General features: G+C 43.7%; 1 protein-coding gene and 1 pseudogene across 1 annotated transcript; one reads left to right on the plus strand and one right to left on the minus strand.

The window, feature by feature from the left end:
• Positions 1-5,538: 5,538 nt before the first annotated feature.
• Positions 5,539-55,453, minus strand: LOC147436712 (haloacid dehalogenase (HAD) superfamily protein). The gene is made up of 5 exons (XM_086486155.1): positions 54,967-55,453; positions 54,798-54,875; positions 6,560-6,637; positions 6,379-6,482; positions 5,539-6,288 (listed from the first exon to the last, which is right to left on the minus strand). The coding sequence occupies exons 1-5, from the start codon at positions 55,445-55,447 to the stop codon at positions 6,166-6,168; spliced, it is 864 nt and encodes a 287-aa protein (XP_086342281.1). The 5' UTR covers positions 55,448-55,453; the 3' UTR covers positions 5,539-6,165.
• On the plus strand, positions 24,250-24,856 carry LOC147436713 (uncharacterized; annotated as a pseudogene).
• Positions 55,454-72,089: the final 16,636 nt, after the last annotated feature.

The following is a 72,089-nucleotide window of genomic DNA, read 5'->3' on the forward strand; positions in this document are numbered from 1 at the left end:
TCTCACACAAAAACATTGCAACATGATACTCAACAATTTGTTATGCCATACATGTCAAGGGAGTTGGAGGAAGCTCACTTATATGATCGTACTTCAATGGATGAGAAAGAGACGAATCACTCTGGAAAGTTACTTTTACATATGTGCAATAGCAGGGGTATGCTCATTGTCAATGATGTATCTTTGTAGAGTGAAGCTGATGGATTTACATATAGAAAACACAATGGGAATAGTGTGATTGACTATATGCTACTCTCCGAAGCTATCAGTATCGCATAAAGAGTTGTATGCTTGGTCAATGGACTCCAGAATCAAACCATCGAACCTTATGTATTGACCTTTACATGTAGAGAAACAACTAAGCATGATAATCTTAGCCAAATTGAAGAGAAGATGACTCTTTATATGGATTTCAAATGGACACTAGTGTATATTGAGCAAAAATTATGGATGACAAAGCTTCAATGTAACGCATCATTGGAAACTAAATGGGAAGCTTTCAAGAAAGTTATTTGTTCTTGTGGCAAAGAATGCTTTGTCATAAAACATGTCCATGGTATCAACAAAGGTAAATCATGCAAAAGGTAGTTTGATAAAGAATGTCAGGATGCTCGAAAGTCCTTGATAAAGCTAGATGCAAATATGGACAAAGACAACTATCAAAGTCATTTGCATACATACAAGGCATTCAAAAGAAGAGAACGTATAAAGTCAAGCATCATTTTTTTCGAGTCCAAGAAAAAGCACACACATGTGGAAGATTTTGGTAAAACTTAAAGGGCAAGTGGGTTAAGAGTTTTGGTATCTTGAGTTCTATGGATATATACACATTGTAAGCAATTGTATAAGCAACCAAGTGTCAGAAAGATATCTTTTTATGGTTCATTCACATGTATGCCCTCTTTTTTCATTATTGAGGATGTGTGCGGCAGGCTTAAAAGGTTGGCCACTCACAAAGCGGGAGATCTTCAAGGTATCAAGCCGGAAATGATTAAATGGACAGGATAATACACACGAGTGGGTATGTGATATGTTCGACCTTGTACTCCCGGACTTAACTATTGGGTCTCTTATGGAGAAGTTGTTTGGGTGCATAATGCAGATAAAATTGAGTGATTAGACTAAAGACAATGGCAAGCATGCAAAAGGACAAGCGGGTTTTTGTCGAGGTCATAGCATCATTGATCATCTTATCACTTTTCATGATAAGGAGGAAAGTCGGTTGAAAGGTAAGTGATTGTATTGTTGCTTTGTGGACTTTAAGAAAGCCTTCGATATGATTCCACGTAATAATTTATAGAGAAGGATGGAAGAACTTCAAGTGTCAAGTGAGTTTATGCTTGCGATTTCTCTAATCTATAAGAAGGTGATGTGTCTATTGTGCATGGGAAGAGGAATTTCAAAAACAATTGCAAACACTATTGAGGTTAATCAAGGATTTTCATTGTCACCAACTTTCTTTGGTCTATGCATTGATCAATTGGAACAAATGGTACTTGGATTTATGCAAGAAGTCGTTGAAGAGGTTGCTATTTTTTATTGTGTGTGGATAATCTAGTGCTTCTAGCATATACTTTAGAGGATGCACAAAAGCTTATGGTTGTCCCAGAGAACTTTTGCTTGCATAGTGGATTGATTGTAAATAGATCCAAAACAAAGATTATGCTTGTGAAAGCAAACCATAAGGCATTGTGTACAATGAGACACTTGAAGTTGTTGATAACTTTAAGTACCTTGGCCTTGAAGCTCTAGCCACTCCCAAGTGGCATGATTGTGATATGCGCCGTTTGGAAGCCGAGAAGAGAGCGTACTATGCAATAGAGAACATGTGTAATATAAGAAATATCAAATGTTGGGCTCTCAAGAAGTACTTTTTGACACATTGGTGACACCGGTTCTTCTTTATGGAGTTGAAGTGTGGGACGGGAGCATCTCAAAGTTTAGTTGGAAAATTTTTGAAAACGTTCAAAAGCTTATTCTTACAAACTTTCTCCAAGACACAAAACACCATATATGCTCCTACTTTTTGAATCGAGATCTCTTTCAATTGAGGTTATGGACATGAAAAGGGTTATGGAGTACATGATAAAGATGTGTCAAAACCCCTCATATCGACTTCCTCCAATTGCATGGGAAGCAAGAAAAAAATTTCCAAAGACGCACAAAAGCAAGATTTATGAGCACGAGATGGATGCAAGACATCAAGAAGTGGTTTGGGATATATGATGCATTACACTTGCTGCATGATGCCTCAATAGATTCCTAAGTGAATGAAGCTTTTCTACAACGAAATGTTTTATGACTTGGGAGGAATCCGGTGGGTTACGCTTCATTCATTACACCACCCATATCGCCCCCAACTACAAAACCATGTTCCTTGCACCATCACAACCATTCGACTTACCTCCCACTCCCTTTGATGTGAGACAGGGAAATGGAGAAGAGCCAAATCGATTGTGCACATTATGCTCACTACAAATTCAAGATTCTGAGTATCACATACTACTAGACTGCTCAGCTTTTGGACACATTTATACTTGTTTCCCTCACATTTCCAACCATGACTTAGACCTAAATACTTTCCTCTCCCAACCACGGTGAGGCCTCTTCATTGCGACTCTCATCACCACAATTTTGAAGCATCAAAAATCACTCGTCAGTCATACACATACTACATCACATATAACTTTGGTCCCATAGGTCATATTTGACCTTCAAGGACGATAATAATCTCTCTCTCTCTCTCTCTCTCTCTCTCTCTCTCTCTCTCTCTCTCTCTCTCTCTCTCTCACACACACACACACACACACACACACACACACACACACAGCCAAGTGGAGACGAGGGAGAGAGTTGTAAAGGATTTTGGAGATATCTCCCTTAGAAATCTGGTTTCTTTTAAAAGAAGCCAGTATGAGTGGGTCAATAGAAGGAGGCTCGATCTAGCGCACAATTAGCTAGAGCACCCCTGATGCGGGGGTGTTGCAGCTCATGTGGCATGAAGATTCCAGCCGCAACATCAAAGCTTGAAAGTAGGATTTTTGCACATGGGTAGATTTCAACTGCAAAGTTTTCTACCATGTGCGCAAAGAGTCCCTAGCTTCTTTCACTTGCTTTTTTACAGTGGATGTGGTAGTTAAGGGCATAACTCATATGTGTAACCTTTGATGAGTCGCAACGGAAAAGACCTGAAAAGCGAAAGAGCTAGGGCATGAGGCATGAGTGAGAATCGGGAGTCCTAAGAAGTACAAGTGAGCAGTGGCCAATGGAGACTTGCTGGGTGAGCAACACGGAGAGCAACCAACTTGGTGGCCCCTCATATGTGGGTGGTTGCCATATAGAAATGCAAGGCCTTGTTTTGTTTAATGTAAGGATATGCTAAGATTTTGAGTCTCTATCTAGTTTTTGGCATGTTAAAACATTCCATATAAGCCAAAGAAGAGAAGCATACAAAATTGTGAATACCTTGGTGAAGGTTTTCAAAATAAGTGTGTGCATTTACAGTTTCATTGGCTTTTTGTTCTAGAATAGTATTTAGGTCCATAAATGCGTCTCTTAATTTAAGAGCCTCATGACTTCCTTTTCGGCTTTATGTTTGAAAAAGCCAATGTGAGTCTTCACCTTGTTTCGTTTGTAAATGGGTCTTTTATTTGAAGAGTTTCATGACTTTTTCTTTCAAAGAGATTTGTTTTAGTTTGTAAATGGCAACCGGGCCCCTACAGTAACAATGTATGTTATTTAAAACAAGTGAAAGGGTCACGATGGCTTTTTAAAACAATAAGAAAGTGATAAAATCATCCGGTTAAGTTTAACTAGAATTATATAAGGTGAAGCAGTATTCAGGAATGTCTCTTTTATTATGCAATCAAGTGTCCTCTCAAAGAAGCAAACAAAAAATACTAGCCAAGTTTTTGAAAATTTGTAAGATTTTTGAACTAAGTTTTGACATCATTGCACCATTTTTTTTTCTCTTTACCATGATTTGCTCATTAATATATATATATATATATGTGTGTGTGTGTGTGTGTGTGTGTGTGTGTGTATAAATAGATAAATAAATAAATAAATTTTCATATATAATAAAAAGAACTCATTAACATATATTATATATTTACTTATTTATAGTGTGTGTGTATATATATATCTGTGTGTATATGTATGTATGTATAGAACTTACTAGAATTATGCAAAATGAAGCTTCGCTTTATCATCTAAAAGAATAGAAGTCAAGCCATGTGAGGAAGTGAAATAAAAATATTCATTTAATACTTTTAAAACCAAAATAACATTTAAGATAAGTCTCAATCATCATTGAAAACATTGAAACATTGAAAGTATGCCTAACCTAACACATCTCTAAAGCTTCTTTAGAAAGCCAAAAATTGTTTTCCTCACAGAAAAGATAGTATTAGTTATAATAGCAACGGCCTCAAACAAAATGCCACGTCAAATGCCACTCACGTGGCATTTTGAAGAGGTCAAAGAGGACATGAAGGAAGCTTGAAGGCTTGTAGGAGGTTACTTCTATCGACATCCTATTGTGGCACTCGAAGGAGGCGACAACCCAAACCAGCACGCATGAGAGAGAGAGAGAGAGAGAGATTAACAACTTTCTATTCGCAAGTTGTACTTTTCCTTCCAGTTAAATCAGTCCAAAGAGATTCTTATGAAAAAAGCATTAACATATGACCTATATCTTTCTGTTTTTGGTTTTAAAATCTTTGCCTTGATTTAGCTTGGTTCTTAGGTTTGACAGCAAGTATTTCATCGCAACAATACAATAGGCAATAGTTTGCAGGGGTTTGAGAGAGCAATCTGTAATGCTGCAGCACACCGTGCACAATTTGATGAGGTCACAAGGGCAGGGGTTAACCCGAGGGAGAATGCCAACTGCCTCTTATGTGGATGATTGAGAGGTGTCGCATTGTCAAGAAGAGGGGGTGAGTGAAGGGCGTTTTGCAATGCAGAAAGCTCAGTTCTGCAAATCAAACGACGACTCTAGCTCTACAAGCACCAAGGAAAAAGTAGCACCTCTCCTCATTGGTAGGGAAGTAAAGCCAATCAAGAAAATATCCAACAAGATCTACTGCCATATCTACACAACTTTCATAGCCATGAAAGCACTACCTCGTGCTCACCGTGCCCCCAAGTAAACCTACTGCGACGCAGCCCTAAGTTGCTGCATGGAGGGCGAGGTGCAAGCAGTGGGCATGGAGGGTGATAAGACAAGCAGGCAAAGGGCTATGGACGGGCTTGGATTTGTGAGACCCACTACACAAAAGGGAAAACTACTGAAGTAGTAGTAGTGTTACATTAAGCAGTCAGTTTGTAACTGTCGTAATGTTTTCTCCCATATCAGACATATAGCTATCCAAAGTTTTGCACAAAGAATTATAGTTCGAAAGATATTGGCTAGGGCATTAGCAGCAAAGTGACACTAATTGCTCCTGCACGCAACATGCCCTCCAAATGGCCCCATGTAGTTATGCTAGAAATAGAGGAAAGAAAAGCACAGCCACAAATAGCTTATGACATATATAGCCAAAATTTCCATCGATTCTATTTCCAATTCAGACATGGTCAGTTTAAAAGTAACAAGCACTATTACAGCTGGCCATCAACAAGCCTGTCCTTCGTTTAACTTACGGTGATTTCATCAGAGTAGCTACAGAGAAGAAATCACATAACCTCTGGTATACAAGAGTTTCTCTGAACTGTAAGTGAAGGAATCACAAGCAACACCACACAGCACTTTCAAAGGGCTCAAAAAGTCCACTTATTTTTTGAATGAACCTATTAGCAAAGAACAACCTTCTCCTGCAGTGCCTCGTTTGATACTGTCTAAAAGCTACCAGTAGTCCTTTCGTCCGCTTATAATCTCCATTTCCGACATGCCATAGCTCAAAACATCTGATTTTGCTTTATGGGTTAATTCAACACCCTTTGTTGACTTCCCTTGGCCTGCTCTGAACCGCACTTCGTACCACCAATTAAAATGGTATGCACTTCATCTGCTTTTGCTGTGATTGATTGATTCAACACGAGTTACTTTTCCTGCACTCGCTGTACTAGTCTGCATGCTAACTCATGAAAGCTTCCATAAGCAAGGTCACACCACCCTCGTATGTTCAAAACTCTCACATTTTCTCAATTGTGCTACAAAATTCAGGCCATCAATGTGACAGGATCTTTCACAAATTTATTACTGCAGGACATTAGCTTATGCTTGACAGGCATTATTCCTTTCTCACGCCATCGCCTCACTAAGAACTCTTCCAGAGCTCGAACCTGCAAAAGAAATCATTTAGAAGAAAGTTTGTACTTCTTTCAGAGAAGGTACAAGAAACGAGAATGCAGAGCCAGAGCCAAGACTCTCACTTGTTTAACGACCAAAGGTTCTCCCTCCAGGGTCAAAGGTTTGGTGATAAAGGTCAAGAGACCGTTTCTATTGCCATAAACAACGTCGGTGAAGTAGCGATCTCCTACCTGCATGACTTATTTCATGTCATCTGTGTTGCGGCCTCCAGTAACTTTGTTAGCTTATTGCACAGATTGTGACCTACCATGACAAGTAAAGAGGCATCACAGCCAAAATGTTTCTCAAGTTCTCCGGGTGATCCATCTGGCTTTTTAGAACCTGCAACAGACATACAGTTCATCACCTAAGGCAATAAACCCAGCGCAGAGAGTTTCACATCATTGAGATAATATTCATTAATTGATATGTACCAGAGGAGCTGGAGATGGTAAAACCATCTGAACGGCCCACAAAGAAAACAATGAATACTACTTCGGTTTTAACTATGAATTGCATCTGAGCTTTGGTACAGGGTGCACTACATGCCTTTAGTTTCCTATTGATTTCATTTTCTTTTTGACAAGCCACAGATTAAGTTGAAAGGAAAATTTTCTCGAGAGCCTTCTCAAGAGCCATCATGTAGAAGGTGAATCTCTAACACCTCCTCGCCCCTTCCACAGGGCATGAGAGAAAATATTTAGGAAAATGTTCACTCTTACAAAGCCATCAGAAAGCAGAGGAAAGCTCCTGAAATACCTCACAACATGACAACACAAACAACACCGATGTTATGATCATAGATCGTAAGAAGTCGGAAAATGACAGTCCACTTGGAAACTAGAATGCAGAAAGGACGCTGATTTTCCTAATATCTTTGAACAACTAAGTTATCGTTAACAGCAGCTATTCTAAAAAGATGGCTTCTTGATGATGCACCAAATAGTTGTGGCCACAGGTGTTGGACGCGAGACTCACACACCCATGAAGTGCATGCAAACACTACCTAGATCAACATAATGTCAATCGAGGACACAAATGACACGATAGGCACACAGAGGAAATCTCTTAAGCTTGTCAGGCTGAGACCATCCTACACATACAACACTCAGGAAGGCCAACTAAACCACAATCAAGAACCTCACTGCTCTCAACTACACCACCTAGCCACATACACACATACAGAAGGTAACTCACCTAATCATGCCAGATTCATACGAAACTTAAGGAACACCATCCCCTCACTAGGATACACTTGTCCCTAAGCTTCTACACTCAAAACCCTCACTCTAAACCCATCTGCAGAAACGCCTAGGATGACAGAGCCGAATTTTGAAAGTGCCCGAAACTGAAATTTATGAGTACCTATGCATAGCTTATGTCGCCACGATTCTATAGACTACTAGCACGCAGAAAACAGACATCGTTTGATACACTTACGGCCACAAATAGCTCGTAGATGCGTCGGCGTATGCGCTTCTTCTCGCGTGGAATGCTTGGCGTTGTTGCGTAGCTCTCCTCGAGCCTACAGCAATGGTGCAGTCGGATCTCCAATGCGTTGAGCAAGCCGGGCGTAGCGAGAGGATGAAGCTCACGCTCTCTCTCTTTCTCTCTTACACACAGTAGACGGAAGCGTTAAGTTTTGATTATGATTAAAAGTCTTCCTTACAAAATGACCTAGGTACCTTATATACTAAGGCTACCTTAGGTTTAACCAAAAATAGGGTTGAAAGGGTCAAATGGCTTTGTATTTACAATCTGTAAGTGCCATTGCACCCCGGCTTCTGAAACTAGAATAACTACTCATTACAATGACATTTATAGCCATAATCCGCAGCATTTCATAACTCGCAGAAGATAAGACTTTGGTACGAAACTTGAGTTATGTTGTGTTGTTGACCCCGCGGTCAACATTCTCCCCTTCCGCGTTCATGTCGTCCCCGACATGACCTGATTGTCGATGGCCATGTGGTCTTTGCTGTCGTTTTGTTGTTGGAAAGAAAGTATAGGCTATAGCCTTTGCAGTAGCTTGTCTTGTTCGTCCAATCCGATGTACATAGTCTTCATATGATTCAGGAAAATCATAATTGATGACGAACTTTATGTCTTTCACATCCACGCTCCGAGCTGCAGCATCTGTTTCTGTCATTATAGGTCTACTGCCAGATCTAAATTCAAAAAGAACCCAATGTCGTTTAACTTGACTCTTATCATCATGGATAGAGAAAGTTCCATCCATCACTTGCTCCAGCAAATCTGTCAATTCGGAGTATTTGTGATTCTCATAAACAACTTCTACGATCTGTAGAATTGAGTGATTGGCTTTCTGATCTTGTGAGCCAATAACAACTTTGTAAGGATTTTGTAGAAATGGTATGGCTAAACCCTTAACTTCTTTAGGCCAAGTTGCACTCCAATGCAAAGTCTGTCTGTCAGGCCGAATCCAGGACTTAATTATTCTAATTTGAGGTTCAAAACCCTGTCGAGCATTCGATGCGCATTATCAAGGACAAGCTTTTGAGATCCTCTGATTACCCTTATGTCTGCTCTTTGTCATTGAGGACTTCTTTGTTCTTGAGTTATGTTGTGTTGTTGACCCAGCGGTCAACACTTTGCTGTTGTTTTGGCTTCATCTGTTGCACTGCTTGTATCTTTGTCGAACCACAACAAGAACTATGATCCATTAGAGCGGACGTCTATCATCGTAATCATTCATCTTTTGAGATCCTCTGATTACTTTTGTATCTGCTCTTCTTCATTGGTAACTTCTTTGTTCCTGTGCAATCATGTTGTTAGTGTTGTCTGCAGCTTTGTCATTGTAGGCCATTCTTCAACTCGCCATTGAGGAGAAGTATGCTATGATCTGAAATTGGTGCTCCAATTCATTTGTCAATTGATTTGAGTAGCATTTCCTTATTGTTGATGTAGAAGGAATATGTAGAAGAGGATTGTGATAGGTGTCTTTAGATTAGGGTCTAAAACCTGGATAACCAAACGGAAAAAACCTGGTGGAAAAAAAATGCCTTTGGTATACGCTCTTATTGGAGTTGAGCAGTTGAACGTGAAGTACATGTTCATAAAAGGTGAGTGCTTGGATGCACGGAAAGAGTGTCTGATGCAAGTGCCAATTATGGGACACTCTATATGCATATGAGAAATTTGTCAACAAAAGCATGCAATGTGAAAGAAGGAGATGATGGGTGTTTCGAGGAATAAATGTAGCACATGTGACATCAAAAGATGTCTCAATAGCTTCCACCTTTCCAAGAAGGGTTTTCGATGTAGAAGTTTCTCCACTCGTATCTCACTATGCTCAGTACGTGAGTGTCTTTTGGACCTTCTCCTTCACTTCACCAGACTTAAGTACTTAGACTTCGACTCTTTTGCTCACCTATACCAGCATGAGCGACACAACTTAAATATGCTCAACTCTTCCAGCTTGAGCAATACCTAGAATAGCTAAGACGCTTAGACCACAGAGAATATTACTTGAAGCTTTGGGACTAACACCTCACTCATTTTGTGGCTTAGCTACTCGACTTTGATTTGTATGACTTGTCGGTTGCATGTTGACACTACTTTGTGACAAGTTCTTCGGCTGTTGTAGTGGCTGCTGAGACATACTTCGTGAAGTTTCATCGTTTTCCTGTACCTTCTTCTCTTTGTAGTGCTCAGGCCTCTCGTCAGTCTTTTCTTCATGTAGATTATGGATTTTTTTATTTTTTCTTAATAATAAACAAAAAAAAACTCAACAAAAGAAAAATCATTCAAATAGAAATCTAAATGCTATGTACACTATACACATGTCCCTAGGGACTCATATATGGATTTTGTCACCATACGCCTCTGTAACACTACTATGAGGGTATATACTCTAAATTTCGTCAAAAAATTTATCACAATAAAACGCAAAAATTCAATGCATCTCACAAAACATTGCCCTCTAATAGTCATAATGTTAGGTCCGCATTCAGAATGCCTCCCCTTTTCTTATTTGGAGTCATCCTTTACGACAGGGTATCGCAAAGGGTATGTGTTGTGCTTGGGCAATTAAAAGTTGTGCCTATGCAGGCCTTGTAATGTAGCCCTATTATGCATACACAGTCAATGCATAGAAAAGATTTATGTTGTGCAAGATGTGGGTATAAGCAATTTTCTTATTGGCATTTGTTGGCAAGGCTTCCTATTCTAAGCAATGTAATGGTCTTTGAAGCTCCTGTATCGTTGCTTGATTGAAGCGACTTGCTCTCTTCTAACTGTACTGTAATCGTAGAAAGAATTGTAAGAATTCAAGCGGCGATGCACTGACAGCAGTTTTGTTGTTCTTCTTTGGGACTCATTTCTTTGCGATTATTGGTTGTTTTGTTGCTGGCTCTCGTTTGGGAACCCATACTTGCCCGTGCTTCGTTTGTGTTTGAAGAGACTTCTTTGGGATCCACCTTTTTGTTGTGTGAGTCGACAGTGGTCTTTGCCTCAGCCCTTGTACGCTTGGTTGGTGACAGGATTCAGGCTTTGAAAGTTGATACTGTGGTTGTTTTGGAATCCAAATGAATTCCTGATTTTTTTGTGCTTGAATCAACTTCTTTGGAGCCCAAACCTGAGTTGTGAAAGCTTGCGACTTTGTGATATTCTTACCCGTTCGTGCACGCTTTCCTTGTTTTTGTTTTGGTGTTGGATCTTGTGATTTGTCATTAGAGATCTTTGTCTTCTTGATCCATATCTGTTTTTGGCCGATCTGGCTTTTTGGTATCCAAATTTGTCGAGCTTTTTGGCTTTGACTTGTTGTACTGTTCTTTTGACCTGTCATGGTTGTTGCTGAAGGGGTTGGTGATAGTGATGGCCCGAGTTGATGATAGGGGATGTCGTAAGATTCATCAGTATCGCTACTATCCTCAGCAAGGTTGACTTCTTGTACTTTCCCTTGATTTTTTGGCTGATAGTGGAAAGTTACTGTCTGTTTGCTCGTGGGTGGTAGTTTCTTGGAGGACTTTTCTAGCCCATTGATTAGAGCATTGTTAGCTCGTTGCTCTTGTCGTCTTCCTCCCAGCTGAGTCTTTGCCTCCTTATTAGGAGCCATGTATGAGGATGCTTGTGGTGGCTGTGTCTTCACCGAGGACTTTGGAATCCACTTTTGATGCACTTTATTCGTGTAGTGATGACATTGATTCCCGGGTCGTTGATCTTCTGGAAGCTCGAAGTGTTCTACAGAGTCATAGAACTCGTCGTCTTCTTCATCTTTTGATTCTCCACATTTCTTTGTTTCCTCCTTGTTTCGAGAGCTTGTTGATGTCTGGTTCTCTTCGTTTTCCTGGATTACACTCACTGCAAAATAAGGAACGACATCATAGCCATTTTCATCACAAAACTTTGTTGTGGGAGCATCCTCCACGGCGCACACGTCCAGAGTAGCCAAGATGTGTTCCCATCCAAAAGGCTCTAACTCTTCTTCAGGAAATGGTTCTGGGATATAGTCCTTATCCTCTATAACCCGCTCTAGGATACATTCCTCACGTTTCAAGCTACCACATTGTGAAGCTCCATACATCCACAATTCTTTAGGCTTACCTAACCAAGCTGGAAGTTCTGATCCTGCTACTGTGGCGGAATCAAACTCTTTAACCGGTGTTCTCGTCACATCCCTATAGCTATGGTCCCTCAAGTTGATCTTTGTTATGGTCTCCATGTGTCTCAGGTATATATGGTCATAACCCCAATCTTGGACCATTTTCAATTGTCGCATGAATGGTCTTCCCAGAATGATTTCATAGTTGTTCTTCTTGCCAAAGTCGACAACATCAAAAGTATGTTCATATTCAATGCCACAAGAAGTAACAAGTACTTTTTCTAGCAGTCCTATGGGCTTTTCCTTGTGTCCGTCTGCAAGCTGCAGGGTCATTCGTGTGGATATCAAGGCAGGTTTTCCCCATTTTTTCCAAACCTCTTTGGTTGCAATGGCCACACCAGCTCCACTGTCAAGGATTGCCATGGTTTTTACATCATTGAATTCCACAGGAAGGGTAGTGTTTCCATCTTCTCCCTCGTAATACTCGCCTACCTTGTTTAATGGCACTGGCCTAGTATTTAGTTGAGGCATTTCAAGCTCTTTGATGCCTTCCTCGATTTGAGTCATTGGGGTTTTTACACCAAATTTCTCTAGACATTTACCCACATTAGCCCACATGTTTGGTCTTATTCTGAGCAACTCGGCTAACATTATTGTACAGGTGACTGGGGTAGATAGAATATCTACTAGCCCCTTTGAATCAATGGCCTTGTTGGGAGACAGTCTCTTTGATGGGACTGCAACCACATCTGACTTGGTCTCGTACTCTCCCATGTAGGACGGTAGTGTTCTTAGCGAATGGGGTTGAGTATCCATAGATTGTACAGATCCTTTGTCCCCCCAACACGATTGTACGTCTAGATCCATTTGAGATCCAGTTTCAAATTCCTCTATTGGTGGTAGAAACACTCCTCGTTCATCACCAGTCTTGTCTACTCGTCCTCTTAGGTCATCGGCTTCATTGGCCTCTCTGACTTGTTTCCACAATTCGTCAAGACCATCTACCTCTTTGCCATCCTCAGGTATAGCTTGGTGAAATCCCTCGGAAGAGTTATCTGTGGTATTCAGTACTATCCTTGGTTCTAATGTTGGGTCTTTGAGGTTTGGTCTGTGCTCATGACTAGAATCTGGCTCTTTTAGTTCCTGGTTTGGTGGGATTACTTGTGTAGGCATGACACGGATCACATCCTCAGGTTTTGCAGCTGGTGGTTCTAGTAAAGCTTGGGCTGTTTGAATCATTTTATGGCACATTTCAAACCTTTGCTTTTCTAGTTCCGCATAGGGATATGTCATCCACCTGTGTTCTTGGGTTTGGTTGTTTTTGAGTCTCACATCATAGGCTTTCAAGAGGGCATCTAATGTCTCATTAACCTTCTCTGCCAACACAGATCCTCCAGAACTAGCACTTCTCGGTTTCTCATCCATGGATGGTTCTTCTAGAGGTTTAACCATCTGTGTAAGAAAAGGTACCTCCTTTTCCTCATGTTGTTTTATCTTCTCCTGAGCTTCGGTAAGCTTCTCAGCTAGGGATTTTTGCTCTCGTTCCCTGCGTGCTTTCATCCTAATCTTTCTAGCTTTCCAACTATTTCGTTTGCTCTTGGTTTTCTAACTAGGTGCGTCTATCTTTGGTCCATCATCTGTCTTTGGACTCGTGTCACTTTCCGTGTTCTTTGTCTCTGGATTCTCATCAGCTTTCTTTTGAGCTAGTGCTCTCGTAACTACTTGAACTGGTACGACATTTTCATTTTCTGAGCTACTAGGTAGCTGAACAATCCCTGATACGTTTGTCGTGATTTTCCTGATTTGGTTTGGTTTTTCCGGGCAATCGGGGATCAAGTGAGTGATGCCACACTCAAGACAATAGGCATTTACTTCAGTGATCTCCGTATGAGGACATTGTTTGACCAAGTGGTTGTCACGACTTTTGTGACAATCTGTCTCTGGTTGAGGAGATTCTTTTAGCATTTCCTCTTGGCTATAAGCAAGCTTTGACCTAGATAAGCTGCTATTGCAATGAATCGCAATGTTCTTTCGTCCATTTCATACCTTCTTTCTTTCGACTGAAACCCAGGAGGTGGAGGTTGTACGGGCCTCACCACTCCATGTGTTTCTCTCACATTTTGTTGCTCCGAAGGGTAGTACTCATTTTGGTTGCTATACCACATTGTAGCTGGTACTAACATTGGTTTATTTGATGCTTCCATCATTAGCATGTATCTCATGTCTACCGGCATTCTAGCACCTGGCAGCGGAGGTTGTTGTCCTAAGACAAGCTGTGGCCTTAAAACTCCTACTAGTCTTGGCGCATTCCCCATAATGTATCTAGGTGAAATAGGTGCTTCTCGAACAGGTTGTACATACCTCTCCCTAGCATTTTCCATGCTATAATAGCACTCTTCCCCCGTATGGTTCGTCCATTTTCTCTCAATTTCACACCACTTCGGCTCTCCCGAATCAGACCTTACAAGAGGAATCAACCTCTCGACCAAGTCGTCGATAAGCTTTTCTTGATCAATAGGTGTCGTTGGCTTGGCAATGGACTCACTTATCTGTGAAACACTGTGCTGAGAAGATGTGTCATCTCATTGACTCTTTCAGTCCTTTTCTTTGTATGCCTCACAGTTATTCACTAGATAAAGAGCTTCTTTGATCAACTCGTTTAGCGTCATCCTCCTTATCATATGCAGATCCTTCTAAAGGCCCGCATGTCTCATTCCCTGGATAAAGATCAGCATCAGTCGTGCTTGCGTAGGTAATTCCGCTCTCGGACAGAGCTTAACATATCTCTTGAGCCGTAATGATGCTTCGCGTACTGATTCATCCTCTTTCTGTTTGAATCTATGGATTTGCGAGACCGTGTTGTGAGCAATGCCTTTTGGCGAGAATTCTTCAATAAACTCCTCAAATAGCTCATCTAGGGTCTCAAAATCCCATATTTCCACTGAGTCGAACCATGTAGCCGCATCATCTTCTAGAGTCAATCCAAATCCTGCAAACTGTGTCGCAAAATCTGAAACTTCCTCTGCTCTAATCACTCTTCTAAAAGCCGCTACGTGATCTCTCGGATCTTTATCTCCGGAGTATTTTTTGTTTACCCATTTCTGGACTTGGGATGGTCTAACTCGTCGATTGTCTACAAGTCTAACCAGAGACTCTCCCAATCCTTCTCTCGTTATCGCTCTTGAAGGGAATCCTGGTGGCTCAATTCTTGGAATTCCTATAGGAATTCTCGTGTTTGGTGGAGGCATTTGTGGTCCTTCATTGACTAAATATCCACCTCTTTCTAGTACAGTCTGTGGATTTATGCTTTCTACAACTCTGTATTCTCGTCCATACTTAGCAACTATAGATCTCCATTGACAGTCAACTCCGTATGTGTAGACATATAAGAGCTTGTAATCCGTTATCTCTTCTAGGTATGGATCTGAGCACCTATAAAGATTGACCTCATTGTCGTCAATGTATCTATATAGTCCTTCACTCTCATGACCAATCATCCAAACTCTCTCAACAAGATGGGTCTTTATCAATTGCAAGTTTGGAAGATCCATTGTGGGAGGATATTCCTCTATCGTCGGGATCTCCAAGCTTGTGTAAGCTGCGTTTGAATCTAGGGTAGACATGATTTCTGGGCTTAAGAGCTTTTGCTTGGTTCAAGTAGACTTAGTCCACTGTGTTCAAGTGCTTTGGTTAGGGAAAAGTCGAAACTATGTCCAAATCCGCAACCGTTTCGTCACAATTCTCACAAATTGTCGCTTTTAGACACCCCTGACTTCCGGATGCATTTTGAGGCCTCAAACGACGTTTTTTTCAAAGTTGAACTAAATGGTTGCCGTAGTTTTGCTCTAAGATCTGTGGAGCCGCTCTCAGGCTACGTTTTGATATAAAAACTTTTCCGATCCGATACCGTTTGTGAAAGTTATGGCCAAAATAGTGAAATGCAGTTTAGACTGGTCAAAATGAGTCCAAATTCAATTTTGAAAAAAGATTTGGGATCTCTGTGACACTGTGAACACTTCTGTCTGGTCAAAATTACAGTTGGACCCTAAAACTGGCCTAGAGACATCCTACGCGTAGTATATCTATATGCTCAGAATTTAACAAAATTTGGTCCAGAGACTCCTCTTAAGCCCAGCAACACAATGGTATGCTCAAATTTTAATTTGAACCTAAAAATGGCCTTGAGACATCCTATTTTGCTCAGAATGACTTGAAATTTTCACCCCAGGTTCTCCTTGATGTGCTGATCACAATGGTGTGCTCATAAGTTGGTTTGGAGTCCTAAATCAAGCTGAAGACATCCTACGCTTAGGATGTCTTTTTGCTCTGTTTCAGCTCAAACTTGCACTATAGCTTCCCCTTGACGTGCTGATCTCACAGCTCTTTTTACTTTTTGATTCTGACACCTATAGGTTGGTCAAATGATCAAGAATCTGTTCCAAAAGCCTGATGTCTGTTCTGATGAATTCCTAAGTCAAATCAACTCCAATTTGGACCAAAATTGACTAGGAGGCTTGCCTAAGGCTATACAACACCCTGCTATGTCCACAGTTTGAATTTGGCCTCTAAATCATGCCTTAGACATCCTACGCGTATGATGTCTAACTACTCAGAATTGCCCCAAATTTGAACCACAGACTCTCCTTAAGGTGCTGATCACCAACGCGTAGGATGTCTTTTTGGCCTGTTTGACCCCAGACTTGTCCCACAGCTTCCCCTTGATGTCAGCAACCCAGTGGTATGCTCAGATTTTGGTTTGGATTTCAAAAGACCCTAATTTTAGCTGTTCCAGTCTTTTTCAGTCAAAAGTGCTAAAGTCTGCTTAGGACCCCCGTTTCTCCCCCAAATGAGATGAAATTGATCACATGCACTCAATACAACATTTAGAACATGCCTATGGAGTCATCCTATGGTTTGGTCTCAAAATTAGGCCTTGGACACAATTTGGGTAGAATGTCTGGCAGTTCTCGTCTTTTGGCTTTGATCTGTCAAAATTTGGTCAAATTTCCACTTTCCAAGTGAAAATAGGATAAAACCTACCTTCTAAACACACTGGTCAACTCAGAATTTCAAAAAAAATGCCCAAATCACCCTGTACTGATTTTTTGAGACTAAAGTGTCCCTGATGCTTCCTTATGCTCTCAGAAAGTGCAAGTATGCTTTACAATTGCAAAATCATGCAAAAATCACTCAATTTAAGCCTTTTCTGAAATTTTACGTTTTCTGACTCCGCCTTTTGGCTTTTGGTCAACAAAAATAGGGAAAAACACCCAAGTCAATATGTTACTAGGGTAAAACCTACCCTCTGAACCCACTGGTGCAGTCAGAATTTTCAAATTTGGTCTCCAGAACCCCCTTGAGACATCCTACGCGTAGGATGTCTATGTTTACAGAATTGCAGGTTTTCTTCACAGAACCCTTGCAAATGCTCTTTTATATGCACAACATCAGTCAGTCATACAAAAATATCCACAAAAGCTTGTTTAATGCATTTTTACCCTCAAAAGCACACTTTTCTGTGATTTCAAATGCAATCAAGCACTTTAGCAAATAATTCAATGTTGAATAGCTCTAGATCAGAATCGGATCACTTACCTAAAGCTACTCCTACAAATCATATGGGGTTTTGCATCTATTAGTAGAAAAACGCTTCACTGCCACACACGGACTAGTAAACGCTTTTATCACCTCACAAATCACTCGACCACCAACAACTACTCTAATCCACAGATCCTAACTAAACCTATCTAGTCGCAGACCCTCGGCAAGACGCACGCTTCCTGGCTATCCACTTGATCACGGAATATCCTCTTTCGGATCCACTTAAGAAAAATGCTTTCTTTAGCCGAAACTAAATCAAGCAACCATCACACGAGTGTTAGTAGGAAACCTACTTAGGTCCTTGTGTCCCCGGCAACGGCGCCAATGTTGGACGGGAGACTCACACACCCATGAAGTGCATGCAAACACTACCTAGATCAACATAATGTCAATCGAGGACACAGATGACACGATAGGCACACAGAGGAAATCGCTTAAGCTTGTCAGGCTGAGACCATCCTACACATACAACACTCAGGAAGGCCAACTAAACCACAATCAAGAACCTCACTGCTCTCAACTACACCACCTAGCCACATACACACATACGGAAGGTAACTCACCTAATCATGCCAGATTCATACGAAACTTAAGGAACACCATCCCCTCACTAGGATACACCTGTCCCTAAGCTTCTACACTCAAAACCCTCACTCTAAACCCATCTGCAGAAAACGCGTAGGATGACAGAGCCGAATTTTGAAAGTGCCCGAAACTGAAATTTATGAGTACCTATGCATAGCTTATGTCGCCACGATTCTATAGCTACTAGCACGCAGAAAACAGACATCGTTTGATACACTTACGGCCACAAATAGCTCATAGATGCGTCGGCGTGTGCGCTTCTTCTCGCGTGGAATGCTTGGCGTTGTTGCGTAGCTCTCCTTGAGCCTACAGCAATGGTGCAGTCGGATCTCCAATGCGTTGAGCGAGCCGGGCGTAGCGAGAGGATGAAGCTCACGCTCTCTCTCTCTTTCTCTCTCACACACAGTAGACGGCAGCGTTAAGTTTTGATTATGATTAAAAGTCTTCCTTACAAAATGACCTAGGTACCTTATATACTAAGGCTACCTTAGGTTTAACCAAAAATGGGGTTGAAAGGGTCAAATGGCTTTGTATTTACAATCTGCAAGTGCCATTGCACCCCGGCTTCTGAAACTAGAATAACTACTCATTACAAATGACATTTATAGCCATAATCCGCAGCATTTCATAACTCGCAGAAGATAAGACTTTGGTACGAAACTTGAGTTATGTTGTGTTGTTGACCCCGCGGTCAACAACAGGTTTTGATTGAATGTCATCTATCGACCGTTTGTTAGGCATATGGCTACAACAAAAGCCCTAAAGTCTTATAAGATAATTCTACTGACCTAGTATGTATGCTTATATTGAATGTAAACCAGCTGCTCACATAAGATGCCCGGTCATCCTTCAAACCACCAAGTTCGAACACAAAATCAATGTCATCCAGTCCAAGTGGCGAGACCACTTGACAGATAAGTATTGGCCCTGATCTCAGGAGCATTTGCAGTATGTCACTATTAAATTAAGGCACAGGAGTGCCGGTACAACCCTCACCTTCTCGGGAGGTTTCCTTGTATACGTAGTCACACACTCAAGTTCCCAGCCCACTCTGAAACTGCCCACTCAAGTCCTTCCAAATTTGCGGTACATCTAGCTCTCATGGGCTTTTCCAACAGGCCTCTAAAAAACCTCCCAAAAAAAAAAAACATGGATAATTGTAGCGCGTTGAACTGCTCGCCATCACTATCTCCTCCAGCCCCCCCATCCCCTCCTCTCCCGCCTCGCGTTGCCTGCAGCAACCCGCCAGACCCCCCTCCCGCCTCGCACTCCTCTCGACCTGCTTACCTGCCCCCTTCTCCCTCTTCACGGCGCCAATCTCCCGCTCCCCCTTCTTCAGCTTCGGGCCCCCCGGGTCGCTTTCGGCCCTATACTGTAGTAACACCGACTTACCCACTCTCCCCACCTTCGACACTCGACACCATCAACCCACCCTCCCTCGCCTTCACAGCAGTAGACACAAATGGAGAGCTCTGCTCCGCCTCAAAGGGACTCAATGGAAGCCCCCCTTGCCCGACCCCGCGGAACCCGCCATCCGACTTGCTCTTTCGCCGACAGAACAAGCGAGCTTAGAGACAGGTGGCACGCCTTCAAGCCACCTCTGTTATCTGCAAGATCATCGGCACCCGACCTAGCAGAGAGAGTGTGTGATCTCCTCCAGGCCCGCCTTTTAGCAAAGGTGGGTAAAATCATCAACGTTCAGCTTCTTGGGCGCGGCTACTATCAAATAGAGTTTGAGACTTCCGAGATGGCGTCCACAGTCATTGCAAGGAGCCCCCTGGCCATTGAAGCAGCTAGAGCTCATTTTTGACAGTGGCGTCATGGCTTTGATCCGGCTACCAATGCTCTTGTCGAAGAGGCAGACCTACCATCTCAGTCTCCTTCCCAGGCCTGAGGAGAGAGTACCTCCCGCTCCTTTCCAAGATAGGTTCAGAGCTCCGTCATCCTCTCCCACTCTTGCCTCACAGCCGGCTCAAGGAACAGGACCTTCATCGTCTAATAGAGGTCTCTTGGAAACGCTTTTGCCACGAGCCGCCTGGCGAGAGAGGAGCAGAGTTTCCCCAAATTGATGACATAAATTGACTCTAGAGATTCCCTAGGTGATTGCGTGTATGGAGGGGTTAGTAATAAGCCAGAGCCAGAATCTTTACGACGTTAAAATTTCTCTTTTATGGCCGTTTTTGGCGGGCAAGAGAATAAGAGAGAGAAAGAGGGTTACCCTCAATAGAGTTTGAGTGAAAGAGAGGGAGAGATTCGCTATTTGTAGCACTGAAGCCAAAGAGGAAGAGCCGCTTCCCCGTATTTTTCTCTTGCGAGTAGAGAGCATCGCAAGGCGGTGGTGAATAGAGAGAGGGAAATAGTGAGCCTTCGACAAAGTAAATTTTGGTGTAGATATCACCTTTTGCCGGAGTCCCTCGAGGACTGTCGAGTTTCGACATCCGTCGCCGGTGGGATTTCTTCGCTTACGACTTCACACGATTCCTCTGCGACTCTTCCCCAAACTTGGAGGCAGCTTGCTTCAGAGTACATGTGTTGTTTCTAGCAGCTAGAGGGGCAGAGGCCATGGACACAACCGTTGGTTTCTCTTTCCTTATGTGTGACAGGGACCAGATTGAGTGGACTCTGGACTCAATGATAATCTCGCTTCACGCTACGCTCTCGAGTTCTCTCATCACACGAGAGACTTGGGCGTTACAGTGTCACGTGACACATCCAACCCTATGTGTCCGTGGACAAGCTACAGCATGATCAGGGTTCAGTCAGTCCAATCAGTCTAGATTAGAAGTGATCTGGCACTTTTGTGAGTCTCTTCGTAGATCGTGCATGCCCAGTCACTTAGTGTAGATGCATATCCTCTGATTGCACACAGCATGATCATAAGTATTCCCATCAGAATCCATCAGAATCCTTCAAGGGAATTTTCCAGTGCATTTAGCCTATTTTACCTATTTTTAACATTTTTCACTTATTATTTTTAAGTGACTTTTGTTGAAAAGTAGGTAGGGCAATTTTGCTAAGTTTGTATATAAGCAAACTAGAGCTAGCACTATTTGGTAGAAGAGGCAACAGGAGCCAAGCTCTGCAGACAACTTCTCAACAAGACCCCTTGGCAGTTCCCCCTCCAAGCAAAAAGAATCAGCCCTAGCGTTTTCCCATCAGCAGATCACCGCGACGGAAGACCCATCGCGCCTGCCTTGCTACGCGCTGCTATGCCCGTGCCTGTGTGCTCTCGCCCTCCTGTCCTCAGCCCAATCCTGCACTCCTCGAGCCCGCGCATCCTCTGGTGCTCCCTTCTTCGCGCTTACAACTGGTATCAGAGCACTAGGGTTTCACAAGGACCTGCGCGGGTGGCTGAACAGCAAGCAAAAGGTGTTTTCTTGCAACAATCTCCACTTCTATCGCGAACCCCCTTGCTTCCGGGTCATCGGGGATACCTAAAGAGTGTCAAAGCAGCCCAAAACAGCCTGTTTTTAGGTCAAAAACAAATCAAAACAGGTTACTACAACAAAGTACAAATTCTCTCATGATGTATTAAGTTCTGGGAACACTTGTACTTGGTCCCTACTACCCTAAATCAACCAAATTTGCTGAAAAACAGGTTCTAAAACAGGTTTTTACAGCAAATTACAGATTTATGCAAGTTTATGCAAATGTACATTTGATGTATTTGGATTGGGGAAAGTATTAAATGTTGTAATTCCCGAGCATTAAGCAAGTTTTGGATGCAAAATTCCCTTTTCGAGTCAATTTTCTGCACTTTTATGCTAAAAATTGGGGGTTTTGTCCATACATGCTCCCAAAGACTCTGTTTTTGCATTATGTATACTCTTTGAGGTTAAAAACAACAATATTTGTTGTTTTTGGGCAAAAATTTGCTTGCTGAATTTTCTGCACAAAAAATTCAGAAATTGCTCTTCTTGCCTAAACATGCATATTTTTGGCTGTGACACTTTGGAGCTGTTGTGCACATTGCGGTGAGGTTATGATCTGTTTTTTGGTGCATTCTGCCCAAAAATTTCAGCATTTAAACCCTCTTGTTTGTGCAACTATGGCATCGACTTCCTCTGCCGTTAAGAATCTCTTCGAGATCAAGCGGTTTGAGGAAACAGGTTTTGATCTTTGGAAGAATAGGATTCAAGGAATCCTCTTTCTTAAAGATTGTGACAGGGCACTTGAAGCAGAGAAGCCAGAAGATATGTCAGATGCAGCATGGCTTACATTGAACAAAAAGGCCATTACCTACATTTAAATGGCCGTCTATGACGAGATCTTGGTAGATCTCAAGGGTCTTGTCAATGCGTTTGAGTTGTGGGAGAAATTGAAGGCAATGTATGAGAATAGGACCCCAGTTAATCAGGTACATTTGATGCGGAAACTTGTTGGCATGCAGTTAGATGAGTCCAAGAGCGCTGCAGAGCATTTGTCATTGTTTACAGGCACTCTATCTCAATTACACGACTCAGGTTTGCCCCCTTTTGATGATAATCTCAAAGCTATCTTCTTGCTGATGACTCTACCTGATTCTTGGGAGACATTGGTGGTCTCACTGTCAAATAATCCCAACTTGACTTTTGATGGAGTTAGGGGTTCAATATTGAATAAAGAAATCAGGAGGAAAGCAAGTGGAGAAGGAGGTGGCTCAACCAACATGGTTAGAGGCAGGACAGAGAAGAAGAATGCCTATGCACAGAGAAGTAAGAGTAAGAGTAGAGAAAGGGGAAATGCCAGCAAAGGCAAGGGTGATGTGACATGCTATCAATGTGGCAAGAAAGGTCACAAGAAACCCGACTGCAGGTACTATAAGGCAGAATTGGAAAGGAAGAAGAACGGTGGAGACAAAAAGAAAGAGAAGAAGGAGATCAAGACAGATACACAGGACACTCCAAAGGGGAAAGAGAAAGCCAATGTGGTCTCTAGTGTTGTTATTGAGGAGCTATCAGATGTTGTAGACATCTTATGTGCCACTTTGTCAGCTGATGATGCTCATAAGTTTGATGCCTCTTTCAATGTTCATACACAGGATATGCAGATCACCAAAAGTGATCTAATTGATGCTTTATTGACTGTTAATGATACATTATCCTAGACTTGGATAGTTGACTCCGGTGCTTCATTTCATGTGACTCCTATCAAGGAGTGCTTTTCTACTTTTGTTGCAGGCAGCCATGGCCATGTTTACCTTGGAAACAATCATGCATGTTCCATTGAGGGTATCGGCACCGTGCATCTTTCTATAGATGGCGCAAATGAGCTTGTCTTGCATGATGTTAGATATGTGCCAGGAATCAAGAAGAGTCTGCTTTCTGTTGGTCAGATGGATATGCATGGTTACAGCATTTTGTTTAAGAGAGGATCATGGAAGATGACAAAAGGCTCAAGGCTGATTGTAAAAGGTACAAAGAAAGGGACACTTTACTGCTTGCATGGAAAGGCCTTGTTGGGCAAATTTATTGCTTTGGCTGAAATTAACTCACATATGGAGTTGTGGCATAAGAGGCTTGGCCATATGAGCCAAAAAGGCCTTACTAAGCTTTGTAATTTGAACAAGCTTGATGCTAAAAGCACAAAGCTTGATTTTTGTAATGAATGTCAATATGGCAAGCAAGTAAAAAGTTCTTATTACTCCCGTGTCTCTCGCAAATCTAATGTGCTTGATCTTGTACATTCTAATGTTTGTAGCATGCCCACTAAATCTATGGGGGGTGCACATTATTTTGTCTCTTTCATTGATGAACATTCTAAAAAAATCTCGGTTCATTTGCTCAAATCTAAGGATGAAGCCTTTGCTGCGTTTAAGAAATTTCATGCATTTGTGACCACCTCGACAGGTAAAAAAGCTGAAATGCTTGAGTACAGATAATGGGGGTGAGTTCACAAGTGGTGAATTTAACAAATTTTGTGAAAATTTGGGCATTAAGAGGGAGCTTACTGTTCCATACAGCCCCTCTTCTAATGGTGTGGCTAAAAGGACTTTATGTGAGAGGGTGAGATACATACTGTCCACAGCTAATCTCCCTCATGGATTTTGGGGAGAAGCTCTAAAAACTGCAGTGCATATATGTAATCGATCCCCTCTCACGTCTTTGAAAGGTGACATCCCTGAAGAGGTTTGGTCTGGTAAACCTGCTTCATATGATCACTTACGCGTCTTTGGTTGCGAAGCGTTTGTGCATGTAAGACCTGAGTTGAGGAGTAAGTTGGATGGATGCAAAGTCCATTAAAGGCCTCTTCATGGGATACGGTGAAGAAGGTGAAATGGGCTACAGAATTTGGTTACCTTAACTCAAAAAGGTTGTACGCAGCCGGGATGTTGTTTTTAATGAGGCAAGGCTGCTTAAAAACAATTGTGCCTCCAATGGTGACCATAAAAAGGTGAAATTTCAGCATGTACAATCACCTATGAGGCCTAATTTTGACCCTCGGGATACACCACATATGGCTAAAATGTTGATGAATCAATGGTGTTTGAGCCAAATGATGTTGGACAGCAAAATGAGGCTCCTGAAGGGCATGTGCAGCCACATAACAACGCTGAAAACAGGGCTGAAAATGATGTACAGCAGCCCTTTCTTGATAATATCATTGTTCCACCTATTGTAGACCCATTTCCAGATAATGTGGATCATTGGGTGAGGCGTTCTACTCGTCCAAGGCGGAATGTGAGTAGATATGATCCCTCTTTGCATTATATTATGTTGACAGATGAAGAGGAGCCTCTCACTTATAAAGAGGCTAAGACATGTAAGCACAGTAAGAAGTGGGAGCTTGCTATGCAGGAAGAGATCAAAGCTTTACATGCTAATGATACTTGAGATTTGGTGGAATTGCCCAAGGGAAGGAAGGCCATTCCTAACAAATGGGTGTACAAAATCAAGACGGTTGATGAAAAACCTAAGTATAAAGCAAGGCTTGTTGCAAAGGGCAATGCTCAAACCAAGGGTATAGACTTTCAGGAAGTGTTCTCTCCTGTAGTAAAAATGGCCACATTACGTGTATTGTTTCAATAGCGGTTGCCATTGATTTGGAGTTAGACCACATGGATGTACATACAGCTTTCTTGCATGGTGATGTTGAAGAAGAGCTTTACACGAAGCAGCCCAAAGGTTTTGTCATTCCTGGAAAGGAACATTTGGTATGTGTGCTCAATAGAAGCTTATATTGGTTGAAACAAGCTTCTAGACAATGGTACAAAAAGTTTGATGCTTTTATGCTCAAACATGGTTACAAAAGAAGCCATGCAGATCATTGTTTGTACACAAAACTTGATGAAAATGGCAGCCCTATCATTCTTGTGCTCTATGTAGATGATATGCTGCTAGCTGCGAAGAAAAGAAGCACTGTAGATGCTCTTAAACAGCGGCTAAAATCTGCGTTTTCAATGAAAGACCTTGGGGCAGCTGAACACGTTCTTGGAGTCAAGATTAAAAGGCAAAGAGACCAGCGCATATTGTATTTGTCTGAAGAAAAGTACATTGAAAAAGTGTTGGAAAGGTTTAACATGGCTAATGCTAAGCCTCTTGGAGTGCCTTTACCTCCATATACAAATCTTAGCAAAGCAGATTTCCCAAAGGATGAGGTGGCATTGAAAGCAATGAAGGGAATCCCTTATGCATCTGCTTGTGGTTCTCTTATATATGCTATGGTTGCTACTCGTCCAGACATTGCTTATGCACTGGGAGTTGTCAATCGATACATGTCGAATCCTGGCAAAGCACATTGGGAAGCTGTCAAATGCATTTTGAGATATTTGTTAGGTGCAAAATCAAAGTGTATCTCTTATGGCAAAAGTGATCTAGAGTTGCAGGGATATTGTGATGCAGACATGGCAGGTGACTTGGATACCAGGAAATCTACTAGTGGATATGTTTTTGCTATTGCTGGTGGTACAGTCTCTTGGTGTTCTAGGTTGCAGAAAATTGTGGCACTCAATATTACTGAGGCTGGATATATTTCAGCCATTGAGGCTTCTAAAGAAGCCATTTGGTTAGGCAGACTTGCAAAAGAACTTGGCATGCCTGCTAGTACTCCAGTGTTGGGATGCTATAGCCAGAGCTATAGCCAGAGTGCTGTCTATTTGGCCAAAAATGCCATGTTTCATGCACGTACCAAACACATTGATGTGCAGTACCACTTCATACGTCAGGTATTGGAAGATAATCTAGTCACCTTGACTAAGATCAACACATAGGATAACCCTGCAGATGTTCTCACCAAGAGTCTTGCCAAGGCTCAACATGAGCATTGCATGCAGATGGTGGGAGTTGGATAGCTAAAAGGCGTCATTTATGCCTTTAAGTGGGAGGTTGTTGGGTTAAAGGCCTAAATGCCTAAAAGGCCTAGGCTCCCTTTTGTACATTTTATACTTTGTCCAGGTTCACATTGAGCCTGGACATTATTTTAAAGTCACTTATAATAAAAGTGGGAAAAGACCACAAAGACCATAAGGTCTTTACCCCAAATCGTACGAGCTCTCTCTCTGTCTCTGTTTTCGAGCCTCCACGCCATTGGCTCTGTGTGCTCTCGCCCTCCTGTCCTCAGCCCAATCCTGCACTCCTCGAGCCCGCGCATCCTCCGGTGCTCCCTTCTTCGCACTTACAATCCTGCTCCCTTGGGTGAGTGGAGGTTGGTTCCGTCAAAGCGTGGAGTATTCGGACCTCCCGAATCAGTGTTTTATTGTCGTCAGATGGGCCATCTTGCGAAGTCCTGTCCACGGACGAGATCCCGACCTACACCGTAGGCTCAGCCCCAACCTTCAAGGGCTGGCCAGCAGCAACAGACAGAGTCACAGGGCTCAAGCAGAGGAGAGCTGGCAGTAGGTTCGTGGTCGACGTCGACAAGGGCCACCACGCCAACCTAGCACTCAGAGTGGTCCCCAAGCTCCAGTCCAGCGGTAGTGGGTTCCCACAAGGAACCGTTTCAACCCTCTTCAGCAAGACGAGGTTCCTGCTCCACCCTCCACCTCAACCTCACCTCCAACAGCCCCTCCCTCCCCCTCCGCCCCTCCCCCGCCTCTCCACCTCGCCCTCCTCCCTCTACCCATTGGCCCCAGTTTCAGAGCCAGAGGGGCCGACTACGTCAGGAGATTCAGCGCTACCTTGTGGGAGGAGAGATTGGCCTTCTTATGCTACAAAAGCATCATCTCTGTGAGCCGCATTAGACGATGTGGTCGGCGCTTGCATGGGCGGTATAAGACATTCTGGTCAGCTGCATTTGGACCTGGTGGCATCCAAGGAGGGGTATGTATGACTATTGCAGACTCTTGACAGCAGGCCATTGTGGACAGAGGGATTATTGTGCCTGGTAGGGCTCAGTAGATTACTATGCAAGTTCAGGGTTGCCTCTTGGGCTTCCTGAACATCTATGCACACAATGTGGCGAGTGCACGTGCAAAGTTTTGGTCTCACATTGTAGAGTCTCTGTCTCACAGGCAGAGCAATGGTGCATTGGGGGTGACTTCAACATGTTGGAGAACTGTCACAAGCCGGGCACCACGTGCCAATAGAAAAGAACAGACTGAACAGACTTTTAGCACTTCAATAACAACTGAACTGAAAGAGAGAGACGACACGCAACACAGAGTGGCGGAATTCCACCCCAGAGAGTATTGGCCCCAAACCTTGGCGCCCCTTTCGGTATTTCTTTATATTGCATCAACACAGTACAAGCCGGTACTCCAAACTCTGCACCTTCTCCAGGAAGCATGCCAAAGAATGAGCCCTAGCCTCGTATTTAAAGGCCCTTGGCCTGAAAAGCAGTTACAGTAAAAAGCTTTTAAAACTTAAAAGCTTCTGGTCCAAAAGCAAAGCCAAAAGCTGCCAGCTTTTCGTAAATCCCGTTGGTGTCCGTACAACAGACCACGTGTCAGCCTGCCACGTCAGCTAATCAAGGTTAGGGTTAGGGTTAGGTTTCGAGCAGAATTAGGGTTTCTGATTTTAGGGTTAGGGTTTCAACAAAATTAGGGTTTTGGACAGAATTAGGGTTTCTGATTTTAGGGTTAGCGTTTCAGCAGAATGAGGGTTTTGGGCAGATTTAGGGTTTCTGATTTTAGGGTTAGGATTTCGGGCAGAATTAGGGTTTCAACAGTTAGGGTTTCTGGCAAAAATTAGGGTTCGAGTTTCTGCTCTCAAGCACCACGTCATCACTTTGTGACAATTTAGGTCCCTCGGCCACATCTGTAAGTTGGCTCCATTCTTTAGGCTTTGACACGTCAACACTTTGTTACATCTCCCCTTCTTGAAAGAGAGTAATCGTCCGCGATTACAACATATCTGCAAAACAACTCAAGTTAGCTCAAAAATTTCCGAGGGTCATTCCAAGGGACATTCCGAGGGACAATCAGTTTGCTCTTTTTATTAAGGAGTTAGCTTCTCCTTTCTGCTCCTTTGATCAAGGAGTTAGCTTCTCCTTTCCGCTGTTTTGATCAAGGAGTTAGCTTCTCCTTTCTGCTCTTTTGATCAAGGAGTTATGATCAAGGAGTTAGCTTCTCCTTTCTGCTCTTTTGATCAAGGAGTTAGCTTCTCCTTTCGTCCAGATAGAAACTCTTGATATTCCGGCGTAGTAAAATTAGCCATCACACCCAGACCGTACTGATCTTCCACGGGTGTCTTGATGCACTAAAAAATTACATACCCAAGCAATCTCATCCAATTAGGAATATTCAATGGTTTGCACATCACAATGCAACACAATTGCTCACATATGCATGTTACAAGACATAGAAACATAAAGTCGCCGATGAACACTCCCCCCGCAAATAACCATCCAGGTCCAGGCCATGAGCTGTTCAACGACTCCCTCATCACTCCTCCCGCAAATAACCTAAAAAGGTCCGGGCCATGAGATATAGAGGCCTTTTACAACCAAACGCCCCCCAGACCACAGCATGCGTCGTTTGGAGGTGCTGAGAATAACCATTGCTCAGACTTCTTAATACTCCTCCCGCATAACCATCCAAGTCCGGGCCATGAGTAACAACAACAATACTCCCCCCGTAAATAACCACAAGGGTCGAAAAAAACAGCACTTTTCAATCATTCAATACTCCCCCCGCAAATAACCACAAGGGTCCGGGCCATGAGTAACAACATCACTTTTCAATCATTCAATACTCCCCTCGCAAATAACCACAAGGGTCCGGGCCATGAGTATGAACAAGCATTCTCAAACATCATTTTTCACTACTCCACCCGGAGTAAAATCACCAATCAATGAAACCAGTATTAAACCAGAGTCAAACAATTCAAATCGGCACCAAAACAGATTCAAAACAAATACCATCCATTTCAAACAAATTTCAAACAAGATCACCAAACAAGTTCTCAAACAGAAGTCAAACTCAAAAAGCAATCTCGACATCAATCGAGCTCGAAAAGTCGACTGACTTTCCATCCTAAAACCTGCATCAAAAATTAGGGTTAGGTTCCTTTCATAAGGTCGTAGCCAAGCACAGCATGGTCCATCAACTCTTGGACAGACAATGTTTCTTTGGCGGCGATGGTAGTCCCAAGATAGCAATCGCACTGGACCTCCAAGGTCATTTGATCGTGAAGAGACATCTACTGGGAGATGTCGAGAAACTTCAAGTTATAATCTGCTAGGGTCTCCATGGCAAGCATTTCAGAATACCCCACTCTGCCAGAAGTTGCACTCCAAAGGAAGATGTCAGAAACCATATAACTTCAGGCAAAAATTTTCTTGAAAGCTTGCCAAGTCCTTGGAAGTGTGTGGCTTGGTAGCTATAGACATCAACATCTGCTGACACTGCTTCTGAGAAAAACAGTGACTCGAAACAAACCTAGGATCCTTCTTTTGCAAGTGAATTTAATGGCTTATGCCCTGTAAGACATGAGCGGTGAAGACGGGAGCGCGCCCGATGCGCGATGAAGTAAGGGTGGGAGTGGTTGACAAGTCCGGGTTGGAGGGCAAAGAGTCCGGGTTAGAGGGCAAAGATACCTCAAGTCAAAATCCGATAGCTTTGTCTGCTCTTTTGTAGGACCGGTATGCTTTCAGAAAAGCACACGCCTGATGCTCCGATACCACTATCACAAGGCGGACATCACGTGCCAATAGAAAAGAACAGACTGAACAGACTTTTAGCACTTCAATAACAACTGAACTGAAAGAAAGAGACGACACGCAACACGGAGTGGCGGAATTCCACCCCAGAGAGTATTGGCCCCAAACCTTGGCGCCCCTTTCGGTATTTCTTTATATTGCATCAACACGGTACAAGCTGGTACTCCAGACTCTGCACCTTCTCCAGGAAGCATGCCAGAGAATGAGCCCTAGCCTCATATTTAAAGGCCCTTGGCCGGAAAAGCAGTTACAGTAAAAAGCTTTTAAAACTCAAAAGCTTCTGGTCCAAAAGCAAAGCCAAAAGCTGCAAGCGTTTCGTAAATCGCGTTGGTGTCCGTACAACAGGCCACGTGTCAACCCGCTACGTTAGCAAATCAAGGTTAGGGTTTTGGACAGAATTAGGGTTTCGAGCAAAATTAGGGTTTCAGTAGTTAGGGTTTCAGGCAGAAATTACGGTTAGGGTTTCTGCTCTCAGGCAGCCACGTCATCACTTTGTGACAGTTTAGGCCCCTCGGCCACATCTGTAAGTTGGCTCCATTCTTTAGGCTTTGACACGTCAACAGTTTGTTACAAGAACCCCTCTGACAGGATTGGAGGTAGCCACACTACTGTGCATGGAGTTGACTTGGCAGCTTGGGAGAGGTTTCAAACGTGTGGCAGCATTCTAGCTTTGTGAGGCCCAGACAGCCTTGCCTTCTCTCGTTCGGCCCGCAGAGTGGGAGGAGTGAATCTTTCTCGGATAGATCGCTTCTATAGTAGTGAGCTTCTATAGTAGTGACCACTTCTGTGACTTGGATGGGACGGTTTGCATTCTACCTGGGACTTCTTTTTCAAATTATGCACTAGTGATCCTCACAATGACAGATAGACAGAGGACCAGGAGCACAATGCTACGCATCCCTGAGAGGGCCTTGCTGGACTCTACCCTCAGAGAGCGAGTGGTGGCTCTTTGGATAGAGGGCTTACACATGGAGGACTCTCCTGCTGACAGAGTGACCTCTGGACTTGCTCACCTTAGTAGGCTATTTCTTCAGGAGTCTACAGCCCGCCTGGCTGCAGCGAGAGAGGAGGAGCAACATCTCCGACGAGGCGTTGCTTCCTTGCAAAGGATGCAAGAGCAGCATCCAGACGGTCCCTGGTTGGAGGAGCAATTGCAGCAGGCTCGTCAGGAACTTGCCAGCACAAAGGAGAGGAGCCATGAGTTTGCTTTCCATCAACACGCATCTCAATGGACCCAGGTGGGTGACAAAGTGACAAGGGCTTTCTTTGAGATAGTGGGACCCCGAGATGCGCATGCCAAGGTCAACCAGTTGAGGAGGCCTAACGGGTCAGTTGCTTCAGAGCCAGAGGACATGCGAGCAATTGCTGCTGACTTTTACCGTGACCTGCTGTCAGCAGAGTCTCGATCAGAGCCTCAGGATGCATGCAGAGAGCACGTTAGGGCACAGATGCCTTGTCTTGTGACTGAGGAGATGCGCAAGAGGCTTGAGCTGCCTCTTCACCTAGAGGAGCTCCACGCAACCCTCAGAGCACTTCCCCGTGGTAGTTGTCCAGGTGAGAATGGTTTGACTCCCAGCTTGAGTATTGGGACTTGCTTGGCTCATATCTTTGCAGTGCTTTTCAGTACATCCTACACACAAGAGAGATGCCTGACAGCATGAGTGAGGGCCTGATTTACCTCATTCCCAAGGAGGGTGGCTCCTTGGATGAGATTCGACCATGGCGGCCCATCACCATCCTCAACTTAGCCTACAAAATTCTTGCCAAGGCTCTGAGTTCGAGGATCCAGCCACTTTTAGAGAGCATTATACATGGGACACACAAGTTTTGTCAAGGAGCGTAGTATCCTTGACAACATCTTTACTTTTTGGGAGGCATCTGCCCTCGCGCGCCCTCGTGGTGAGGATCTGGTGATACTTCTTCTCGATTTTGAGAAGGCCTATGATAGAGTTGACTGGGACTTTTTGGAGGACACTCTACGCAGGATGGGCTTCTCAGATGCCTGGATCAGAGGTGTGTCAGCTCTTTACAGACGGGCACATAATCCAGTACTTTTGGCACGTAGAGGAGATCGTTTCATGCTCACACGTTCGGTCAGACAAGGTTGCCCTCTTGCCCCCTTCCTCTTTCTGTTCTATGCTGAGGCGATGAGCAGATTTTTGGTTTCACAACACGTTGGTCTACGAGGCTTAGCGCTCCCTACACGGGGTGACAAGCTACTGGAAGCTAAGTTTGCAGACGACTCAGCTTTGTACTTGGAGGGCCAGGAGGCCAGCCTACACAAGTGTGAGCAGGCTGTTGAGACTTTTTGTTGTGCATCAGGCGCACTAATCAACTGGAGAAAGACAGTGGCTTTCTCGGTTGACAGTGCTCCTACGCCTGATTGGCTACCAAGTGAGGGTTTCAGATGGATCCCCCCAAGGACTCCAGTTCGATACTTGGGCTGTCAGGATGGCTTGGACTTGTCTCCTGAGCAGTGACTTGTCTCCTAAGCAGCAAATTGCTCCCCTCCTCCTATCCATCATGAGGAAGCTATTACATTGGAGCTCAGCACGACTCTCTCTGGCAGGCAGAGTTGTAGTGGCCAACCAGATGTTGTTGGCTACTATGTGGTACATTACATCTTGTTGGATCTTTTCGAGGCCTGCATCAGCCAGGTGTAGAGGTTGATCAAGATTTTCCTTTGGTCAGGGCACGACACTCAAATAGCCCGCGCCAGAGTGGCCTGGCAAGTCATCACTCTACCTTGTTCTCAGGGGGGGTTGGGGATCATAGACCCAACACAGCAAAGCAGAGCCCTTCTTGGGAAGTTTGTTGTCAAAGGATTGCTTCCAAGGGAGGAGCCCTGAAAGGAGTTTTTGCTTCAGCGGCTTAGAGCTAGAGTGCCTCAGGCTAGAGGCCCTTGGAGACCTTCGATCAGATGGATTTTCACAAAGATGCGCAGAGTTGGCCTGAACAAGAGATTGGAGGACCGTTTTGTTGTGAGTTTGCTCCGCTCCTGCGAGCAGCTGCGGAGAGGCCTGGAGCAGCACCAGCCTACTTGCACTGAGGAGCGCCTGAGACAGCCCCTTGTTTGAAACCCCATGGTTAGCACTCAGAGAGGCCACTTCTTTGGTAGTAGGCCTCATGTTTCTTGGGGTCTCATGGAAGAGGGTCCAGCACGCACTTTAGGTGATTGGCTACAGTTCTCAAGCTCGTCAAAGGAGCTTCAGAGCTTCCAGCTACATGGCATGAGAGGGGTGCAGAGCATGTGTCAGGACATCACAGAGGCAGTACCAGCTGAGTGGCTCACACCTCTCGAGTCAGCAGCGCCCAGGCCCCACATGGATGGGGGCCTTCACAAGACTGGAGATCCGAATCGCACTTCGGGCTTGCTCAGAGACTATACCCTCCCTGTTTTTCGAGCTACAGGGTGAGGGTCGTTTACATCGAGTTTCAATAGAGGACCCACAGGTTGCAGAGTGCTGTTTTCAGAGGATCCAAGTTGTGGGCATCTGTGGGAGGACTTGTGTCATAGATCCTCACCCAGCAGCTCTTGAGACTAGCCACTGAAGGCTATGAGCTTGGGAGAGTTGTCCACTGGCACGAGTGTAGTGGGATCCTGGAGAGTGGTTTTGGAGGGACCCTTTTTCCTCAGCCGACCATCCAGGTGTCCCTTTCTTTCAGTACACTGTTAGACTGGGACGTCCCATACTGGCAACACGGAGAGAGACTCGTCCTGCTGCAGCACCTCATTGGCAGGAGAAGGGTCTCACAGCTGAGTTCTTGTCAGCTTTTTGGGCAAGGTTGTGGGACGCTAGGGGACCGAGGCGAGTCACATTGTTCCAGTGTGGCTGGTTGCACATAGAGCTACAGCAGTGGGGAGCTAGCTTGTACATAGTGGTCTCTCGGTAACATGTGCAGCTTGTGACCTGTGGAGAGTCAACGTCACTGCCTTTGGGACTGCCCTATGGCACAGCATGTTTGGCTTCATGTCCTTCGAGTGAAGCGAGCTCTTTCCACAACACGACAGTACACTTGGGGGGCAGCTACGTGGTCCACTCTCACGGGCCCGACACTACAGTTTGAGCTATCCTCCACCAGCAAGATGATAGTGATACAGGGGATCGACCTACACTCCAACCTGCTACAGAGCTTACTCCACAGGAGTGGTGCAGTGAGAGAGGAGTGTTGGGAGCTCGTCTGTGGCCTGACACTCTGGTTCATCTTGGGGGGGCGCTACTTCAGCATCTTTGAGGCTCGCCTTGTACCACCAGCAGAGACAGTTCAAGATCTTTGGCTAGAGCTGATCCATACTCTCAGGAGACAATTCGAGAGACTTCAGGGCAGCTCCGACCGCATGTGGGAGCGTAGAGAGTGGGAGCGTAGAGAGGCGTTCCTTCGACTCTGGCGCCCTAGGCCTTTCTTCACCATGGTACAGGGTGTGCTCAGTTGGCACTACCGTCCACCTGTGTGGCTTTTCCCTCTTCCCATCTCCTGATTTAGCCTCATTGTACATATGTTGTTTTTTCATTGGGAGAGTCTCCCCTTATGATTGTTGTAGCCCTCTCTAGTGGAGGTGGTTGTAGCCCTATGGGCAGTTTCATTAACTAATAGAAGGATCTTTTCTCCGAAAAAAATATATATATATATACTAAAAGGGGCGCCAAGGTTTGGGGCCACTCTCTCTGTGGTAGTGATTTGTGTGAACACACTAGGACCGCCAGGACATTTTTCCCTCTTTAGGAGGTTTTTTACCCCGAGCATTGTATATACGCCCATCACTCTAGGGCTATCTATCTTTCCATTGCACACTAAGTAACATACTCTCTATTGTGTGCCTTGAGCTTCCTTCGTCTTCTCCAAGCTGTGTGCGTTTCTTTGCAACCCTAATTCCAACAATTGGTATCAAAGCAGGTTACGTCCTCCCGGGCTTGGCGCCAGCTGCTCCAGCACGCGCCTGCTCACTTTCTCCGATTACAGTGAGGTTTGGTGAGCGTTCGTAGATTTCTGATTCGGGCTCATTTCGGCCTCCGTTTCCACTACAAGCAGGTCTACACAAGCAATTTCGTCATTTTGTGCAGAATTTGTCAGTGCCTATTACTGCATAACAGGTGCCTTACAGTCTTCTACGGTTTGTGCTATATAGCACGAGTTGTTCCCGCTCCGTTTCTCCTATTTTCGAGCAGTTTTCACATCAGGTGCAACATTTACCATGGCTGACAACAACACAGATGTCTTCAAGATGTTTGTTGCTGAGGACAGGTTGGATGGGGACAATTACCCTATGTGGGCTCATATGATGCAACACGTTCTTGTGTCAAAGGGCGTCTGGAATATTGTGCAGGGCATTGATGTACGTCCTGGTTCTAAGGATGTAGGCGATGTTGAGGATGTTGCAGGTCTTACTGCAAGGATTGCTGCTATTAGAGTTGTTTTGCCTACGGCAGAACAAGCTCGTTGGGATGTAAAGGATGCACAAGCTCATACATTGATTGCCTTGTCTGTGAAGCGCACCATTGTTCGTCACATCCGTTCAGCAAAATCTGCAAAACAAGCTTGGGATATTCTAGCAGGTCTTTATGCCAGCCGCAATGAGGCTAAAATTGCTTTGCTGCGTAAAGAGCTGGAGTCGAAGATTATACATGAGGAAGATGATATGGACACTTTTCTTGCTGGTGTCAAGGATAGCAATGAGCAACTTATTTCTGCAGGTGAAGTCATTTCAGACAGTTCCCTTGTGCAAACTGCTCTTGATGCCTTACTAGATTCTTACTAGACTTTCGCTAGTACTTGGAGACTTATGACCCAAGGAAATCCAAAAGTTGTCAAGTTTGATGCATTATGCACATTGTTGTTGCAAGAGTCACTTTCCATAAAAAACAAGACTAGACAGCGTGCAATTGAACAGGCTTTTATTGCTTCTCAAAGAAAGGGTGGTAACAGCAATGCAGCCACTTCTTATGGTTCTGCTGCGAGTGGCAAAAATTCTGCTCCTAATGCTTCTGCTGGCAACAATTCGTCTGGAAATTCTGGTGATAAGGGCAAAAAGAAAATGCGTTGCCATTATTGTAAAGCTAATGATCACTTGATCAAGTCGTGTCCTAAGTTGAAGGCCAAAGAGGCTAAGAAGAAAGAGGGTGGTTCCACTACAAATGCAGCCATTGTTGAGTCTTCTGTGAAAGGAGACTGTGTTGCTGATGTTGATGCAGAATGGGCTTTTAGCGCAGAGTGCACTTACAATCTTGATGTCCATGATGTATGCTTGTCAGTTGCTGCAGATTCACATGTGTGGTATTTCGACAGTGGTGCTACAAAGCACATTACCTCACATCGTGAATTGTTCACCTCTCTCGAGTCTGTCCCTCATGGAAATTCAGTCACTTGTGCCAACAATGCCTCTTATCCAGTTCAGGGAGTTGGAAAGATTGTGCTTACTGCTGCAAATGGCAGTTCCTTCACACTTGTTGATACACTTTATGTACCTGGGATCAAGAAGAATCTCGTCTGTGTCCGCACTTGCTAGACTTGGACTTGTAGTCAAATTTGTGGATCACAGATGTACAGTTCATGATCTCAGTTTTGGTGATGAAATCGTTGCATCTGGGCTTTTGTGACGTGGGTTGTATAAGCTCACTTTGTATGACAAGTGTGGACAAAATTTTGCAAATGCAATTGCAGATTCAAGGCCTATTTCAGATGCAAAACTTTGGCATGCACGTTTTGGTCATCTGAATTTTGTCAGTTTGCTGCGTTTGCAGAAATCTGATATGGTTGCTTCTTTGCCGTCTCTTTAAGCACCTGTCAAACATGTTTGTGAAGGCTGTATTTTGGGTAAGATGCAGCGTTCTAAGTTTTCAAAGGATGGTTCAATTTGGGCCACATGCAGGTTGCAACTTGTGCATAGTGATGTTTGTAGGCCCATGCAAACTCCGTCCTTGGGCAATTACCTTTACTTCGTGACTTTCATTGATGATTACTCCAGGCATGCATGGGTATTTCCGCTTAAAGCGAAGTCCAAAGTTTTTATGTGCTTCAAACAATTTCTGGCTATGGCTAAAAATGTATCGAAATGTACTATGGACACCCTCCGTTCCGATCGAGGGGGGGAATATGTCTCATGAATTTAATGCATTTCTGGCTAGTCGTGGGATAAAACACCAATGTACAATGCCTTATACACCTCAGCAAAATGGTGTTGCTCAGAGGAAAAACGGGTCACTTACGGAAATGGCACGATGTATGGTCAAAAGTCAAGCTTCGCCGCATTCTTTTTGGCTTGAGGCCATCATGTGTGCCACTTATGTACTAAACAGGTGTCCTACGAAAGCTTTGCAATCTGTTACTCCATATGAAGCATGGCATGATAGAAAGCCTTCTATTGAGCACATGCGTGTTTTTAGTTGTTTGGCATATGCTTTGGTACCACAAACAGAGCGCAGAAAATTGGATGATAAAGCTGTCAAATATATTTTTGTTGGTTATAGTGCTGAAAACGTATTTTGGTTTCACGGGATGTAATTTTGTGGAAGATTCCGTTCAGCCCTTGCTGTCATGTACTAGAGACAGTAATGTAAGCTCACAGGACATTTATGACACTTTGTTGCCTCTTTTCAGTGGTGGAAATACGAATGAGGCAAATGTACAGCCTGTGGGGGTTTCTGAAAATGTTACAGATCAGCCTATTACTGATGCAGATGTACATGATGCAGTTGATGAGGAAAGGGCTGAAAATGACCAGGCTAGAGGTATGCCAAAATGGTTGGTGCACACTTTGCGTGACAGTAAATTGGATGCACCTTTGTCTAGTCGTACTTGTTCAGGCTCTCACCATGCATCTTATGCATCAAATTGTTATGCTTTGGTTGTGTCTAGCTTACATGATATTGAGGAGCCTCAGTCTTTTGATAAAGCACAGAATTCAGAAAATTGGATGGCTGCCATGCAATCAGAATATGATGCACTTATAGAAAATGACACATGGACTTCATGTGATTTGCCTCCTGTCAAAAAGGCCATTGGTAAGAAGTGGGTTTACAAGTTGAAACGCAAGCCGGATGGTGAGATCGATCGCCATAAGGCTCGACTTGTTGCAAAGGGCACAGCAAAAAGACAGATTATGAAGAGACTTTTGCTCCCACTTGTCGTATGACTACTGTGCGTTTTCTATGTGCATTGGCAGCTCATTTTGGTTGGGATGTACATCAATCAGACAATGTTACTGCTTTCTTGAATGGTGACATATTTGAGGAAGTTTATGTAACGCAGCCTCGCGGTTTTGTCAAGAAAGGACAAGAGGACAAAGTGTGCAAATGTAACAAGGCTTTGTATGGGTTGAAGCAATCTCCTCGTGCTTGGTATAAGAAAGCTGACACTCATATGTTCAAACAAGGCTTTCGTAACAGTCCAACAAAAAGCACATTGTATGTAAAGCGTGAGGGTGATGTCCTTCTCATTGTGGTTCTTTATGTAGATGATTTGCTGATCCCTGGACCAAATGAGAGACATATTGTTGAATTTAAGGCTGATTTGAATGCTACTTTCAAGATGAAAGATTTGAGGTTGTTGCATCATTATTTGGGCACACAATTTAAGCAGTGCGATGGTGGTATTGCCTTGTGTCAGAAAAGTTACATAGAGACATTGCTATGTAAGTTTGGACTTGAGGATTGCAAACCTATTGCCTCCCATGGAAACAGGTTTGAAGTTGAGTCTACATGATGCTGGCGATCCTGCTGTTGTCACTTTGTACCAAACTGTTGTTGGCTGCCTCTTTATGTATGCAACACGAGGCCAGATATTCAGTTTGCAGTCTCACAGGTCAGCAGATTTATGCATAGCCCAGGGTCTAAGCATTGGCAGGCTGTCAAGAGGATTTTCCGCTACCTTAGTGGCACTTTACATCTTGGCTTGTTTTAGCCCAAGGGGGATCGTTGCCGCCAGACTTACATGCTTTTTCGGACTCAGATTGGGCTGGTTGTTTTGACACGCGAGAGTCCACAAGTGGTTTTTGTTTCATGCTTGGCAGTTCATATATATCATGGTTGAGCAAGAAGTAACCTATTGTGGCCACTTCGAGTTGAAAGGCTGAGTACAGGGCAGTCTTCAAAGCTACGGTTGAGTGTGTATGGCTCAGACGCCTTATGGCTGATTTTGGTGTTAGACAGGACATTGTCAACACTATTTACACTAACAGTCAGAGTGCATTGGCAGTTGCGAAAAACCAGTTCTTCATGCTCGCACAAAGCACATTGAGGTGCATTACCACTATGTCAGGGAGAGGCTCTCAGCAAGAGAGATCAGCTTGGCTTATGTGCCAACACAGGACAACCTTGCAGATCTTTTCACAAAGGCATTGTCTCATGAGAAGCTTGAAGGTTTCCGCAAAGCTTTGGGCTTACTCCCCTTTGTGGACTGATCATGTCCTCAAGGCATGGCACTTCCCTTTACTCATGTGCCAGCTCTCGTTCACTGCATCACTCCAGGGGAGATTTGTTACTATATACATGTGGAAGTGATGTGTGTGAACACACTAGGACCGCCGGATAATTTTTTCCCTCTTTAGAAGGTTTTTTCCCCCGAGCATTGTATATATGCCCATCACTCTAGGTGTTAGGTGCAGCGGAATGAATGTTTGAACTTTGCTCAAGATGAGTGCTCCGAACTGTGCTCAAGGTTCTTTTTATTCTTATGGAAGGGAGAGCCTTCCGTTCCTTTAGTGAGAGAGTGCAATGGACACAAACAAAGTGGATAAACACAGTGAATAAAGGTGCATGAGACTCAGAGATAGAGAAGAGAGGTCGTAAAACCCTCCTCCGAAGGCCCCACTCTCTATGGCGAGAGCGGTCTACTATTGATTACACAAATCTCTACAATGCTTGGACTTGTCGATGATGTCAACGACGATGAGAACGACGACGACACGGGCTGAAATTGTCTTCTACTGTCCCCGGATTGATGCAAATGCAAAAACGCTGGTTGATCCTTGTTCTTGTTCAAAAAACGCTAGTTTGCTGTAGTGATGCAAAAACGCTAGGCCTCTTGGGTTCTACTGAGAAGTTGTCTGTTGAGCTTGTGCTCCTGCTGCCTCTTCTGCCAATTACTGCTAGTTTAGGTTTTCTTATATAGAAACTTACTCAATTTGCCCTACCTACTTTCCAACAAAAGTCACTTAAAAATAATAAGTGAAAATGTCAAAAATAGAGAAAATAAGCTAAATGCATTGGAAAATTCCCCTGAAGGATTCTGATGGGAATACTTATGATCATGTTGTGTGCAACCAGAGGATATGCATCTACTCTAAGTGTCTGGACATGCACGGTTTGCGAACAGACTCACAAAAGTGCCAAATCACTTCTAAATCTAGACTGACTGGACTGACTGAACCCTTGTCGTGTTGTAGCTTGTCCACACACATATAGGGTTGGATGTGTCATGTGACATCCCCTCCTTTTCAAAGTGAGGTACTGGTACCGAACTGTATAGCGTCGAGGGAGATCGCCAATAGCATCCGGAATCCTGGAAGGGACTCTTCGTCGGCTCAATCTGATGTGTGAGTCGTGCGGTACTTGAACTTCAGAAAGGTCTGCAACTCTTGCTTCTTTGGGCCGCGCCAAAAGCGACAAAGTCTCCTATGGCTCCTTCGATGCTTCAACTTCGTTGAGAGTCATGCTTCTTTCTTCTTCAAGAATCTCCATGGATGAAAATTCCTGAAACCACTTCCAACACAAAAACATGAACATACCTATTCCATGTAAAGTGACTGAAAAAAATATCGTCTTCCTCAAAGACTGTGCATGCAATGTAGATGAACAAAGAGAGGGAGTGTCAAGCCGTTCACCACACACACGCAAACAATGAGATTGAATCTTGTCGTGCTAATCTAAATCAATCAACTGTGGCAAAACACAATGGAAATGCCTATGCTTGATGCTCAATCTTTCTTGTGCTCTTTCTACGAATGTGTCATGCCAAGGAAGAGACATGGAATGTGACTTCCTTACATACATACTCGATCAATGCGTGCTGACTAATCATTCAAACACATAGTACTTGCTGTGAGGGTTCTTTGGACCTAGGCTCGAGAGCCAAGATCAGTTCTTCCTAAAGGGGTTCTTTGGACCTAGGCTCGAGAGCCAAGATCAGGTCTTCGTGATTGATCATCTCTGCAATGAGGTTAGCTTCACTAGAGAAAGTATCAACTAACACATCATCCTTCTTGTGAACAACCACATCTTCTTCATGCAACTCATCATGCTTGTGAGAAATCACATCTTGATCATGCAAATCATCATGCTCATCATTATCATCCAAATCATCATGCTTATCATTGTCATTCAAATCATCATCATGCAAATCATTATCATTCAAATCATCATGCAAATCATGTGTGTCTTGCTTTGAAGAAGAAGAGACTGAGAGAGTCTGCTTTTCGTGATTCTGTGCATAGTACGCCTGTACTTGAGAAAAAAGTCGCAACATCTCTTCCATGTGTCGGTCGTTCATTGCCTTTCTTGCTTTCTTCTCGCGATCAAATTCGGCTCGTCTTTCTTTGGCTTCCAAGCATGCTTGCTCGCTCTCACGCGCTATGGCTGCCATTCTTTCTTGGTGTTCGCGCTCCATTTCTGCTTTTCTTTCTGCTCTTCTTGCTTCGCGTTCTAACTTCATGTCCATAAACATCTTGTCGAAAGCCTCCATAGGAGTTAGTGCAATCCTTGACGTAGATGGGGAAGGGTCGGAAAAACCTCCTGGTGGGGAAAATTCTTCTTCGCCTCTCTCATGCTCATCACCTCCAAGCGAAGTATCCATTCCGCTTCGAGTGATGACCATTTACTGAAGTCTTGGGTTCTTGTGGTCTTGGGTTCTTAAGTTCACGAGGAACTTGGGTTCTTGGGGGTCTTGGGTTCTTAAGTTTACGAGGAACTTGAGTTCTTGGGGGTCTTGGTTCTTGAGGGTCTTGAGGTTCTTGAGGTTCTTCTTTCGCTTGCAATCTGTGTTAGAGAAGGATCTTCTCTTCACCCGAGTTCTGCTCTTTTCCGTAGGCGCACCCCTTGGCGGCCTTGCGCTCACACCAAGGTTGCTTTTTTCCACCTCACGTCGATTGGCCGGCCGCTAAGTGCACGGTCCGCTCTCAATGAGTGAAAAGAGGCACAAGGGGAGACAGGACAAGCCCTTCTTTCCTGGGATTCCTGCCACACTTCAAAAACACGATTAGAAATAGACACGCCCAAGTGAACTTGGGTTCGTGCGACCGCAACAAGCAAAAAAATTCTTGTGATTCTTGTGGTTCTTTCGTTGAGTGATACAGAACACTGTCAAAGCTCTGATACCAATGCTAGGTGCAGCGGAATGAATGTTTGAACTTTGCTCAAGATGAGTGCTCCGAACTATGCTCAAGGTTCCTTTTATTCTTATGGAAGGGAGAGCCTTCCGTTCCTTTAGTCTGAGAGTGCAATGGACACAAACAAAGTGGATAAACACTATGAATGAAGGTGCACGAGACTGAGAGATAGAGAAGAGAATACGACACCAGAGACGTTGTAAAACCCTCCTCCGAAGGCCCCACTCTCTATGGCGAGAGCGGTCTACTATTGATTGCACAAATCTCAACAATGCTTGGACTTGCCGACGATGTCAACGACGATGAGGACGACGACGAGACGGGCTGAAATTTGAAAACTCTAAGGGCTGAAATCTGCAAATCTTTATCTGCTGAATTCTTGACTCTATGTCGGGGACGATGTTTCGACGGTACAACGAGGACGCGCTGAAAAACGCAGATGCTGAAATCTGCGTTTTCCGGGCTGAAACTATAAACCTTGCGGAAACTGACCGTGCGGCGAGGAACTGCTTGGGGAAGGTGAGATCTACGAAGTTCGGGGGTTCTTCTGCGGTGTCTAAAGGCTGAAAACTGAAAACGCTGGTGGTTCTTGATGTTCCGTCGCGATGATCTGCAAAAACGCTGAGGTTGTGATGCAAACCAAAAACGCTAGGGCTGAAATTGTCTTTTGTTGTCGCCGGATTGATGCAGATGCAAAAACGCTGGCTGATCCTTGTTCTTCTCCAAAAAACGCTAGCTTGTTGCAATGATGGAAAAACGCTAGGCCTCTTAGGTTCTGCTGAGAAGTTGCATGCTGAGCTTGTGCTCCTGCTGCCTCTTCTGCCAATTAGTGCTAGTCTAGGTTTGCTTATATACAAACTTACTCGATTTGCCCTGCCTACTTTCCAACAAAAGTCGCTTAAAAATAATAAGTGAAAAATGTCAAAATAGGGAAAATAGGCTAAATGCATTGGAAAATTCTCCCGAAGGATTCTGATGGATTCTGATGGGAATGCTTATGATCATGTTGTGTGCAACCAGAGGATATGCATCTACTTTAAGTGTTTGGACATGCACGGTCTACGAACAGACTCACAAAAGTGCCAGATCACTTCTAAATCTAGACTGACTGGACTAACTGAACCCTTGTCGTGCTGTAGCTTGTCCACACACACATATGGTTGGATGTGTCACGTGACACTAGGGCTATCTATCTTTCCGTTACACACTAAGTAACACACTCTCTATTGTGTGCCTTGAGCTTCCTTCGTCTTCTCCAAGCTGTGTGTGTTTCTCTGCAACCCTAATTCCAACAGTTTAAAGGCCCTTGGCCTATGAAAAGCAGTTTACACGAAAAGCCTTCAAACTCAAAAGCTTTTGGTCCAAAAGCAATGTCAAAAAGCTGTCAGCGTAAATCATGGAATTCCGTACAATTGCCACGTCAGCAGCAGTCAACGCAAAACGCGAAAATCCGTACAGTGTGCCACGTCATCATGTCAGCGCAATTCACGGGATTGTGTACAGTCTGCCACATCAACAAGGCAGTGCGAAATCTGGGTTCATCTTCTACTGCTTCTGCCTCTTCACTTAGGGTTTAGGCCCCTCGGCCATGATCTGCAAGTTGGCTCCATTCTTCAGGGCTTGACACGTCAGTAGTTTGTGACATCTCCCCTTCTTGAAAGAGTGTAATCGTCCGCGATTACAACATGTCTGCAAAACAACTCAAGTTAGCTGAAAAATTTCCGAGAGTCATTCCGAGGACATTCCGAGGGACAATCAGTTTGCTCTTTTTGTTAAAGAGTTAGCTTCTCCTTTCGGCTCTTTTGATCAAGGAGTTGGCTTTTCCTTTCGGCTCTTTTGATAAAGGGCTTGGCTTCTCCTTTCGTCCCAGGTCAGTTGATATTCCGGCGTAGTAAAATTAGCCATCACACCCAAATCGCACTAATCTTCCACGGGTGTCTTGATGCACTAAAATTACATACCCAAGCAATCTCATCCAATTAGGAATATTCGGTGGTTGGCACATCACAATGCAACACAAATGCTTACATATGCATGTTACAAGTCATAGAAACACGAAGCCGCCGATAAACACTCCTCCCGCATAACCTAAAAAGGTCTGGGCCGGGAGATATAGAGGCCTTTTACAACCAAACACCCCCCAGACCGCAGCCTGCATCGTTTGGAGGTGCTGAGAGTAACCACTGCTCAAACTTCTTAATACTCCTCCCACATAACCATCCAAGTCCGGGTCGGGAGTCACGACAACAATACTCCCTCCGTAAATAACCACAAGGGTCCATGCCATGAGTAAAAACAACACTTTTCAATCATTCAATACTCCCCCCGCAAATAACTACAAGGGTCTCGGCCATGAGTATGAACAAGCATTCTCAAACATAATTTCTCACTACACCCGGGAGTAAAATCACCAATCATTGAAACCAGTATTAAAACCAGAGTCAAACAATTCAAATCGGCACCAAAACAGGTTCAAAACAAATACCATCCATTTCAAACAAATTCCAAACAAGTTCAAACAAAACTCGAACGTTTTTTAAAAAACAATTTCGACATCAGTCGAGCTCGAAAAGTCGACTCGCTTTCCATCCTGAAACCTACATCAAATTAGGGTTAATTTCCTTCCATAAGGTCGTCGCCGAGTACAACATAGTCCATCAGCTCTTGGACACGCAGTGTTTCTTTGGCGTCCATGGTAGTCTCAAGATAGCAATCGCATCGGACCTCCAAGGTCATCAACTCGTGAAGAGACATCTACTGAGAAATGTCGGGAAATTTCAAGTTATGATCTGCTAGGGTTTCCATGGCAAGCATTTTAAGATTCCCCACTGTGCCAGAAGTTGCACTCCAAAGGAAGATATTAGAAACAATATAATTTCGAGTAAAATTTTTCTTAAAAGCTTGCCAAGTCCTTGGAAGTGTGCGACTTGGTAGCTATAGACATCAACATCTACATGGCACTGCTTTTCAGAAAAAGTAATGACTCGAAACAAATCTTGGATCCTTCTCTTGCAAGTGATCTTTTTGGCTTATGCCATGTAAGACATGAGCGGTGAAGACAGGAGCGCGCCCGATGCGCGATGTATGAAGGGTGGGTGTCACAAACGGGAGCGCGTAACAATATAAAATATACTCGGATAAATAGAATTTATCACTTAATATTGAAGCCAAAGGATATAGAGAGAAATAGATAGTGAGAGAGAGAGTGAGAAGATCAACACAGTACTGGGGACCAGAAGATGGGTTGGTCCCCCCCCTTAAAGAGAATTCTTTATTAGGGAGAATCTTTTACAAGCACGAGAACAGGAGAAAACCCCTACGTCCTAAATCTCTGACTCGATGGTCGTTCCTTCCCGTAAGGGAAATCCGAGAGACAAGCTCTCAATCCTTTTTCCGTCTGTACTCGGAGTTGAGACTCCGCAGACAATTTCCGAATTCCGTTTCCGGAATTCCCAAGCGTAGGCCGAAGCCTTCTCGCTTCTCCTTCGCGATGAAGTACCTGCAAACACACGCAAACACACGACAACAATTCGTATGGCGAATCCACAATAGGTACCTGTCGCTCTTGCGCGAGAAAAGCGACTTCCGTGCTTCGTAGTCTCGCGATCTCTCGCGCCTTCTGGCGGCAGAGTCTTCTCTTGCTGGCGCTGGCAACCTCCCTTCAGTGAGGGCATGTGGTGCTTTTATAGCTCTTTCACCACGGCACGAATAGCTGCTCGCGGAGAGATCGCGGCCGTTTGCGATGAAGTACCTTCAAACACACACGCAAACACACGACAACAATTCGTATGGCGAATCCACAATAGGTACCTGTCGCTCTTGCGCGAGAAAAGCAACTTCCGTGCTTCATAGTCTCGCAATCTCTCGCGTCTTCTGGCGGCAGAGTCTTCTCTTGTTGGCGCTGGCAACCTCCCTTCAGTGAGGGCATGTGGTGCTTTTATAGCTCCTTCACCACGGCACGAATAGCTACTCGCGGAGAGATCGCAGCCGTTTTTTTTTTTTTTTTTTTCCTGTTCTACCCGAAATAGGGAGAGAGAATTCGCTGGCTGGTTTTGTTGCTTTATTTTCTAAGTGGCTGCCCACTTATTAAGTGGACGGCCGGCATATTTTTAAAATTGGTCTGAACCTGCTCAAAAACTCAATAAAACCTTATAAGTTAAAAACAATGCTTTCACAGCACTTCCCAGGCGTCCCTGGATGCAACCACATGCACGAATGCAATGCAAACATAGATTCCTCGCGGGAAAGCGTATGCTCTTCCCAAAAAACTCGTTAAAATATTCCGCTTTTTAAGAAAAGCTTCTCAGAACCCATCTTTATTCTTGTGCTTGCGTCTTTATGCGTATTCCTCTTTCCAATTCGGATTTCCTCTCGACTATGGATATCCCCTTTCTGATGCACCCGTCACCCACCTTGTGACGCATCAGGAATACCCATCACCTAGTCCTTTCCTACCGAACTTACGGTACAATCCCCTTCACAATGCTCTATGTCACCCATCCTATGACGCATCAGAGATGTCCGTTCCCGGATGGTTGGATACTTCTTCCCGATGCTCCCTGTCACCCATCCGATGTGACGCATCAGAAGTACCTGTTCTTGGTGGCCTTACAGATATTCCCGTTCACAGTGCTCCCGTCATTACTTTGAATGATGCACTAGGAATACTCTGTACTCGGATGTCTCCAGTGAGAAAAACCCTCTCACTTAAAATTCCAATAATTCATTTAGAATTAGTTTCTTGGTGTTCCAAGCGAGAAAACCCTCTCACTTATAAATCCAATAATTCATTTAGAATTATTTTTTTGTCAGATAAAGCCAATTTAGCAACATCTCTCTCACTTATAAACAGTTGTGCTCAACTGTAGAGGTCCAACTGAATTGCCGCAGAGAAACCGGAAAATTTCAAATCTTGCTCAATGGTGAGTTGTGTCAGTCCTTTCTCAAAAGAGAACTTAGAAATTAAATTAAATCAAAATTCAATAATTCAATACTTACCTTACCAGTTCATGTCCTTCCTCTAGTACCTCGAGGATATCCTTCACCATTCATTAAACTTACGAGCCATGTAAGAACTCGTCATTCGCGTCTTTCCGAGAATCTGTTAACTCAATTCCACCTTCTCAATCCCGAGAAGAATCATCCTCCTAAAAATAAATTTAGGTCTATGTCCTTGCGCATAACCTTGCGCTATTAGTCCTGAGGATATTAAACCTCTTGTGTCCTCCCACATAGGGAATGCCCAAATCATAAGAGTATTAATCTTGATGTCTTCCTTCACAAACAAAGTGTGTGATCACCTTAAAGAAGGTTTTTGTTTCGGGCCGTCGCTCAACGTAGGCGGACGGTTCCAATTCGAAGATTCCTTGTGCACGGCGCACTTCCTTCCAATCTTTTCCTCCTTGCAAGCATCAATGACGCCTTGCAAAATCTCAGGCAGATAGGATTCTAGCCATAGCATTTTCTGAACGTACGTTCAAACCTAGTTCACAATAGAGCGAACCCTCTTTGATTCTCAGGGATGTTCTCCCATATGTAATTCTTACCATTTTGAAACGGTTGGCGAATTATATTCTTACGAACAGAATAGTTCGAATTTATTCCAGCAACGTGTAAATGCTACTTGACCTACTCATGGAGAAACATATACCGCAACCAAAAGTTGCTACTGTAATGGTAAAAGCACATAGCGTACTCAATGATCAACGACCATCAGAAAACCTCTTCTCCGTAGAGAAACTCAAATTCCTTCTACCGAACACACCTCAAATAGAGATTCTCGTGTCGGAATATCCTTGGCGCAAAAAGGCGCTCAAGAGAGTATAACAAACTCTCATCCAGTTCCTTGGCATAGGTTTGCATCTTCGTGTGTTATCCATGTACTCAAAGGTGTACATAATTCTTAAGCTGTGTTAGAGTTTCAATGAACCTGGGAAATTACCTTCCCTTTGTAAGATCCTTAGAGCGAAGACGGTCAGCCTGACGATCCCTTGGCTCAATCTTAGAGCAAAACCCGCTTATTAAATAAACTAGGATTTCAATCCTTGGATTCCTCGAGCACAGGCCGTAGTCGTCACTTGTTCCTTCCCTCGTAAAGAGTGTTCATTCACTTGTGCGCAAAGCACTACCATGTCTTCCCTAACCAGGTAGGGGGTGTCGGCTTAAAGAGTATTCAAGCTTAATGAAAGCTTTTCTTTGCTGGAAAGCTCAGAATGGTTCCTTCATAATTTTCCTACCTGCAGTAGCAGGATTACCGGATACCAGGGTCCAGATCAATAGTTGACCTTCCGGCTAGTTGAGCAAACCAATTCATCTTAGAAAACAATGTTTCAAATTGATCCTACTCTCATAAACACTTGAGAGTGAGTAGTCCTGGTCAGACATAACCATACCTCCTGCAAAAGAGCAAACAAGCACCATGCACTTTATGATTTCCTCAAAGATGTAACTTTGATCAAAGACATGCCCTCGCACTTAAAGTTTGAGGGTCTTCTATTCAAGAACTCAGGAGTTAGATTGAATTCCCTTACTCCAAACTTTCTACGGATAGCAACGTATCCTTCGAGTAGAGGTAACAAAAATTCATTGTTTCTGTGTTCAATGGTTCCCGTCCCACTGTGGGGATTAGATTCTATGTACACTGAGGTGTACACTTTCAGCTTGTACTGCTGACTCCACCATCCGCTACAAAGTATCTTACGGATGCGTTTAAAAAAATTCAGGCAAAAATCCTTCGTTGAACTTCTTTACCGTTTCTTCCTCAAAGAGGTCCAAGAATGGAGCCACCTTAGAAAGAGTGAACAAATACTCATTCACATAATCCATAACTCGCTCGTGCTCCTATCAGGCAAACCAATCCCAATCTTTTTTGATGCCTTACTCAAAGCATAGAGGAAAAAAATTTGTCCAAAGATTCAGCCTTGTTTTGAATCTAGGTCTTGTTGTAAGTTCTTTGCAGAGCTTTGGTATACCACCAAGTACTTGCAATCCCCCTTGAGGTGTTTGGTCACATGCCTCACCTTCGACGCTTTTCAGAAATTGCCGCTTGCAAAGGCAAATTCAAACTATCGAATGAAAGCGTTAGCTTTTGGGACATCTTCCCATCCGTCAAAAGTATCAAACTTGACCGGAGTGTTCTGAGGTCTGAAGTGAAGACCTTCTTCATATCCTTCCCAGAATGACGGGATTTCTTGGCTATGGTTATGGATTGATGTTCATGGATATTTTCTGGATTCTGAAGGATCTTGAGCATTCCCCTCCTTGGATTCTCTAGGTTCTTGAGCATCATGTCATGCTCTTGTCGCCTTCTCAGAGAATCCCAAGTCTTGTGTCGACTTCTTGCAGATAGAAAAAAAAAATTCCAACTCTGCGAGCTTTTCCTGCAGGGCTTAGGGTTCCGCCTGCTTACTTCTCTCTTGGTTTGTCATGGCTTCTTCCTGTATCTTCCCAGAGTCGTCCTCCTTTACAGAAAAAGAGAGGAGACCATGCTCTGATACCACTGTCACAAACGGGAGCGCATAACAATATAAAATATACTCGGATAAATAGAATTTATCACTTAATACTGAAGCCAAAGGATATAGAGAGAAATAGATAGTGAGAGAGAGAGAGTGAGAAGATCAACCAGTACTGGGGACCAGAAGATGGGCAGGTCCCCCCCCTTAAAGAGAATTCTTTATTAGGGAGAATCTTTTTACAAGCACAAGAACCGGAGAAAATCCCTCAGTTCTAAATCTCTGACTCGATGGTCGTTCCTTCCCGTAAGGGAAATCCGAGAGACAAGCTCTCAATCCTTTTTCCGTCTGTACTCGGAGTTGAGACTCCGCAGACAATTTCCGAATTCCGTTTCCGGAATTCCCAAGCGTAGGCCAAAGCCTTCTCGCTTCTCCTTCGCGATGAAGTACCTGCAAACACACACGCAAACACACGACAACAATTCGTATGGCGAATCCACAATAGGTACATATCGCTCTTGCACGAGAAAAGCGACTTCTGTGCTTCGTAGTCTCGCGATCTCTCGCGTCTTCTGGCGGCAAAGTCTTCTCTTGCTGGCGCTGGCAACCTCCCTTCAGTGAGGGCATGTGATGCTTTTATAGCTCCTTCACCACGGCACGAATAGCTGCTCGCGGAGAGATCGCAGCCGTTTTTTTTTTTTTTTTCTTTCCTGTTCTACCCGAAATAGGGAGAGAGAATTCGCTGGCTGGTTTTGTTGCTTTATTTTCTAAGTGGCTGCCCACTTATTAAGTGGACGGCCGGCATATTTTTAAAATTGGTCTGAACCTGCCCAAAAACTCAATAAAACCTTATAAGTTAAAAACAATGCTTTCACAGCACTTCCCAGGCGTCCCTGGATGCAACCACATGCACGAATGCAATGCAAACATAGATTCCTCGCGGGAAAGCGCCTGCTCTTCCCAAAAAACTCGTTAAAATATTCCGCTGTTTAAGAAAAGCTTCTCAGAACCCATCTTTATTCTTGTGCTTGCGTCTTTACGCGTATTCCTCTTTCCAGTTCGGATTTCCTCTCGACTATGGATATCCCCTTTCTGATGCACCCGTCACCCACCTTGTGACGCATCAGAAATACCCATCACCTAGTCCTTTCCTACCGAACTTACGATACAATCCCCTTCACGATGCTCTGTCACCCATCCTATGACGCATCAGAGATGTCTGTTCTCGGATGGTCGGATACTTCTTTCCGATGCTCCCTGTCACCCATCCGATGTGACGCATCAGAAGTACCCGTTCTTGGTGGCCTTACAGATATTCCCGTTCACAGTGCTCTCGTCATTACTTTGAATGACGCACTAGGAATACTCTGTACTCGGATGTCTCCAGTGAGAAAAACCCTCTCACTTAAAATTCCAATAATTCATTTCGAATTAGTTTCTTGGTGTTCCTAGCGAGAAAACCCTCTCACTTATAAATCCAATAATTCATTTAGAATTATTTTTCTGTCAAATAAAGCCAATTTAGCAACAGTGGGAGTGGCTATTAAGTCCGGGGTCGGGGCCCGAAGATACTTCAATAAAATTTCCATTGGTCTCTGGTTTGCTTTGTCTGCTCTTTGGTGAGACCAGTATGCTTTCAGAAAAGCACACGCCTGATGCTCTGATACCACTGTCACAAGACGGGCACCATGTGCCAATAGAAAAGAGCAGACTGAACAGACTTTTAGCACTTCAATAACAATTGAACTGAAAGAGAGAGAGAGAGACGTTACGCGACACGGAGTGCCGGAATTTCACCCCAGAGAGTATTGGCCCCAAACCTTGGCGCCCCTTTCGGTATTTCTTTATATTGCATCCACACAGTACAAGCCGGTACTCCAGACTTTGAACCTTCTCCAGGAAGCATGCCAGAGAATGAGCCCTTAGCACATATTTAAAGGCCCTTGGCCTATGAAAAGCAGTTTACATGAAAAGCCTTCAAACTCAAAAGCTTATGGTCCAACAACAATGCCAAAAAGCTGCCGACGTAAATCATGGAATTCCCTACAATTGCCACGTCAGCAGTCAACGCAAAACGCAAAAATCCGTACAGTGTGCCACGTCACAAGGAGGCCATGCAAACTGGTACCTGTACCTCACCTTAAGCAGGAGGTGATGTCACGTGCACATGGCTCTATGTGCCACGTGGACATGCTTCATCGACTTCTAGAATCAGTTTCCTCCTCCTCCCTAGATAGGAAGGTCTAGAAGCCAAGGAGTATTAGTACCGTCTCAGGCAAGTGACTCAAATGGGACACGGAGACTCTTTGAGATCGTCAATCTCAAGAAGTGAACCTTAACAAGAAACCACAACAACTCTACAAGCAAACCAACACTTAATGATCAAGAAAATCTACATATGTCCTTTCTCACAGCTCTAAGTCATCACGCCATTTTGGCATTCGAACGGATTCGAAATGCAACGAAACTTTAGGAGGAGGTCTAGAATACCTAGGGACACTATCCTACCAAGTCTAGTCGGAATCTGACAGGGTACCAAAATCACGATCCATCATGAAAAAGATCCTGAAAACTGCAATATATCATCCGAGAAAGATCGCCCTATTGTCTAGGAACACTCTCTTATGGTCAAAATGACTAAAAATAGTGATTTAAGCACTCAATCTGCAATTATGGCTCACAAAGGCGTAGTCGCGAACCACAACAAAACTGACAATGCTTACACTTAATTGAAAGAGCAAAGAGAGAGGAACACAATGCAAGTTTCTGATTTGAAAACGGATTATACAATCATTAGAACTGAGTTGATTACAAGTCGGGCAATTTTGTGAGCCTGCTCGCAAGACCTACATGTCCGGACGAGTCCATTTTTTCAGTTTGGGAACCCTCTTGCATACATGGTTTGTACACGCGCTTTGACAGATGTTATTACACTACAGTGGGCATCTAATATGACATGCATGTAGTTTTAGGTTAGAGAAATCCAACAAGCCATTCCCCATGTCGGTGAAATTCCCGGGTGAATAGATGTGCGACAGTTTCGCCGAAACTAGAACCCCTTTGCCAAACTTATTAATAAATCAATTTATTGATTTATTTGTTGGGTTTGGTCAAGAGCTTGCCCTACCTAGGCCTTAATAAATTTAAAAGGCTTATTCCTCACCTATAAAGGAAGCCAAGCAGCCAGCATTTCTCCACATAAGAACCTAGCGTTGGTCATTAGAGTTCAACAGCCTAGAGTTTTGCAAAGCCTAGCGTTTTCACAAACCCGCTAGCGTTTTTTTGTTTTCAGCCCATCTCCCTTGAGAAACCAGTTGAATCTGAGCTCGCTTGCATCTCCGTTGTGGTCTGGTACTTCGGTAGCCCATCAAGCCTCCCCTCGGCCATTCCCTCGCCGGCATCGAGTGCTCCATTGCTTTATGCGAGAGATCTGCTGCGTTTTGTGCACTAGATCTGCGTTTTTGCAGCCAGCTTTCAGCCCTTCATTCCTCCGAGAAGGATCCAAACGTGCATCAAATCAACCCCGGAGGTGCCTCGTCTTGAGCAGTTACCGCGGCAACAGCCATCATTTGAGTCTGTAAAGTCTGCACTTGAGGTATTGCATTGTGTGTACATTCCATTTACGCAATCCAAAGCAAATACCACATCGGCAACGGCGTGGGGGGGCCTTGAGAGGGTTGGTTGGGACCCCATCGGGTGTCATTCTCTTCTCTCTCTATATCTCTCCCTCTACACATCTCTACCACACTATCTCATTCCCTCTCTTCAGGGAAAAGTAAAAGGAACCATCATTCAAGCTAAAAGCAATCACTAACACAAGGAAAAGAAGGATTTGTGGAAGTGTAAAATCTAGATCTTCACCGTTTCAATTCTGCTGCACCTGACATCAAATCAGCCCAGAGTCTTGCATTGAAGAATTCCCTACAGGCTACAAGCTCATTGACAAGGGCAGTCACAGGCCAATGACCAAACTCACGACAATAAGCTGCTCATCTGGACCATAAGCACGCGCACTACTAGTCTAGACTACGAACTAACGTCGTCGATTGCAATATTGTGCCCTTACAATCTGCAAAGAGGGTTACGCAAGGGTTCTAACTAATATGATGGATCTATTTGAATATGTAGATGCTTAAAACATGCTCACAAGGGTGCCAATGCAGAATCCCTAGGCTGTCCATACAAGAATAGGGCAAAAAAGGGTGTGGGTGCTGGTCCAAAATAGAGGTTGGGATAGATTAATGTGGTCTACCTGGAGGTGCCCATCTAGTAAAGGGGCCATAGGACCTGAAAATGACCATAATAGATGTGTTTTGACACAAAAGTGACCCAACTAGGCTAAAATGCATGTGCATGGCCAAAGTGGCCCTACAACCTAAGTGCAACCTTCTGGTGATGATATAATCTCCAATAGGGAGGGGGGCATTGGTTGTTGCATGGCGGCTACAAGCTCGTCTGCAAGGGTAATCACAGGCCAGTAACCAAACTCATGACAATAAGACGCTTATCTGCACAATCAGTGACTAATGATTTTTGAGAAGGTAGCATTAACGTCTACAGAGTCTTGGAATGTATCTGTCAACTCTGAGCATTAAATTTTTATTTTAAATAAGTATAACTTCTTGAAACGATGATTCATCAGCAATTCAGATTGGTGGAAGCATTGATATGATATTTCCATGAAACACAGCTTACAAGGCTCTCCCAGTACAAGCTCTTATGACAGCATTTTTCTGACCCTAATTCACCACCCAGTAACCAAAAATGGCTTCTGTCGCACCCACACCTTTAGCCTTGCAAAATTCCAGCTAGCTCTGAATGATAAAAGACAATGATCTTGCCGTGTCTACTTTCTATTAAGACCACTCAAGTCCACAAATAAAGTTGGCCCGAAATAGTGCTTACCGTGGCGGAGAACAGAGATTTTAAGAGCCTGCTCAAGCGCAGCAGCCTCTATACCATCAGGATCATACTGATAAAGTCCTGCACTGTCAAAGAATGACAAACTTGCTCAATGTTAAAATGAATGTAACCTGAAAATGTGCATGCACAGGAGACTATTGTACATCCCAACCTGCAGAGTTGCTAAGAAGGGCAACTCGCCCATCAAAAGCCTTTTTGCAGTCATCGAGAGAACTAGCAAGGGAAGGCCAGATGGTTTCAACATAGGGTGCAGTGACAGTGTTGTCTTTGTCAAGAACGACCCCTTGGAAGCCACAGAGACGAAGAGCATTCCAATCGATGGAAGAGATATCAGAGACCTCGATATGGGGGAGGGAAATCTGGGGCTGTCGTAGCATCACATGGGCAGCAGAAGCAATGCCAGCTGAGTTGAATCTTTGCCCAAGCTTGCTAAGCATGCTTGGAGACGATGTGCCGCGTTTGCCCTGCTCCTGTATCTCCACCTCCTGTTTCTGTGAAAGGCTGCTCAGCAGCGCCCCTCCTCCGCTCTTCATGTGCACTTCAGGACACCCACTCCCCTTGCTTGCTCTGAGCACGCGTCCCGCCGGTGAAACAGCTGCCAGAGGCTGCGCAAGAGATATGCCTACTACCATCTCAAGTAGTTGCCATTAAGGGAATGATTATGATTAAAATAACAGAAAATTGCCAAAATACCCCTCAAATTTCAACAATTCCCAAAAATACCCCTCATAATTTGCCAAAAATTCCCAAAAGTGCCCTTAAATTTTTCCAAAATTCCCAAAATGCCGCTTGTTATACTCGCAAACATAGATTAGTTCTCCCTCAACCAAAGATGATGGAACTAGGATTTTGGATGGCATTGTGGGCTCTCATGCTAAAACTACTTATTATTGGTAGACACATATGCCTCTACTTTAAGATACATGTTGGCTTTTCAAGAACTCCATTTTGCATTGGTCCCCCTGGCTGTCCAAAGTTATAGAACCGCTACAAATTCTCTATTGGATAGAGATAGCCAGGAAGCTGAATAATAAGGGTCTGAATCGACTGGGGCACTTCTGGGACAGTGACAACAAGAGTTGGAAAACCATTGGCCTTCTGGTTACCCAGTACCAACTGAATAGCTTGGAGGTCTTGTTGATCCACAAAGTGATGAAAGAGCTTGACAGTTTAGTGATGCCTATCTGTGTTTCGGAGTTTGACTGGAATGCCTAGAAATGGCCTGAAACAGTCTCTTATGGAAACCCCATCCTAAAGACATCTACCATACAATGATGCATAAGAAGAATTGGTCTAGCCCCCTTAACAAGGTATGGAAAAAACAATGGCCGGAGGAAAGGTGGGAGCAAGTAATGGAGAACATTTGGAAGCCAAAGATTCCGCAACACATGAAGGTATTCTTATGGAAGGTAATTTGGGGTGCTCTTCCGACAGGGGTGAAGATTCAGGAAAGAGGGATTGGGTCAGAACGATGCTTGGGGTGCAGGTTGGCTAGTGAAGATCTGGCCCACGTCTTCATGGATTGCCCAACTATCAAAGGCCTCGCAGGGAAGATATGCAAGTGGGTCCAAAGAACATGGAAAATTGGGTTTTTCAAGACTGATCTTTTCCTTGGAGGGAAGAATTCAAGTGGTCCTGCCATCCTCATCAGCACTCAAATCGTCAGGTTCTTCTCCCGACATAATGTAGGGCAAACAAGGAACCGGCGTGTGTTTGAAGGAGGTCTTGAGGTGGCAAGCTTCGCAGAAATTATACAAGAGAGCAAAGCACTAATATGGACGCTCGGGCGCAAGCAACAATCGGAGGATTGGCCTAGGACTACTTGTGCCTTGCTGTTAGCAGAGGGCATGCCTAGGACGGGGGAAAATCTTGTCTATTAAAAGCTCTCAGAAGAACATGATAGTTCTCAGAAGAACATGATAATGAACCTTATGTATCATGGATAAGTTGGTTGGGCTGGCTGTCCTCTTACCTGATGTAACTTGGTGCCCTGGATGATGTCATGGCTCAACACGAGCATGACAAGACCTTGTGACTATTTGGGTTGATTAATATAATTCACTCACAATTGTGAGTTTTGCTATTTAAAAAGAAAGAAGATACATGTTGGCTCATTCGAAATAATATTTATTAGCTTCAAGATTCTCCATATATTTCATCGTAGACCAAATTTGGGTGCTCTTTACACTATGGACTCCTACAACGCCTGAAGCTTGCATATATGCTCTCAACGTTTTGGAGTCAAAGCCTATCACAGTTAACAGTCATGCGCACTCTAGTTCTCCATGCAAATGCAACAAAAAGAGGTGGTCATGCACATTTATTTCATATCCTCTTGTAGGTAACAAGAATGAATATCAAGTATGCTAGAAATAATGTATGTTTTGAAATCAGGATGACATATTGAGCTCATTGGTGAAAATTTATATTTGTAAGACAGTAAGATAGATCTCTATTGTGTGATAAAAACTAATATCTAATACTCCCAAATGATTTTTTCATGTTAAACTGATCATTTAATATGGGGAAGTACCAGGAGAGTAAAAGCTAGAATATTGGTAAGGTTGCAGATCGTCTCTGTCACGGATCCAAAGGAGGGAAATATAGGGATCCAAAGGGGGATAGCCTACAAAAGAGCAATGTGCTTCAATGGGGATTAAAAGACCTAAGGTTCAGCTCCATTAAGACTTCCATAGGCCAAGGTTCCAAAAATTAAATCTTTTATCCAATGGCCAAAGCATAGGGGAATTGGATGGTCATGGAAAGACTAAAAAGTCTTCCCACATCCTTAGGAAGGAGGGGGCGAGCCCATTTTGTAGGGGATGAGAGACAAACACGCACACACACTCCAAGGCTTTCCCTTTACACAAATGGAATATTGGAACACATGTCAAGCTCTTAGGTCAGTTGCCCCCAACCTCCCCTCAAATCCTATTGGATGGCCATAGAGGTGGACCAATGAGAATTAGGCTAGAGTAGTCTAATCAATTTAAAAATGCTTGATAAAAAAACCAATAGAAATTAAGCTCCCTAGAAGACTATTGGACAGTCTACCAAGGGGTCCAATGAGCATCCAACAGCCCAATGGCTTGCCTGATTCCTATAGGCCAGAAGACAAAAAGGTCCAATGAGAGTTTAGATGAATTATTTGAATACCTAAAGCTCTCACAAAAGGGGAAAGGGGGACACTTGTCAAAAGGCTATCAACTATGCTTCTAATTTGTGATTGGTTAAGCTTTACAGGAGCCAATGGGAGGCTATCATGAGCATTTAGCAAGAGGGGTCGACCAAGGTGAGAGAAGGGGCTTCATTTTACTCATATACAATTCTACACACACACACACACACACAACTCATGTGTGCAAGAAGAACTCCATCTCCTTCTCCAAGCATTGAGAAGTAGAGGCCTACACGAACAACTCTTGGCTTTGGAATGCAAATCCAACCAAGGGCCAAGCTTCAATGGCATGCTCATCTCCTCTACCATGCTAATTACTAAGCTAAGCTATGCTATTAGAATGATTATGTGAGGAGAATACTTCTTTCTCTGTCTAACCAAGAGAGCCTTTGCAAAGAACTTTCTTATTCTTAAGGAGTGCAAATGGTGACAACTTGCATTAACGTCAACCAAATGAGGAGCCTCAACCTATTCCCCAAAGATCCACAAGAGCAAGTAGACCTCCAAAAAGGTTCGTTCCTTCCTTCAACCATCTCTTGATCTCATATTCTGGAGAGTTGGAATCATACGAAGAAGCTATGCATCACAAATCCAAAGAAGAATGGATGAAGAGCATGCAAGTGGAGTGGACTCATTACATCACAATCAAACATGGGAGTTGGTTGAGTTGCCTAAAGGTAAGCGGGCAATGCAGAATAAATGGGTATATAAGCTGAAGGAAGAATAATGTGGGAAGAAAAGGTACAAGTCTAAGCTTGTGGTAAAATTGTTTTCTCAAAAGGAAGGTATTGACTTCGATGAAATATTTTCTCTTGTTGTAAAAATGAACCCAATTAAGCTTGTCTTAAGCCTTGTGGATGCTCATGATTTAAATCTTGAGCAAATGGATGTAAATACGGTATTCCCACATGGTGACTTAGAGGAGGAAGTTTACATGCTTCAACCAAAGGGGTATGAAGTAAAAGGTAAGGAGAGAATGGTTTACAGATTAAAGAAGAGCATGTATGGTTTAAAGCAAGCATCAACACAGTGGTACTTGAAGTTTGATCGATGGATGTAGGATCATGGATTCAGAAGACGCAACTCAGATCATTGCGTCTACACAAAGAATTTGGGAGATGGAAAGTTCATCATCCTAATGTTGTATGTTGATAACATGCTGATTGCAAGTGCTAACATGCAAGATATCAAAGACCTAAAAGAGGAGTTGTATAAATCTTTTTCAATGAGAAATTTAGGTGCCGCAAAGAGGATAATTGGCATGAAGATATCAAGGGACATGACAAAGAAGATACTAAAGCTATTTCAAGAGGATTACATCAAGAAGGTACTAGAAAGATTTGCAATGCAAGATACAAAATCAGTTTCTACACCTTTGGCTAGTCACTTTAAACTAACCAAGGATATGTGTCCAAAGACACAAGGTGAGATAGCCTATAGGTCTAAAGTTCCATATGCTACAACAATAAGTTCTTTAATGTATGCTATGGTTTGGACAAGGGCATATATTGCACATGCAGTGGGAGTTGTGAGTAGGTTCATGGACAACCCAGGTAAAGAGCATTGGCAAGCTCTGAAGTGGATACTTAGGTATCTAAAAGGGACAACAACAAATGCTTCGTATTTCAGAGGAACTGATATTTTTCTTTAAGAATATGTTGATGCAGATATGGTAGGTGAAAAATTTATTCAAAGAAACACTACTGGCTATGTCTTCACAGTTGGAGGCACAACAGTAAGGGGGACTTCAAAGCTACAGAAAGTGGTCTCACTTTCTACCAGAATAGCAGAGTATGTAGCAATGGCAGAGGCAAGCAAAGAAATTATGTGGCTTCACAAATTAGAAGAGCTTGAATTCAAACAAGACAATTGTGTCTTGTACAATGATAGCCAAAGCGCTATCCATCTTGCAAAGAACTCATCATTTCATTCAAGGACAAAGCACATTAAGGTGAGATATCACTTCATACACACACTTTTGGAAGAGGGACAGCTAAAGCTAGGAAAGGTGCATACAAGTGAAAATCCAGCAGACATGTTTACAAAGGTGGTTAATAGGAGCAGTTGAGCTTTTGCTCATCTTTAATTGGCATTCAAGGATAAGAAGCCAGGATAGAAATCAGTCACATGTTTGGTGTGGAGATCAGTCTCCAAGTGGAAGATTATTAAGTATGGAGTTTGATTTACCCCTGGTAATTTTGCTATATAAAAAACTCACATTTGTAAGCCCCCGTTATGAGGAGAAGCCATCGTGCGTGAAAAATCACTCGTCAAAAACCAAAATTTTCACGAGTCGCCGAAATATTCATTTTTTTTGTCGAAAAATAATGGTTGTGGACGACGGTCGAAAAGTGGTCAAAAAATGGCTGGTAGCCGAAAGTGAATGGCCGGTGGCCAATTTCAAATTGGACTTGTCTTCTCAAGGGTAGCTACACATGGGCGCATGGGAGAATTCAACTCGGACTTATCTACACAAGGGCGGCTACACACGATTGCCTCTCATGAGAGAGGGCATCCCTTTTGGTCTTTAAAAGGAGGTTTTTTCTACACACAAAAACGGATTGAAGAGGTGAAGTATTGTGATGCATTGTGAAGGTGGACATGAGGTGGTGAGAGTGAAGCAAGGCGGGAGCTCCAAATGGGTATGATCCCTTTGTAATCTACTTCTTATTTTGAAGTACTAAAGCCATTGAGTGGCTGCTTTCCATTGGATGTAGCAAACATTGGGTGAATCACGTATATCGTGTGTGCTCTCTCTCTCTCTCTACTCTATAATCTCTCTTGTGTGAAAAATTATCTCTCTCCATTAAGTGAACTACTCAAATATCTACTTAGCTACACCATGTTTCCTAAAGAAATGAAGGTGACACACAATTGAGTGCACACATATTAGCATGGCTATTGTTGTTTTTTATTTTTGTTTTAGGTCAAAAGCAAAAACGTGTGCTGATATTTACACTAAAACTCTTAGAATCAAGTGATTAGTACACTCTTCAGGTAAGTTTGAGAATTTGAGCTTTCTATGTACAATCCATTTTATGACATACACTGATATGTTATAAACTTATGCTCTAACCCGATGTGTATATATTGAGAGAGAGAGAGAGAGAGAGAGAGAGAGAGAGAGAGAGAGAGAGAGAGAGAGAGAGAGAGAGTAAGTTAGTTAGTTTTACCAAGGACTTACAAAAAATCATTTTTCCCAACCATAGAAAATAAGAGCACACCTAAGACTTTGCCATTTTTAGGTCAAGAATTGAAGCCTTTGCCAGCAATTACACTAAAACTTCCTTGCTTATACCAATGTGTAGAGCGAGAGGGAGATAGATATTTTGGATAGATTTTATTATCGTCCTCAGAGGTCAAATATGACCTATGGGACCAAAGCTACATGTGATGTAGTATGTGTATGGTTGATGAGTGACTCTTGATGCTCCAAAATTGTGGCGATGAGAGTCGTAATGGAGAGACCACATTGTGGCTGGGAGAGGAAAGTATGGAGGTCTAAGTCATGGCTGAAAATGTGAGAGAAGCAAGTTTGGATGTGACCAAAAGCTGAGTACTCTCGTAGTGTGTGGTACTCAGACTCTTGAACTTGCAGTGAACATAATGTGCACAGTCGATTTGACTCTTCTCCATTTCCCCAATGCCCTATCTCGCATAAAAGGAATGGGAGCTAAGCCGAATGTCTACAACAATGTGTATCACCGACAAGGGGATAGTCTCGAGCATGTAAGTGTGAGTACGATTTCTTATTTCATCGAAGAACATAATTTTGTAGTTGGGGGCGATATGGGTGGTGTAATGTATGAAGCGCGACCCACCGGATTTCTCTCAAGCCGTAATACATTGGCATTGTAGAAAAGCTTCATTCACTTCAGAGTCAACTGAAGCATTATGTAGCACGTGTAATACATCCCATCTCCAAAACCACTTCTTTATGTCTTGCATCCATCCCCTGCTCAAGATCTTGATTTTATACATCTTTTGACCTTTTTTGCTTGCTTCCCATGCAATTGTAGGAAGTCGGTGTGAGGGGTTTTGACACATCTTTATCATGTACTATACAACCCTTTCCATGCCCATAACCTCAATTGAAAGAGATCACAACTCAAGAAGTAGGAGCGTATATGGTGTTTGTGTCTTAACTTGGAGAAAGTTTGTAAGAAAACGCTTTTGGACATTCTCAAACTCTTCCCAAGTAGACTGTGAGATGCTCCCGCCCCACACTTCCAACTCCATAAAGAAGAACCGGTGTCAGCAATGCATCAAAAAGATACTTATTGAGTGTTGAGTGCGCGTGTGCGTGTACGGAGTGTGTGCAAGAGAGAGGAAGAAGAGAAATGGGGAAGGGGAAGATACACAGGCAGCCACTGTGTGGGTTAGTGGAGAAGAAAGAGAAGAGTCAACCCTTCCTCTTTCTCTCCCTATATTGAATAGGGAAAATCAAGTGTACAAGGGTGGTTTCCCACGGCCACCTGGCCTACACCCCAACAACCTCCCACTTGAAGGTCATGGTGGCCAATAGTGGCATTAGTATAGTTAGTCTATACAAAATTGATGAAGCATTGTCGAGGCTTCATCCTACACCCATAAGTTCTATACAATGTGTAAATCGCTCCGAGGCTAGGCTCTTTGTGAGAGCATCTGCGTGGTTGTCATCAGTGTGAACCTTGACAAGCTCGATACGCTTGCCAGCCAATGCATCTCGTATGACATGGTATCTGACCTCTCTGTGTTTCTACTTTGAGTGAAACACTGGATTCTTTGCCAAAGCAATGGCACTCTGACTATCACAATGTAGTATTGGAACCTCGCGAATGCCCAAATCTCCCACTAGACGAGCCAACCATATGGCTTCCTTGCTGGCGTCAGACGCAGCAACATATTCTGCCTCAGTGGTAGATGAAGACGTGCAATCTTGGAGACACGATCTCCAAGAGATAGCTGCTCCAACAAACATGAACACATAGCCAGATGTAGATCTTCTACGATCCACGCAACCCGCATAATCCGCATCCGTGTAACCTACAATAGATGCATCACTGTTTCCGAAGCGTAAACACTTGCTAGTTGTACCTTTCAAATATTTGAGGATTTTCTTCACTGCTTCTTGCCAGGGTTTGCCATGTACCTACTAACCACTCCCACTGCATGTGCAATGTCTGGTCTTGTGGCTACCATAGCGTACATCAAACTGCCAACTGCTGAATAATATGGTACTTTCGCCATTTCCTCTTTCTCAGCCACTATCTTGGGAGAGTCTTCCTTGCTAAGTTTGGAGTATGCTTGCATTGGGGTACTCAATGACTTCCCCCCCTGCATACTAAAACGTTGCAAGACTTTGTGAATGTACTTTTCTTGAGATAATTCAAGAATTCCACGTTGCCTGTCTCTCTTGATGTGCATACCAAGAAAGTGATTGGCATCTCCCAAATCCTTCATGGAAAACTGAGTGTTTATCATCTTTTTCAACTGATTGATCTCATCAATTGATTTGCCTGCGATAAGCATATCATCTACATACAAGATCAAGATGATGAAAGAACCATCGTTCAATCTTTTTGTGTATAAGCAGTGATCCTCTTGACTTCTAATGTAACCCTGAGACTGCATGAATTTGTCGAATTTTTGATACCATTGCCTTGAACCTTGCTTGAGGCCATAGAGTGCCTTTTTAAGTCTACAAACCAATTCTGACCTCGTTGGTTTTTGGGTTTCACATACGAATCCCTCTGGTTGTTTCATGTAGACATCTTCATCTAGATCCCCGTGAAGAAATGCTGTGTTCACATCCATTTGGACAAGTTCCATGTCCTGGATAGCAACCAAGCCAAGCACGGTGCGAAGTGTAGTCATATTGACTACTGGAGAGAAAATCTCATCAAAATCCACACCTTTTTGCTGCTTGAAACCTTGGCAACTAGATGAGCCTTGTATCTAGGCTCGGGATCTTCCGCTGTATACTTCTTCTTGTATACCCACTTGCAAGGTAAAGCATTTTTGCCTTTTGGTAATTCAACCAAATCCCATGTCTCATTAGCCACAATCGAATTGTATTATGATTGCATAGCCTGCTCCCACTTAACGCTATCCTCCATTTGTATAGCTTCTTTGCAGCAGATTGGCTCTCCACTGTCAGTGACCAAAATGTGGTGTATACCCGGCTCAAACCGCTCGTGTTACCATATACATGTGGTAGTGATGTGTGTGAACACACTAGGACCGCCGGGGCATTTTTTCCCTCTTTAGGAGGTTTTTTCCCCCGTGCATTGTATATACGCCCATCACTCTAGGGCTATCTATCTTTCCATTGCACACTAAGTAACACACTCTCTATAGTGTGCCTTGAGCTTCCTTCGTCTTCTCCAAGCTGTGTATGTTTCTCTGCAACCCTAATTCCAACAATTGGTATCAGAGCAGGTCACGTCCTCCCGGGCTTAGTCGCCAGCTGCTCCAGCACACGCCTGCTCACTTTCTCCGATTTCAGTGAGCTTTGGCAAGCGTTCGCAGGTCGACAAATATTTTGGGCGAGCTCGAAGAGCTCGGTCTGCTCAGAATTTTGATTTGGGCTCATTTCGGCCTCCGTTTCCACTACAGGCAGTACTGCACAGGTTATTTCGTCATTTTGTGCAGATTTTCTGTCAGTGCCGTTTTCTGCATAACAGGTGCCTTATAGTCTTCTACGGTTTGTGCTATATAGCACAAGTTGTTCTCGCTCCATTTCTCCTATTTTCGGGCAGTTTTCACATCAGGTGCAGCATTTACCATGGCTGACAACAACAACACAGATGTGTTCAAGATGTTTGCTGCTGAGGACAGGTTGGATGGGGACAACTACCCTATGTGGGCTTATATGATGCAACATGTTCTTGTGTCAAAAGGTGTCTGGAACATTGTGCAGGGCATTGATGTACGTCCTGGTTCTGAAGATGTAGGCGATATTGAGGATGTTGCAGGTCTTGCTGCAAGGATTGCAGCTGTTAGAGTTGTTTTGCCTACAGCAGAACAAGCTCGTTGGGATGTTAAGGATGCGCAGGCTCATGCATTGATTGCGTTGTCTGTGAAGCGCACCATTATTCCTCACATCCGTTCAGCAAAATCTGCAAAACAGGCTTGGGATATTCTAGCAGGTCTTTATGCAAGCCGCAATGAGGCTAAAATTGCTTTGCTGCGTAAAGAGCTAGAGTCGAAGATTATGCATGAGGAAGATGATATGGACACTTTCCTTGCTAGTGTCAAGGATATCAATGAGCAACTCATTTCTGCAGGTGAAGTCATTTCTGACAGTTCCCTTGTGCAGACTGTTCTTGATGCCTTACCAGATTCCTACCAGACTTTTGCTAGTACTTGGAGACTGATGACCCAAGGAAATCCTGAAGTTGTCAAGTTTGATGCATTATGCACATTGCTGTTGCAAGAGTCACTTTCTAGAAAAAACAGGACTAGGCAGCGTGCAGTTGAACAGGCTTTTATTGCTTCTCAAAGAAAGGGTGGTAACAGTAATGCAGCCACTTCTTATGGTTCTGCTGCGAGTGGCAAAAATTCTGTTCCTAATGCTTCTGCTGGCAGCACTTCGTCTGGCAATTCTGGTGATAAGGGCAAAAAGAAGATGCGTTGCCATTATTGTAAAGCCAATGATCACTTGATCAAGTCGTGTCCTAAGTTGAAGGCCAAAGAGGCTAAGAAGAAAGAGGGTGGTTCCACTGCAAATGCTGGTTCCACTACAAATGCAGCCATTGTTGAGTCTTCTGTGAAAGGACATTGTGATGCTGATGTTGATGCAGAATGGGCTTTTAGCGCAGAGTGCACTTACAATCCTGCTGTCCATGATGCATGCTTGTCAGTTGTTGCAGATTCACATGTGTGGTATTTCGACAGTGGTGCTACAAAGCACATTACCTCACATCGTGAATTGTTTACCTCTCTCGAGTCTGTCCCTCATGGGAATTCAGTCACTTGTGCCAACAACGCCTCTTATCCAGTTCAGGGAGTTGGAAAGATTGTGCTCACTGCTGCTAATGGCAGTTCCTTCACACTTGTTGATGCACTTTATGTACCTGGGATCAAGAAAAATCTATTGTCTGTATCCGCACTTGCTAGACTTGGACTTGTAGTCAAATTTGTGGATGACAGATGTACAGTTCATGATCTCAGTTTTGGTGATGAAATTGTTGCATCTGGGCTTTTGTGCCGTGGGCTGTATAAGCTCACTTTGTATGACAAGTGTGGACAAAATTTTGCAAATGCTGTTGCAGATTCAAGGGCTATTTCAGATGCAAAACTTTGGCATGCACGTTTTGGTCATCTGAATTTTGCCAGTTTGCTGCGTTTGCAGAAATCTGATATGGTTGCTTCTTTGCCACCTCTTGAAGCACCTATCAAACATGTTTGTGAAGGCTGTATTCTGGGTAAAATGCAGCGTTCTAAGTTTCCAAAGGATGGTTCAGTTAGGGCCACATGCAGGTTGCAGCTTGTGCATAGTGACGTTTGTGGGCCCATGCAAACTCCGTCCTTGGGCAATTACCTGTACTTCGTGACTTTCATTGATGATTACTCCAGCCATGCGTGGGTATTTCCGCTTAAAGCGAAGTCCGAAGTTTTTATGTGCTTCAAACAATTTTTGGCTATGGCTGAAAATGTCTCAAAATGTACTATGGGCACCCTCCGTTCCGATCGAGGGGGGGAATATATGTCTCATGAATTTAATGCATTTCTGGCTAGTCGTGGGATAAAACACCAATGTACAGTGCCTTATACACCTCAGCAAAATGGTGTTGCTGAGAGGAAAAACAGGTCACTAACGGAAATGGCACGATGTATGGTCAAAAGTCAAGCTTTGCCGCATTCTTTTTGGCTTGAGGCCATCATGTGTGCCACTTATGTACTTAACAGGTGTCCTACGAAAGCTTTGCAGTCTATTACTCCATATGAAGCATGGCATGATAGAAAACCTTCTATTGAGCACATGCGTGTTTTTGGCTGTTTGGCATATGCTTTGGTGCCACAAGTGCAGCGCAGAAAATTGGATGATAAGGCTGTCAAATGTATTTTTGTTGGTTATAGTGCTGAAAGCAAAGGTTACAGGTTGTATCATCCGCAAACAAAACGTATTTTGGTTTCACGGGATGTAGTGTTTGTGGAAGATTCTGTTCAACCCTTGCTGTCATGTACTAGAGACAGTAATGTAAGCTCACAGGACATTTATGACACTTTGTTGCCTCTTTTCAGTGGTGGAAATACGAATGTAAGTTCCAATGAGGCAAATGTACAGCCTATGGGGGTTTCTGAAAATGTTTTAGAACAGCCTATTACTGATGCAGATGTACATGATGTACTTGATGAGGAAAGGGCTGAAAATGAGCAGGCTAGAGGTATGCCAAAATGGCTGGTGCACACTTTGCGTGACAGCAAATTGGATGCACCTTTATCTAGTCGTACTCGTTCAGGCTCTCGCCATGCATCTTATGCATCAGATTGTTATGCTTTGGCTGTGTCTAGTTTACATGATGTTGAGGAGCCTCTGTCTTTTGATGAAGCACAGAATTCAGAAAATTGGATTGCTGCCATGAAATCAGAATATGATGCACTTATAGAGAATGACACATGGACTTTATGTGATTTGCCTCCTGGCAAAAAGGCCATTGGTACGAAGTGGGTTTACAAGTTGAAACGCAAGCCGGATGGTGAGATCGATCGCCATAAGGCTCGACTTGTTGCAAAGGGTTATGCACAACAAAAAGGCATAGATTATGAAGAGACTTTTGCTCCCACTTGTCGTATGACTACTGTGCGTTTTCTATGTGCATTGGCAGCTCATTTTGGTTGGGATGTACATCAATCAGACATTGTTACTGCTTTCTTGAATGGTGACATATTTGAGGAAGTTTATGTAACGCAGCCTCGCGGTTTTGTCATAAAAGGACAAGAGGACAAAGTGTGCAAATGTAAGAAGGCTTTGTATGGGTTGAAGCAATCTCCTCGTGCTTGGTATGAGAAAGCTGACACTCATTTGGTTAAACGAGGCTTTCGTAACAGTCCAACAGAAAGCACATTGTATGTAAAGCGTGAGGATGATGTATTTCTCATTGTGGTTCTTTATGTTGATGATTTGCTGATCACTGGACCAAATGAGAGACATATTGCTGAATTTAAGGCTGATTTGAATGCTACTTTCAAGATGAAAGATTTGGGGCTGTTGCATCATTACTTGGGTATACAGTTTAAGCAGTGTGATGGTGGTATTGCCTTGTGTCAGAAAAGTTACATAGAGACATTGCTATGTAAGTTTGGACTTGAGGATTGCAAACCTATTGCCACTCCCATGGAAACAGGTTTGAAGTTGAGTCTACATGATGCTGGCGATCCTGCTGATGTCACTCTTTACCAAACTGCTGTTGGCTGCCTCATTTATGTATGCAACACGAGGCCAGATATTCAGTTTGCAGTCTCGCAGGTCAGCAGATTTATGCATAGCCCAGGGTCTAAGCATTGGCAGGCTGTCAAGAGGATTTTCCGCTACCTTAGTGGCACTTTACATCTTGGCTTGTTTTATCCCAAGGGGGGATCATTGCCGCCAGACTTACATGCTTTTTCGGACTCAGATTGGGCTGGTTGTTTTGACACGCGAGTGTCCACAAGTGGTTTTTGTTTCATGCTTGGCAGTTCATGTATATCATGGTTGAGCAAGAAGCAACCTACTGTGGCCACTTCGAGTTGTGAGGCTGAGTACAGGGCAGTCTTCACAGCTACGGTTGAGTGTGTATGGCTCAGACGCCTTATGGCTGACTTGGGTGTTGGACAGGACACTGCCAACACTATCTACACTGACAGTCAGAGCGCATTGGCAGTTGCGAGGAACCCAGTTTTTCATGCTCGCACAAAGCACATTGAGGTGCATTACCACTATGTCAGGGAGAGGCTCTCAGCAGGAGAGATCAGCTTGGCTTATGTGCCAACACAGGACAACCTTGCAGATCTTTTCACAAAGGCATTGTCTCGTGAGAAGCTTGAAGCTTTCCGCAAAGCTTTGGGCTTACTCCCCTTTGTGGACTGATCCTGTCCTCAGGGCATGGCACTTCCCTTTACTCATGTGCCAGCTCTCGTTCACCGCATCACTCCAGGGGGGATTTGTTACCATATACATGTGGTAGTGATGTGTGTGAACACACTAGGACCGCCGGGGCATTTTTTCCCTCTTTAGGAGGTTTTTTCCCCCGTGCATTGTATATACGCCCATCACTCTAGGGCTATCTATCTTTCCATTGCACACTAAGTAACACACTCTCTATAGTGTGCCTTGAGCTTCCTTCATCTTCTCCAAGCTGTGTATGTTTCTCTGCAACCCTAATTCCAACAGCTCGGGCGCACGTGATACTCTCTCAGAGCGTCTCAGTGCCTGACTGCTGGACTCCGCTCTCTCCAGAGAAATAGTAGTATCTTGCACTTGAGAAGTGGGTGCAACACTACTGAACTGAGTTGGTTCGGAGGCTACATCCTCAAAACGAACACGTCTGTACTCAACATCTTTGATGGGCTTCTTGTGCATTTTTGATTCATTGAAAATCACATGGGAGCTACGAATGACTTTGTTTGATTCTGGGTGCCAGAGACGATATCCCATCTCTCCGTTTGCACCATAGCCAATAAAGATGCATTTGTGTGATCTGGGATCTAACTTTCGACGAAGTTCTTTGGGCACATGTGCATATGCCTCACATCCAAATACACGTAAATGCTCATAGCTTGGACTTTTGCCAGTCCATAATTCCTCTGGAATTTTGAAATTCAAAGGAGAACTAGGTGACCTGTTGATGATGTGCACTGCTGTCAGAACAGCTTCCCCCCAAAATTCGGGAGTAAGCTTCGTCATAGACATCATAGAGACAACTCGCTCTTGAATCGTACGATTCATTCTTTCAGCTATCCCATTTTGTGCAGGTGTGTATGGAGCAATAAACTGCCGAATGCCTCTTCTATTGCAAAAATCCTTGAACTCTGTGGAGACGTATTCTCCACCATTGTCCGTGCGAAAAGCTTTGAGCTTTGTTCCTGATTGGTTCTCAACCATGGCGAGGAATTTTTGGAATGTCGAAAAGACTTCTTCCTTACGCTTAAGGAGATACACGCACACCTTTCTGGTAGAATCATCTATGAATGTGAGAAAGTAGTTCGCTCCCCCTAGAGTTTTATGTGGCATTGGACCACACAAATCAATGTGCACCAAGTCTAGAGGTTCGCCTAGTTTCTTATTCAATGGCGAAGATGTCAATCTAGTCTGTTTGCCGTACAGATAATGCTCACACAATGGAAAGTCCGTGTAATCTAACACAGGTAAGTAGCCGAAACGCTGAAGTGTTTTCATTCCCTTTTGGCTAATATGCCCTAGCCGTCTATGCCACAACTCAGGAGACGGCAGCTCGGCAACATAGATAGAGTGTTGGTCGACACTCGAAACAAACAAAGAGTACAGGGATCCGTTTTTATTGCCTTTCATCATGATAAGGTTGTTCTTGCCATCCAAGAACGATTACCAAAAACTGTAGTGTAGCCAAGATCATCCAATTGCCCTATAGAAAGCAAGCTTTTCGTAAGTTTGGGCACATGTCTGACATTCTACAACACAAAAGTAGTGCCATTATGCATCTGAAGTTTCACATCACCAATGCCAATAATGTCAAGCTCATAGGAATCACCAAGCTTGACTATTCCATGCATGGGTGCATAAGAGGAAAACCACTCTCTATGCGGTGATACATGAAAACTTGCACCAGAATCAAGGATCCAATTCTGTGCATAACCCTCATCCTGTGCAACCAAAGCATCTGGAGTGAGATCTGAAGTGAAAATGAGAACATCGGAGGCATCTGCTGTCACCTCGAGATGAATCTCTATTGGCATAATGAGCATCATTGGAGGAGGAGCATCCTCTACTGCAGTGGTAGGCATGGGAGACTCAACAATATTGAGCTCCTCAATCTTTACTGTACTTTTGCCTTTGCCAGAATTATCCTTTTGCATGTTTTTCTGATCTCTTAGGAAACTGCGACAATCCTTTTTGTAATGACCCTTCTTGTGGCAATAGTAACACTCGACATTTTTGGCATTGCGGTCTCTACTTTGGTTCCTGTGTCTACTAGGACTACGAGGATTCCGCTCTCTACTTTTGCTTTTGTATTTGTTCCTGTCACGGCCTCTTGGCTTTGTTGAGCTGCCAGCCATATATGCATCTCCATGACTAGCATTATCGAGAGATTTACGACGAATCTCTTCAGTGAGCAACGCATCTGTGACAACATTGAACTCTAACTTGCCATTCGGAGCTGAATTGCTAATGGCTGTGCAAAAGATATCCCATGAACTGGGTAGAGAGCATAATAAGAAGATAGACTTGAGTTCATCGTCAAACTCCTTAAAGCCCTGAGATGTCAGCTGGCTGAACAAGGAGTTGAACTCATTTAAATGACTGGAAACTGTGCTACCTTCTTTCATGTTGAGCTTCATAAGCTTTTTCATGAGAAAAACTTTGTTTGATGCACTTTTGCTCTCCCATGCTGAACATAAGCTATCCCAAAGTTCCTTGGTTGTTTTCTTCCCGATGATAGTGAAGAAGACTGACTCGGCTAGATGTAGACGTATCGTAGCCATGGCTTTTGCATCCAAAAGCTCCCATTGAGCTTGTGTATAATCATCATCCTCTGCGCGCTCTTTCAACGGTTTTGAGAGTCCTTTGTTTATCAAAACATCTTTCATGCGCTCTTTCCACATGGTGAAGTTGCTACCATCGAACTTCCGAATGAAATACTCCTCCTTTTCTGAAGAAGAAGCCATCGCTGATAAGAGGGTTTGAGAGGTGCCAAACTATGGCGAGAAGTTGTAGAAATTTGGATAGAGTAACCTTTGTATCGGGAGTAAAATCTCAACCGAAATAGACTCGAAAGTGCCAACAATGGAAGTCACAACTCGCGGGAAGTAAATCCGGCAGAGTTTCCTTTGTATGAGGAGTCAAAACTCAACTCAAAATGCATATAAATGTGCCAACTGCACTAACTGGGCATCTGCTGCACAAAACAACTGTTATGTGACTGCCAACTCGGCAT

Source organism: Adiantum capillus-veneris, chromosome 17, assembly GCF_014529385.1.
Source record: "Adiantum capillus-veneris isolate H3 chromosome 17, ASM1452938v2, whole genome shotgun sequence".
NCBI lineage: Eukaryota > Viridiplantae > Streptophyta > Polypodiopsida > Polypodiales > Pteridaceae > Adiantum > Adiantum capillus-veneris.

Excerpts from the sequence above, each read along its gene's own strand:
- LOC147436712 (XM_086486155.1), bottom strand. The coding sequence starts at position 55,447 with ATGGTAGTAGGCATATCTCTTGCGCAGCCTCTGGCAGCTGTTTCACCG. Across the intron at positions 6,638-54,797 it reads AATCTCTGTTCTCCGCCACG|GTTCTAAAAAGCCAGATGGA; the intron begins GTAAGCACTATT and ends TGTCTGTTGCAG. Across the intron at positions 6,289-6,378 it reads AACCTTTGGTCGTTAAACAA|GTTCGAGCTCTGGAAGAGTT; the intron begins GTGAGAGTCTTG and ends TTTCTTTTGCAG.